The sequence below is a fragment of the Chiloscyllium punctatum genome, chromosome 23, assembly GCF_047496795.1.
Source record: "Chiloscyllium punctatum isolate Juve2018m chromosome 23, sChiPun1.3, whole genome shotgun sequence".
NCBI classification, from domain to species: Eukaryota; Metazoa; Chordata; class Chondrichthyes; order Orectolobiformes; family Hemiscylliidae; genus Chiloscyllium; species Chiloscyllium punctatum.
The window spans coordinates 7,500,398-7,572,486 of NC_092761.1; the positions used below are offsets into that span (position 1 = coordinate 7,500,398).

General features: G+C 43.9%; 1 long non-coding RNA gene and 1 pseudogene across 2 annotated transcripts; both read left to right on the forward strand.

Moving 5' to 3' along the window:
• Nucleotides 1-7,402: 7,402 nt before the first annotated feature.
• On the forward strand, nt 7,403-10,608 carry LOC140493935 (cyclic AMP-responsive element-binding protein 1 pseudogene; annotated as a pseudogene).
• Nucleotides 10,609-19,367: 8,759 nt separating this feature from the next.
• Nucleotides 19,368-53,153, forward strand: LOC140494024 (uncharacterized). 2 transcript variants are annotated; one of them, XR_011963837.1, is made up of 6 exons: nt 19,368-19,437; nt 20,071-20,177; nt 24,135-24,217; nt 25,975-26,074; nt 49,418-49,547; nt 50,082-53,153. It is a non-coding gene; the product is annotated as an uncharacterized lncRNA (long non-coding RNA). The 2 variants fall into 2 exon arrangements; XR_011963836.1 differs by lacking the exon at nt 20,071-20,177 and having other exon boundaries at nt 19,369-19,437; nt 50,082-53,152.
• Nucleotides 53,154-72,089: the final 18,936 nt, after the last annotated feature.

Below are 72,089 nucleotides of genomic sequence, written 5' to 3' on the forward strand. Positions count from 1 at the left end.
TGGAGGGTTTCAGCAGCTGATGGACTGACACTGAGGTGAACCATCGGAAACTGAGCAAGTGACCACCATCTAATAGGACAGAGAAACTGATCCATCAGCCTGAAACTGACTGACCACGTGGCTGTCAGTGACTCCAACACAAGTGAATGGAAACATTGCTCAGAGCCTGTTTCTGTAACATTCAACACAACCAGGAAATGGAAAGTGAATAATTAGCTGAAAACAAGGCCACTGCTCTGTTAGAGTCAAAATCATTCAATGTTCAGTCACTGAATATTCTAACCTGCAGAAAGGAATCTCCCAGAATCACAGCAGAAGGAGAAAACAAGCTTGGCAGAGACAGAATGAAGCCACCGCCTGCATCACAACAGCTCAGAATAAAGAGGCTGAATTCTCCACCAACTGACACGCAATACAGATACTGTCAGAGTTACAGATCGAGTTCAGAATTATTCTGGAAACAGACTTACCAGATACACTGGTCGGTGGGGTGTGCCAAAAATCCATGAAATAGCCTTGTGATGTGCCATTTTTTCATTGAGAAATGATTCTTTGTTTTCGCGAAGAAGAGTGGATGTGTAGTTCACTGATCACTAGATTTACAGACAAAGGAAACCTGATCAAGGATTCACAGGTCAATTACACTGTTAGTGACAGTCCATCGCACACAACAACAGCCTGTTACACAGAGAACAGAACAGATTCTAGTTTAACAGAGACACTCTCACAATGAACATCTGTTGCTTTAATAAAAATGTTACCTGTTTGAAGAAAAGGAACATATCACCAATACAGCGAGACTTTTAAATTGCCCAATGTAACTGCGGAGATTTTAACCAATTCAGTGATCACATTTTCTATGTACTTTGAAGCTATTTTGAGCAGTGTATGTATCGTGGGTCGGTGTGGACTTGCTGGACCAAGGGCCTGATTCCACACTGGAGGGATTCTATTCAATACAATTGTCAACCTGTCCCACAGCAGGATGGGTAAGGCCCGAGGGGACTCATTACCGGACAGGGGTTGTGTCCCTCAGCAGGATGGGTATGGTCCAAGGGGACTCTGTACCGGACAGGGGTTGTGTCCCTCAGCAGGATGGGTAAGGCCCAAGGGGACTCTGTACCGGACAGGGGTTGTGTCCCACAGCAGGATGGGTATGGTCCAAGGGACTCTGTACCGGACAGGGGTTGTGTCCCTCAGCAGGATGGGTAAGGCCCAAGGGGACTCTGTACCGGACAGGGGTTGTGTCCCACAGCAGGATGGGCAAGGCCCGAGCGGACTCTGTACCGGACAGGGGTTGTGTCCCACAGCAGGATGGGTAAGGCCCAAGGGGACTCTGTACCGGACAGGGGTTGTGTCCCACAGCAGGATGGGTAAGGCCCAAGCGGACTCTGTACCGGGAAATGGTCATGTCCCACAGCAGGATGGGTAAGGCCTTGGACAAGTCTGGAACCGGGATGGGTAATGTCCGAGGGAAATCTGTACCGGGGAGGCATTGTATCCCACGTTAGGGTGGGTGAGGCCGGACGGGAATCTGTACAGGGGAGCGTGTCCCCCACAGCAGGATGGGTAAGGCCCGAGGGGAGTCTGTACTGGGGACGGGTTGTGTTCCACAGCAGGATGGGTAAGGCCCCAGGGGAGATTGCAACAGGGAGGGGTTGTGTCCCACAGCAGAATGGGTAAGACCTGAGGGGAGTCCAACCCGTAGAGGGGTTGTGTCTCACAGCAGGGTGGGTAAGGCTTGAGGGGAGTCTGTACCGGGGAGCGGCTGTGTCCCGCAGCAGGATGGGTAAGACCCAAGGGAGGTCTGTACTGGGGAGGGGTTGTGTTCCATGGCAGGATGGGTAAGGCCCGAGGGGAGTCTGTACCGGGGAGGGGTTGTGTCCCTCAGCAGGATGGGTAAGACCCGAGGGGGGTCTGTACTGGGGAGGGGTTGTGTTCCATGGCAGGATGGGTAAGGCCCGAGGTGAATCTGTACCAGGGAGGGGTTGTGTCCCTCAGCAGGATGGGTAAGGCCCGAGGGAAGTCTGTATCGGGGAGGGGTTGTGTCCCACAGAAGGATGGGTAAGGGTCTGTGTCCCACAGCAGGATTGGTAAGGCCTGAGGTGAGTTGTACCGTGGAGGGGTTGTATCCCAAGCAGGATGGGTAAGGCCCGAGGGCAGATTGCACCAGGGAGGGGTTGTAACCCACAGCAGGATGGTTAAGGCCAGTCAAGAGACTGTACCGGGGAGGGGTTGTGCCTCACAGCAGGAAGGGTGAGGCCCGAGGGTACTCTGTACCAGGGACGGTATGCGACCCAAAGCAGGACAGGTAAGGCTCAAGGGTAGACTGTACCGGGGAGGGGTTGTATCCCCCAGCCAGACGGTTAAGGCCCGAGAGGAGTCTGGACCTCAGAGGGGATGTGTCCCACAGCAGGATGGGCAAGGCCCGAGGGGAGTCTGTGCCGGGGAGGGGTTCGGTCCCACAGCAGGATGGGTAAGGCTCGAGGGGAATCTGTACTGAGGAGGGGTTGTGTCCCACAGCAGGGTGGGTAATGTCCGAGGGGAGTCTATGTGGGGAGGGGTTGTGTCCCACAGCAGAATGGGTAAGGCCTGAGGAGTGACTGAGAGCAAAGATTTACTTAGAGAGCTGAGGGGCAACATTTTCCACAGAGGACGGTTCATATACGGAATGGACTGCCAGTGGCGCATGGGAGAAACAAGAACAATTACAACATGGAAAAGACATTTGGGCTGGAACATGGAGGGGAGAAGGTTTGAAGGGCCATGGGCCAAACGCAGGGAAATGCAACTCATTCAGTTCAGGAAACCTGGTCAGCATTGATGACTTCGGCCAGAGAGTCATGCAGCACAGAAACAGACCCTAAGTCTTGGGTTATTGGGGGAGTGGACTATCGTGACAAGGCATGTTGTCGAGCCTGAAGTAAGTTAGAGTGATATGTATGGTCGTCTGGACTGGAGCAGGTTTCAAATGTGTGAAGTGATTGCTAAGAGGGGAGGAAAGTACAGAGATAGGAACTGTTTTTGGCATTAGAATGATTGAAGACACTGATCCACAAGACAAGCGATAGATACAGTGTGGGAGAGGGAATACAGAATGGAACATTCCCAGAGAGCATTCCCACCCACTCGTGGAAGGTCTGCTTTCCCCTCTTTTGTACTGATGCTCACTAAGACAGCACAGGCTTGGATTGATAACTGTGACACTCCCGATGTTATCTTAGTACAAGAAAACTTGCAGTAAAGGCAGTGACTGAATCTGGGGTGTGTCTGTACTGTGCTCCCCCTCCAGCACTATAGCTATATCATGTCCTGTTAGCTGATGTTTGGAGCCCTCTCATTGCTCTCTGCTCTGTGCACTGTGAGTGATCTTACCTCACTGCAGGATTTATTGAAGGCTCCAGATCTCCCTGCCCTGTGTCTCTCTGGCTGACAAATCATCTTCAATGAGGGATGGATGAGACACCCAGCAGCTGGGAAGTCTATTAGTCAGGACCTTCCTGAGTACCTACAGACAGATTAGCAGAATGGGAAATTAGACTGTTGCAGTGAGGGCTACTCATGTCAAATGGCACTGAGTCCCACAGAAATCTGGAACATCCCAGTCTCCATCGTCTATCTGGAGTGGAGAATTCTGTTTGCTCAGGATCTGGAGGAGCTACAAGAGCGAGGGACATTGACAGAGGCAGCAATTAGACCCACACAGTGAGGGATACCACATGGAGAGATACTAAGTGATATCACCAGAGTGCAAGATCAAACAATTGTGCAGGAAGAAAGGGTTTTGATTCATGTTGCACTGGGATGGGCAACCTGTGAGCAGGCGAAGTGATGGTCGAGTGGCATTAAGTGAGACAATTTATCCAGAAACTCAGCAAATGTTCACTGGACACAGGTCCAAATCCCACCATTGCAAATGAGAAAATGAGAATTAAATGCTTCAAAAAAGATGTAATTAAAAACCTGTGCATATTAAACAATTGCTGATGTTAAGAAAAATCCACCGGGTACATTCATGTCTTTAGTGAAGTAATCTCAGGTGGGTCTTTCCTCCGATTGTCCTGGACCCCGATAGCCCCGCCCTCCTGCACATTGACCTTCTCAAGATGGCGGCTCTGAGGCCCGCGCTCCCTCTTCCCTCAAATAAATGGCGGCCGTGACCCTGGGCCGCTTTCCCGACAGAGACCATCATCTCCTTATCCGGGTCTGGAGGGTCTTTTTCGGATTTTTTTTCACCTATATCCGCGTCTTTTGTATTCTCTCCGCTCCTTTCTCCCAGCAAGTCTCCCACACACCGCTCTCTGAAGCCGATCGTAGCCACACCCGGAGAAAGCTGCTCCATGACTCGCCGTGTCTTGGTTAATGTGACACTGTGCATGCTCTTCATAGAAACCAAACTGCGCGTGCGTCGGAGGTTGTCAGTGAGTTTATAGAGAATATTCATATCTGCACAGAATCACGGGGGAAATATCCGACATTAACAAGTGCTCTGTCGAGTTACAGTCATTGAGATGGTTAATATGCAAATAGATTATTTGGTCCAATTTAACCAGACCAGCCAGGTATGTAAATTACCAATCGTTCTGGGAGTTTGAAAATAAGTTTGTTACTCAAGTTGTATAAGTCGATTGGAAATATGTTCATTGTCAGATTTACATCTGAACTATTTCTTTAAAATCTCACATTGGTTTATGAGAGGTGTTTAATGCTCCGCTATGCCGTGGCAATGATCAATCCTGCAAAGCAGTTTGCTTTCTGACCAATCCTGAAGCGTTCACTCCACAGAATGCATTGGCCCGCTCCTCCCTCACTCTGGTTGGAGGACCGGCCGCTGCTCGGTCCTTCAGTTCCGCCCCTTCCTTCCAAAAGCAGAGGTGATTCAGGTGCGACTCAGCAGTTAAGCAACAGAAACATTAAGGGACAAGGGAAGTTGGAGTCGATGCCTTGTGATGCAGGGAAAATATCCCGAATCTTGGACCGAGAGACCGGCGTTCAATTCACAGGTAGTGCAGGTGTGTGTAAAAACAACTTTGAACAGGTTCATGAGGGAAAATAAGGGAAGTCAGGAACCGAGTAAAAACAATAGAAAACCCATACAATGTGGTGGTGCTCTCAATAGTCAGATGATTTTAGTCTTTACCAAGTGTTTCAGGGTCCCAATACAGTCTGTTCCATTCCTCCTTGTGCACATATACCACGATTGTGGGGTAAAGTGTTGTGGTGGGATATAAAGGTGCTTTTCTAGAACTCACTCGGTTTTGGAGTTAAAAATGGGTGAGAAAGAGTAGGGTTTTGGATGGAGTTACCTGTTCCCCTCCGGCTGCAGCATCTCATTATTGTGCTGACTCTACCTCGTACATGTTTGGTAGAGAACACTGTCATTTCATCAGCCCACAATACAAGATCCGTCACTCTGTTTAAGACAGCAGAAATCTCTTTTAGCACTATAGTCATGACATGCATGAACCTGTTGCAGTGCTTCAAACTCCATGACAGGCTCGGTCTGGAACCTCCTCTATCCTTAAGACTTTATGCACTGCTTGCACTTTTCCATTTCCCCTTTGCATGTTCTCTTTCCAACCCACCCCACCTGTATCATTCCACAGCTGGAGCTGTCAAGGGCAGAAGTCTGCGGAATAGCCTCCCTAACCTTCTCTATCTTCCTTTTAAGATGTATCTTAAAATCATTCTCTTTAATCAATGTTTTGATCATCCATGAAGCACCTTGGGAGATTTGCCATTGTGAAAGTTCCATACAATGCAAGTAGTTGTTGTTATTGCCATACATTAGGTGAAACAGGAATGATGCAGTCAAAATTCTAACAAGAAAATCACTGATAGGCGCAATGTAAAGGCCACCAAATAACTACATCACATTGGCATGGGCAATAAACAAATAAATAACTAATGCCTGTACAAATGGTACAGCTATTATCGTCGATGATTTTAATCTATATGTAGATTGGTCAAACCAGCTCAGTCAAGGTAGCCTTGAGGAGTTCACTAAGTGTATTCATGATAGTTTTTTGAACAGTATGAAATGGAACTGACAAGGGAGCAAGCTATCCAAGATCTGGCCCTGTGCAATGAGGCAAGAATAATTAATGACTTCAGAGTTAGGGATCCCCTGGAAAGAAGCGATCACCGTATGGTTGAATTAGAGAGTGTGAAGATAAAATCTAATAACTGGGTCCTGTGCTTGAACACTGGGAACTACAATAGAATGAGAGAGAATCTGGATAACGTAGACTGTAAACAAAAATTTTATGGTGGGAAGATGATCAGCAGTGGAAGATTTTCAAAGACATTTTACAAAGTGCTCAGCAAAGATATATTCCAGTGAAAAGGAAGGACTGTCTGAAAAGGTATTCTCGGCAATGGGTATCTAAGGAAACTGATCAAATTAGACCCTAAGAACAAAAGACATAGGAGTGGAAGTAAGGCCATTTGGCCCATCGAGTCCACTCCGCTATTTAATCATGGCTGATGGGCATTTCAACTCCACTCACCCGCATTCTCCCCGTAGCCCTTAATTCCTTGTGACATCAAGAATATATCAATCTCTGCCTTGAAGACATTTAGCGTCCCAGCCTCCACTGCACTCCATGGCAATGAATTCCACAGGCCCACAACTCTCTGGCTGAAGAAATGTCTCCGCATTACTGTTCTGAATTTACTTCCTCTAATTCTAAGGCTGTGCCCACACGTCCTAATCTCCTCACCTAACGGAAACAATTTCCTAGCATCCACCCTTTCCAAAACATGTATTATCTTGTAAGTTTCTATTAGATCTCCCCTTAACCTTCTAAACTCCAATGAATACAATCCCAGGATCCTCAGCCTATCCTCGTATGTTAGACCTCCTATTCCAGGGATCATCCATGTGAATCTCCGCTGGACACGCTCCAGTGCCAGTATGTCCTTCCTGAGGTATGGGGACCAAAACTGGACACAGTACGCCAAATGGGGCCTAACCAGAGCTTTGTAAAATCTCAGTAGCGCATCGCTGCTTTTATATTCCAACCCTCTTGAGATAAATGACAACATTGCATTTGCTTTCTTAATCATGGACTCAACCTGCATGTTTACCTTTAGAGAATCCTCGACTAGCACTCCCAGATCCCTTTGTACTTTGGCTTTATGAATTTTCTCACCATTTACAAGGTAGTCCATGCTTGTATTCTTTTTTCCAAAGTGCAAGACCTCGCATTTGTTCACGTTGAATTTCATCAGCCATTTCCTGGACCACTCTCCCAAACTGTCTAGATCATTCTGCAGCCTCCCCACTTCCTCAGTACTACCTGCCTGTCCACCTAACTTCGTATCATTTTCAAACTTCGCTAGAATGCCCCCAGTCCCTTCATCTGGATAATTAATATATAACATGACCACGCAGGTAACCATGCCTGGGATCCAATCAACGACAAGTCCAGCAGTAACTTCAGTGCATTTGCCGAATGGGCAGACTCTTCAAGTGCAAGGAGTTATCCAAGCAGCTCAGTCCTCAGTCATACAGTCCCCTCCAGTTCAGACTGTCCAGATCTCTACTATATCTGAATGTGAGGACTCCAAGGAATCTGTGGATAGCATGACTGACTCTCAGAAATGTAGAGAAACCCTATCGAGATGGCCTTCATTCAGGAAAATCCTGAATGAACTTTCTTCTGATCCCCTGGTGTGCCAAGAAATTGATGAGGAAAAATCAGAAGAAGAGTCTGTCTCAACTGTTACTACAATGACGATGCAGACACCCATCTATCAGACTATCAGCAGACAATACATTGCTATCACACAGCGGGGGAGCAATTCAGCTGGCCAACAATGGTTCAGATGGAGTGCAAGTACTCCAGACACTAACAATGACCAACGCAGCTACAGCCAAGGTTTGAGCAGCCATTGTACAGTATGCACAGAGCCCTGATGGACAGCAAATCTTTGTTGAAAATGTGTTGCTGGAAAAGCGCAGCAGGTCAGTTAGCATCCAAGGAACAGGAGAATCGACGTTTCGGGCATAAGCCCTTCTTCAGGAATCAGGCAGCATCCAAGGAATAGGAGAATCGACGTTTCGGGCATAAGCCCTTCTGTGCCAGGCAGCCAAGTGCTTGTACGAGGTGCTGCTGAAGATGTCCAAACCTATAAGATCCGTACAACTCCTAACTCCACTGCTGGCCAGGGAATGGTTATGGCATCTTCACCAGTCCTGCAAAGCCAGTCCCAGAATGCTGAAGAAACCACTCATAAATGTGAAATCTGCCTCATGAAAAACAGGGAAGCAGCTCGAGAGTGCCGTCGCAAGAAGAAAGAGTGTGTGAGATGCTTGGAGAATTCAGTTGCTATTCTGGAAAATCAAATTGAAAGAGAAGGTGTACAAAGTGGTCAAAAACAGCGTGAAACTAGAACTGGGAAAACGTTAAAGGTCAACTGAAAGCCACAAAAGAGCTATAAAGAAAAGTAATATAGAATATGAGAAAAATAAACTCGCACAGACTATAAAGACAGAGAGCAAATGTTTATATAAATATATATAATGAGAAAAGAATGGCTAAAGTAAATGTTGGTCCTTTGGAAAATGAGAAGCATTTAGTTATGGGATATCACAGTGGAGGATACTAATATCTTTCCGGTAACTAGCAAAGAGACAAAGGTAGGTGAGGATTTGGAAACTATCATTATTACGGAACAGCTAGCTTTAGACTGTTTGGAGGTAATTGAGCTAATGATAGAAAAGTCTTCTGACCTTGATGGAATGCCTCCCAGGGTACGAAAAGAGATGCCAGGAAAAATAGCAAATGCACTGGCAGTAATTTTCTAAAATTCACTGGACTCTGTGGCAGTCCCAGCAGATTGGAAAACAGCAAAAGTGATACCACTGTTTTAAAAAGGAGGTGGACAAAAAGTGGGGAATTATATACCAGTTAGTTTATTCTCTGTAGTGGGAAAGATGCTTGGGTCTATTATCAAGGAAGAAATAACAGGGAATCTCGATAGAAATTGTCCATTGTACAGATGCAGTATGGGTTCATGAAGGGCAGGTCATGCTTGACCAATCTTTTGGAATTCTATGAAGACATTTCAAGCAAGGTGGACAACAGAGACCCAGTGGATGTAGTGTACCTGGATTTCCAAAAGACCATCAACAAGGTGCTGTGCAAGAGGCTGTTGCACAATATAAGGGTGCATGGCGTTAGCGGTAGAGTATTAGCATGGATAGAAGATTGGTAAACTAATAGGAAGCAAACTGTTGGGGACAAATGAGTATTATTCTTGCTGACAATCATTGACACGTCGTGTGCCTCAGGGATCAGTGTTGGGACTGCAATTATTTACAACTGATACAGATGATTTGGAGTTGGAACTACATGTAGGGTGTCAAAGTTTGCATGTGATACTAAGATGATTAGCAGGACAAAGTGAGCGGAGGACTGTGAAACTTTGCAGAGCAACATAGATACATTTGAGTGAGTGGGTAATGGTCTGTCAAATTAAATAGAATGTTTGTAAGTATAAAGTTTATACTCTTTGGTTGTAGTAACATTTAAAAATAAAATCACTTGAATGTTAAAAAGTTGCATCATTTGCTCTGCAGAGTGACCTGAGCATCCTTCTGCATGAAGGTTGGTCACCAGGTACAACAATCAGTTCAGAAAGCAAATGGAATTTTGTCCTTCGTTGCTGAAAGGAATGTGTTTAAAGGCAGAGGTTATGTTCCAGCTGTATTTGAGTGCTGGTGAGGCCACCCCTGGAGTACTGCATGTAGTTTTTGTCTTCTTACTTGAGAAAGGATGTACTGGCACGAGAGGGGGTGCAGAGGAGGTTAACGAGGTTGATCCCGGAGTTGAGGGGTTTGGCTTAAGAGAGACTGAGTAGATTGGGATTATATTGATTGGAATTCAGAAGAATGGAAAGATATAAAAGATATAAAATAATGAATGGAATGGATAAAATAGAAATAGAGAGATGTTTCCACTGGCAGGTGAAGCAAGGACAAGACAGCATCACCGCAAGATTAGAGGCAGCAAATTTAAGACTGAATTGAGCAGGAACTTCTTGACCTCGATGGAATTCATTGCCCAGGGAAGTAGTTGATGCTAGTTCAGTAAATGTTTTTAAAGCTAGGTTAGATTTATTGAAACTTAATTAATTAATGGACACGGTGAGAACGTGGGTAAATGGTTCTGTGTCCACGAAATGATCAGCCATGATCTTATTGAATGGCAGAGCAGGCTCGAAGAGCAGGCTCGAAGGGCAGGATGGCCTTCTACTGTTCCTAGTTCTTCTGTTATACATCCCTCCCTCATTCGTGACTTGGAGGTGTTGGTGTTGGATTGGGATGGACAAAAGTAAAATTCACAGAACACCAGATTATTGGTCAACACGGTTATTTGGAAGCACTAGCTTTTCTGCTTCTTCATCAGGTGGTTTTGAGATGCTGTTGTGTCATTTTTAACTCTTGTAACTCATGAACAGCAACAAAAGCCACGACGCAATCCGTGTGCTCCAGCCAACAATGGGTCCCGGGTGATTGATGTCAGAGGCGGACCAATGGAAAGGCAGGGACGGCGCTGGAGGACCTGGCGAGGCAGTTGGTCCTCCGATCAATCAGGATGAATGAGGGGCGGGAGTAGACTATACCACGTGATCACCCTCGCGGTCGGTTCGGAATGTGTGGAGGAGAGCTGTTGGTAAAGATAGAAATAAACAGCAGGAAGCGGGAGGGAAATGGTGTTGGCATGGGTTGAGAGGGTTCACAGACATTTGGTGCAACATCGGAAACTACAAATTTGAAACTTAGAGTCCCGTTTTTGTAGTACACGGGAAAATGCCTCATCTCGCGATTGACTCGAGTAAGCAACACCATCTTTATTCGGGGCAACAATTCACTGGGCACGTGCAGCCGCCAGCTTTGTAGGGGGCAAAGTTCTGCGGGACGCATGTGCAGCCTTCTCTGGTAGACAGTCATAGGGCAGGATTTACATAGAGCATATTCACACCCAGAGAAATGGATTTTTTTTTTCTTGATTTGTTTTGTCATTCATTTAAATGATTTGGATGTGAATAGAGGCGGTACAGTTAGTAAGTTTGCAGGTGAAACCAAAATTATTGGTATTGTGGACAGTGATAAAGGATGTCTCAGGGTACAATGGGATATTGATCGGATGGATCAATGGGCTGGGGAGTGGCAGATAGGGTTTAATTTAGATAAATGTGAGGTGCTGCATTTTAGAAAAGCAAATCAGAGCAGGACTCACACACTAAATTGTAAGATCTTGGAGAATCTTGCTGAACAAAGAGACCTTGGAATGCAGGTTCATAGTTCCTTGAAAGCGTCGCAGGTAGATAGGACAGTGAAGAAGGCATTTGGTATGTTTCCCTTTATTGGTCAGAGCATTGAGTAGAGGAGATGGACAGGACATTGGTTAGGTCACTTTAGGAATATTTTGTGCAGTTCTGGTCTCCCTCCTTTCAGAAGGAGGCACCGAAACTTGAAAGGTTTGAGAATTGATTTTCAAGGATGTTACCAGGGTTGGAGGATTTGAGCTGCAAGGAGAGGCATAATAGACTGGGGTTATTTTCCCTGGAGTGTCATAGGCTGAGGTGTGATGTTATAGAGGTTTATAAAGTCGTGAGGGACATGGATAGCATAAATAGACAAGGGTTGGTGGAGCCCAGAACTAGAGGATATAGGTTTAGGGTGAGGTGAGGGGGGAATTCAAAAGGAGCCTGAAGGACAACTAAAATTGTCACATTTCAAAGGCATTTGAATAGGAAGGTTTCACAGGGATGTTGGCCAAGTGCTGGCAAATGAGAATAGATTAGGTTAGAATATCTGGTTGGCATGGATAGGTTGGACCGAAGAGTCTGTTTCTGTGCTAGACACCTCTGACTGTGGGATCATAAAAGTGAACATTGCTCTGATTCATCTCTGGGCTCCTTGATGTCCATTTGTTTGTTATCTAGCTTCCTCAGTCTCTCGTGTGTATTTTTGCTCGGTGTAGTATTTTACTATTACGATCACAGACTCTTTGTAAATGAATTGTCCCCTGCTGCCTGGCTCCTGACCATATGCTCCATTATCAGGTTATTTTTTCCACAATATCTTTGACAGTCAAGAGTTCTTATTTCCAATAAATGAGTGGATTTTCCTTCCATTTCTGACAGTCAAATTCTGCACCATTTTCATTCCCTGTAAATCATATTGCACTCTCTGAAACATGATGTGTATTTCTCCTTCCACAGATACCAGTGATCAAGGCCAAAGCTCTGTTACCTGTTGAGAAGGTGATGTTTGACTTCCTTGTACTGCTGCAGTTGGTATGGTGAAGGTGCTCCCACAACGTGGTTGGGTAGGAGACATTACAGTTTAATCACTCAGAGATAGTGCAGAGTTAAAGATATCTGTACAAATCAACACGTTTTAATTTCACAAAAATATTGAATTTTTGACATAAGGCCACAGATGGAGAATATTATGTCCGGTGACCAAAACTTTTGCGAAATAAACATTTTTTCAGGAACGACTTAAAGGAAGAAAGCAGATCTTAGAGGGTTAGGGTGGGAATTCGAGACCATGTTGCCTTGGAATCTATAGAAACAGTCACACAGCTGAACTCAAAAATAAACACGTCATTGGGAGTCTGAACTAAAATGAGTTATTGAGATATGAAAGGGTGTGTGGTGCAGGAAGATAGGAATGATTACAGCCAGGAATTAAACCAAGGGTGTGAAAGTAGATTGTTGTTGCTTATAAATGGGAGCATTTTGATGGATCAGCAAGTTCTGGTACAAGTGAGCACTTGGGCGGTAGTGTTTTCAATATTCTGGAGATTATAGGGAGGGTGATTGTGGGATGCTGGCCAGGAGTGGGTTTAGGTAATGAAATCTAGAGTTAACAAAATGAATGAATCAGTGTTTCAGTAAATGAGCTGAGACTGTGGTGAGGTCAGGTGATATCACTGAAGTCGAAACAGTGGTCTTGGAGTGGGACTGGGTTATCACCCTCGCCTCACCTCTGGAATTCAGCTGTTTGTCAGTTTGTGAAACAAGTCTGTGACAAGACCAGGATCTGAGTGGCCCTGGCAGAACCCAAACTGGGTGTCACAGAAGGTTATTGCTGAGCAGCTGCGTGACAGCACTGTTGATGACACCTTCCATCACTTCACTGCTAAGCGAGTGTCGACTGATGGAGGGAAATTGGCTGGGTTGGCTCTGTCCTGCGTTTTTGTGTTGAACATCCCTGGGAAATGTTCCACAATGTCAGTAGGTGCCAGTGCTGGACTTGTCTTGGTGGGCAGCAATTTCTGGAGCACAGCCATCAGTATTATTGCCACAATGCTGGCAGGGCCTTTATACTGCTTCTCCATTTCTTGATCTGATTTGAAATAAGTTTTCAACCAAGTTGATTCACGTCTGTGATGTCAGCGACCAATGAAGGCTCATCCACTTGGCATTGCTGGCTGAAGATTGCTGCAAATGCAGTTGTCTTGTCTGTTGCATGGATGTGTGAGACTTCTCCATCAGTAAGGGTGGGGATATTTGTGATGCTTCCTGCAGGGAGTTGTTTAATTGTCCATCACCATTCCTGACTAGGTGTGGCAGAACTGCAGAGCTCAGATCTGAACAATTGGTTGTTGGATCACATAGTTCTATTTGGTATTGCTTGCACTGTTTGGCATGCAGGTTGGGTAGCTTCACCAGGTTTGCACCACATTTTTAGGTATGCCTGGTATTGCTCCTGGCATGCCCTGTGGAACTCTCCATTGAACTAGGGTTGATCCCCTGACTTCATGTTAATGGTTGAATGGGGATATACTAGGCCATGAGATTTCAGATTGGGCTGGAGTACAGTTCTGTTGCTGTTGTTGGCCCACAGTGAGGCCGAAGTTGCAGGGTTAAGAGGCTGATTGTGTTGTTGTATTTTCCAGTGCATTGGTAGATGTAATGTGGTCCATTCAGTTTCATTCCTTTGTTAGACTGTGCAGTGATTAATACAGTGAGTGGTTTGGTGGGCCACTGTCAGGAATGCAACTTTTAAAAAACGGTTTTGTGATTTACACATGAAAGAAGTGAAACGATCATGGTATTCGAACAGATGAAAGACTCAACAGACAATCAAGGTATTTTTCAATGGAGAATTTCAGTTACATCACACTATAAATTTTTGCTATAAATTCTGTGCCTTAGAATTGTGCTCTCCACAATCACCTGATGAAGGAGCGGTGCTCCGAAAGCTAGTGTGCTTCCAATTAAACCTGTTGGACTATAACCTGGTGTTGTGTGATTATTAACTGAGAATATGACAGTACTACTAACAGGACTGCATGTAAACAGGCTCAGTCCAGTTAATCAATACATTCAGAAGGATTTCCTCCAAGTTTGATGACGCAATATTAGTCAAAACCGTCAACTTCAACCTGCAATGATGCTCGTAATACAAACTTCAGGCTGACACAAAGCTCCACACCCCACTGCAATGTGGTAACTAGGCCCGGCGCAGGAACTGGAACTGTGACTCAAAACTGTGATCTCAAAGGAAGTGAGCAAACATAATTCTGACAGAGTAGCAAGTTTGAGACAAGGCAGGTGGTATGCCTTCTTGCATTTAGCTTAACTGCATTCCTTATTTACAGTCGTGTTTTGCAAAGTATAAAGAACTGTTTTTTTCCATAGTTGGGGAGTTTTATTCTCATTGATCACAATTGCTGCCTCCCACTCCCCAAGTCAAATCATAGGATCTATAACAAAACAATACACTGCAGATGCTGGAGATCTGAACCCCAGAAACCAAGTGCTGGAGAAACGCAGCAGTTCTGAGGGCATCGGTGAAGAGAAAAACATGTTACATTTCAAGTTCACTGACTCTTTGTCTGAACGGACAAAAGGTCATGAGACTTTGAACTTACAATGTTTTTTTTCCCCTCAGAGCTGCTGCTGGACCTGCAGTTCTCCAACATTGTGCTTTCTATAGTGAACTTTATTTACAAAACAGATCGGAAAATACTAATCTGCAAAAGTGAAAGGTTCATTGTAAACATGAGGGTAGTGTCCACACTTGCGTTACACAAGCACGCCTCAGTTTAAAAAACAAGATTTAACTCTGTGACATTCCACCTAAAAATTAGCCAAGTTACACCAGTAATAAAGCTCCTCCACCCAATGAGGCACTTCAGTACAACATCCTGCAGTATTGCACACAGCCACCTTTACCAAAGAATGATCACATGTCACAAAATTGAAGGCAGAGAACATGTCTCTTTAAAGGAGCTGAAGTCAAACTCTCAGTTTTTGGAAGACCTTTTATTAAAACTGAACATTTAAATCTCAGAGCATAATCTTTGCTTTTTAAAATAAAGTGTGTGGGAAACATCCCACATCTTGTTAAAGGTTCTGTTCAGTCTGATACATAGAGCCAAAGGTCAAGCAAACATCACACTTTCCATTCACTTCTACAAAGGGCTGACATCACATTTCTTCAGGATTTAAAGTATTTTGTAAATTGTTTGTAAAATCATTTGTCACGTTAAAGAACTGGACAATAAATGTCATTGTATACAATAAGAGTGAAGCCTGTGACAGCATATTTAGCTTTGGAGGGCAGTGTATGTGCTTTCTAAATTCTGGGAGCACTTTGGGAGACTGCTCCCAGATGGTGATAGTGAGCATATCTCGAATGCACTGTTTAGATTTGGGAATCCATGGGAATCAATCTGTGGTTTCACTAATACTTGGCTTGCGTTGTTGGCGTACAGTAAGCAATCCATAAAGTTACTTATGTATTGTTGTTGACTACCTGAATGGTATTCAAATCTGCCAGGTTGCCTTCAACAGTGTGAATGCATCTATTGTAAATATTTGGAATATTCCAGAACTGCTCAGTGCTTGGCAAATTCAGGAGGGACAAAAAATAACATTTGAGTAATTTGAAATTAAGAATCTAAGAGGATGTAACCACTGAAGTATTCAATTCAAATAGTTAAATGGAGTGCTCACATTTAAAATACCTCTTCTCCATAGGAATGGATGGACTGACAGAATTGGGACCAAATTCCTAGCTGGGACGTGTGAAATGTGTTTTGATAAAGTCACCTGCATTTACCAACAATAAATTGGAAAGCTCGGAAATTTAAAAAAAACTATACGAGCTTCATTGTTGTTTCAGTCTGGTCCCAAGCTCTGTGAAAAAATAACAATGTTCAGGTTTATTGCTCACACTCTGAAACACATGTTTCTTCTACAGATCCTGCAAGTTTCCCCAATGAGCACAGTCCATCCAAATGATGTTGCTAACTTTGGCCAACTCGTTTCTTTCCTAGCCTCTATAGCCTGAAGAGCGACCAGAAGCAATTACTCCACATATGTGAGAACAGTACCAACGAGGATTCTTTCCTTCAGAATTGACTTCCATATATTCAGTGCCCAGAACAGATAAAAAGCTTGTTACCTTTTATAGAGCAATGATTCAGTGGGAGTAAAACCTGTTCTTGCTTAACAATCATGCTGTCTAAATTTTAAACATGAACACTTCTTAATAGTTCACTAGATCCTAATGAAATATTTGGTGCGAAACAAATCACATGATACATAGTTATTCAGATAACAAAACAAGTTTGTTCATTGAAGAACCCAGAGGAAAAGGTCATGAAACAATGTGATATACCTCAATCATCATTTCAAGTGCATTCTCTGCATAAATTCTCCTTTTCTTCCTCGAAGTATTCAACTTCTTGAATAATTGAGAGAATGAAGTCGCAGTTGTACAACACGAAATCAAACCCTTCAGTCCAACCTGCCCATGCTGACCAGATATCCAAAATTAATCTAGTCCCATTTGCCAGCATTTGTTCCATATCCATCTTAAACCCTTTCTATTGATTATCAGTTTGTTTTACTTTATCAGCACTTGAAATACTGACATTTTCTTTTCTCCCAACATTGGTTAAAGAAATTATAAGTTCGTTCATCCAAGTTAATTTTGTAATCTTTCACAAAGAAACAAGTGAGGACAACATACAGCTGAGTGCAAAACAAAATACTGCAGCTGCGCGATATCTGGGAACACTCTAAAGGTGAGGCACTGATACTGCACAAGTTTGTCAGCATGGTTTCAATTACTGACAATTTTTAGTAATGTCTTAGCCTTCACAGAGTTAAGGTAAATGTGAGATATCTGAATTTCATGAATTCGTTCCTATCGCACTTTGATCAACAAAAATTATTCTTGGTTTAATCTACTCAAAGGAGAAAGTGACGAACAAAGAAGCTGGACATCAGAGTCAAAAAGTGTCATGCTAGAAAAGCACAGCAAGTCAAGCAGCATCCGAGAAGCAGGAGCATAAGCCCTTCATCAGGCATCACAGGCTTCAGAAAAATAACTGGCATAGACTTATGCCAATACATATGTAGACGGGTCAGACCATGTTCCTATCAGATTAGAGACTAATTTCAGATTTGGTACCATTCAGTGCAACATTTCAACATGATATTTACATATGTACCTAAAAGAGAAGTTGTCGAAAATTACAAGCTCTAGAATGATTTTACGATTAAACTTGGAAATAAAGCTGGTGAACAAGAATGGCAAAGTGAAGTCCCATCAGTATCGCCTTGGGCAGTGTCAAGTAAGAATTTGACAACAGAGTTGCCACTTTAGTGTAACCTGCAGTCTGGCCAAATTGCAGCAAAAATGTGTTCAATTTTATCTGCAAACTATTGAATGCAAAATCCTCCTTGTACAGTAATGAGGCAGAATTTTGGGATGTCATTTTTAAAATATATTATTTTCAAAGTTACTCACAATTAAGAGTGATCATTTGGTGCTGTCTGCATAACACAATATGAAGAGGAATTAACAAAAAAAAACATTATAACCCAAATTCAGAGTCACTAATTCATTGATATTGCATGGGTCCAGCATTTATAAGTAATCAATTTTTAAAAATAAATACAGATACATTTACTAACTATATTGGAGTACAGTCAAGTTTCTTACTGAACTGTGACAGGATTGGACAGAGTCCACATGGATTTAAGAGAGGGGAATCATGCTTAGCAAATCTACTGAAAGAATCTACAGAGTTGAATATTAAATTAAGAAATTGCAGGACAATTAGAAAAGCTTATCAATAAACATGGTAGACTGGGTTTTGTGAAAGAGAAACTATATTTGACAAACTTATGACAATTCATTGAGGAGATAACAAGCAGGGCTGATAAAGGGCAATCCAATGATGTTCTGTATTTGGATTTTTAAAATGCAAATGATAAGGTGTTACATAAAAGTTAATTGCACAATTTCGCAGCTCATGGTATCAGGGTAATGTATTAGAATGGAATGAGGATTGGTTAACCACACTGGTTGTTGCTGAGTCCTCACTTGCAGTGCTGTATACAATGTTAGCTCCCATATTTAATAAAGGATAAACCAACATCGGAGACTATTCAAAAAAGATTCACTTAGCTACTTCGACGACGAAAGGGTTGACCTGCCAAGAATAAATAAGCAGGTGTGATCTTATGGAAACAAGATTCTGAAGCGTTTGACAGGGTGGATGTTGACTAGATCTTCTAGCACCAGTAAAGTCTCAAACCAGGGGACTTTACAGAAGGGATCATTGATTTTAGAAAAAGTAAGTGTTTTTTTCTCTCATTGAATGGCTAGAATTTTCTCGCCCGAACTTTTGTGAAAGGTAAATGCGGGAGGGGAATGGTTGGCTTACTCTTCGGAGGGTTGTTCTGGCTTGTTGAGCTGAAGGGCCTGTTTCCACACAGTAGGGAATCTATGATTCTATCTCAAATTATTTTAAAAGAGGGCAGATAGATTTTTGAAATATTGAGAAGTTGAGGGCTATGCGGATCAAGCATAAAAGAGGTGTTGATGCCTGGGTTGGCCTAGCCATGATCTGATAGAATGGGGCAACAAGCTGAAAGAGGTAAATTGCCTACGCCTGCTCCGATTCCTTGAGGCTCCGTTTCATGTTTTTCTTGTCTCCACAGAAGTGTGCGATACAATGTGCTAAAGATCTCAGATGTTGTGAAAATGGGGTGTTTATGTACTGATTCAGATGGTATTGACTCATCAATCACAGCTATACAGTCATGAGTAGGAAGGCAATTCCCTCCATGAATAAAGGAAATCTACTGCAGCGCTCACACAAAGGGAATTCTTACCCTCAGTAAACCCCCCTATCACTTTACCCAACACATCAGCAAAAGTAGGACACACTGCGCATGCTCTATCCAACAAAGGGCCCTCGGGGATTGATATCTACACTGGACCAATGAAAGGACGGCGGGCGGGACTGGAGGACCAAGGGGCGGTTGGTCCTCCAACCAATCAAAGGGAATGAAGGGCGGAGCTAAACTAAACCATGTGATCACCCTCGCGCGCGGAGCAGATTCGCCATAATGAATGCTCGGGAAGTTATGGAGAGAAAGGTTACGGTAAGGAAAGAAATAAACAGGGAAACGGGAGAAAAACTGTGTTGCTAATAGCGGAGACGTTATGCAAATTGTGCACGTCGGAAAACACAAACTTGAACGCCCCAGTACCGTGTTTGCAGTAAATAGAGAGTTGCCTCAGCGGCTGCAGGCCTGAGTGTGCGCCGCCATCTTTATTCGGGACAAAGATTCACTGGACACGTGCGGAGCCGCCATCTTTGTAGGGGGCAAGGTGCAGTCAGGCGCATGTGCAGCCTTTCTCGAGTATAGCGTCATTGGGATCATAGCAGCCAATACTGCTCTGATTCACCTCTGGCCTCCCTCATGACCACTTTGTCAATATATAGCTTCCTCAGTCTCGAACCGTAGGTGTATTTTCGGTCTGTTTACTACTGTATTATTACTTTTACAGACCCTTTGTTAATGAGTTTTTCACTGCGGCACAGCCCCTGACCATGTACTGCTCTATTATCAGATTACTTTTTTCTTGAATATTTTTGACAGTCAAGAATTCTTTTTTTCCAATAAGCAAGTGTATTTTCTTTCCATTTCTGACGATCAAATTCTGCACCATTTTCATTCCCTGTATTCTATTTTGTACTCCCTGAAACATCAACTGTGTTTCTCCTTCCACAGAAACCAGTGATTAATGCTAAAGCCCTGTTGTCTGTGGAGAGGGTGATGTTTGACTTTCTTGTACAGCTGCAGTTTGTGTGGTGAAGGTGCTCCCACAATGTGGTTGGGTAAGAGACATTACAGAGTGTTCATTACAGCAACATTGATTATTTGAAGATAATGTCCAAATCAAGAACGGTTTGTAGTTTTATTATCATGCTTATAAATTCACAAAAATACTATTGAGAGTTTTAGATATAAGTCCAGAGATGGAGATATTAGGTCAGGTGATCAAAAGCATTGCCAAAAAGCAGGTTTTGTGGGATGTCTTCAAGGTGGAAAGCAGACCTGTGAGGTTTTGTCTGCAAATTCCAGACCATGTTGCTTTAGCAACTGTAGAATCAGCCACACAGTTGAAGTAATGAATTAACAAATCGTTGGGAGTCTCAAAGAAAATGGGTTGTTGAGGTCTCAAACGATGTGTGGTGCAGGGAGCTAGGGATGATCACAGCCAGGAATCAAATCAAGAATGAGAATTTTAAATTGTTGTCGCTTATGAATATGAGCCTTTTGATGGATGAACATGTTTGGGGAGAAGTGAGCACGTGGGCGATAGAGCTTTTATTTTTTTCTTGAGATGACAGGGAGGTTGAATTTGGGAGGCTGGCTCGGAGTATGTTTGGATAATTAAGTCTGGAGATAACACACGATGTATGAGAGTTTCAGTATATGAGCTGAGATGAGGGTAGAATCAGCTAGAATTAGTGATCTTGGAGTGGGACTGGGCTGTCACCCTCACTTCACCCCTGGGATTCAGCTGGTTGTCAGGTTGTGAATCAGGGCGGTAACACAATCAGGAGCTGAGTGGCCCTGGTGGAGCCTAAAATGAGTGTCGCTCAGCTGCCTGTTGCTGAGCAGCTGCTGCTTGATAGCCCTGTTGATGACATCTTCCATCACGTTACTGCTGATCGAGTGTGGACTGACAGAGGGAAATTTCCTGGGTTGGATTGCTCTGTGTTTTTGTGTTGAAGATCCCTGGGCAATGTTCCACATTGTCGGTCGATGCCAGTGCTAGAGCGGTACGTGGCTTGGTGGGTGGTTAGTTCTGGAGCACAAGCTATCAGTATTATTGCCAGAATGTTAGCAGGGCCCATAGCCTTTACACTACTTAACCATTTCTGGGTATTATTCGAACTAAATTGAACTGGCTTAAAGTTCACACCTGTGACGTTAGGAACCACTGGAGAAGGCTGAAATGGATCATCTCACTTTGCATCTGGCTGAAAATTTCTGCAAATGCTGTCATCTTATCTTTTGCATGGATGTGTGAGACCCCTCCATTAGTAAGGATGGGGATATCTGTAGTGCTTCCTGCAACGAGTTGTTTAATTGTCCATGACCATTCACAACTGGATGTGGCAGAACTGCAGAGCTCTGATCTGATCCATTGATTGTTGGGATTACTTAGCTCTGTTGCTTGCTGCTGATGCTGTTTGATATGCATTTACTAAGGGGAGGTCATGCCTGACAAACCTGTTGGTATTCTTTGAAGAGGTGACAAGCAGGTTAGACCAGGGAAACCCAGTCGATGTGATGTATCTAGACTTCCAAATGGCCTTTGATAAGGTGCCACATGGGAGGCTGCTGAGCAAGGTGAGGGCCCATGGTGTTCGAGGTGGGCTACTGGGATGGATTGAGGATTGGCTGTCTGACAGAAGGCAGAGAGTTGGGATAAAAGGTTCTTTTTCAGAATGGCAGCTGGTGACAAGCGGTGTCCCGCAGGGTTCAGTGTTGGGGCCACAGCTGTTCACATTATATATTAATAATCTGGATGAAGGGACTGGGGGCATTCTAGCGCAGTTTGCCGATGATACGAAGATAGGTGGACAGGCAGGTAGTACTGAGGAAGTGGGGAGGCTGCAGAAGGATCTAGACAGTTTGGGAGAGTGGTCCAGGAAATGGCTGATGGAATTCAACGTGAACAAATGCGAGGTCTTGCACTTTGGCAAAAAGAATAAAAGCACAGACTACTTTCTAAACGGTGAGAAAATCAGAAAGCCAAAGTGCAAAGGGATCTGGGAGTGCTAGTTGAGGATTCTCTAAAGGTCAACATGCAAGTTGAGTCTGTGATTAAGAAAGCGAATGCGATGTTGTCACTTATCTCAAGAGGGTTGGAATATAAAAACACCATTGTGCTACTGAGACTTTATAAAGCTCTGGTTAGGCCCCATTTGGAGTACTGTGTCCAGTTTTGGTCCCCACACCTCAGGAAGGACATACTGGCACTGGAACGTGTCCAGCGGAGATTCACAAGGATGAACCCTGGAATGGTAGGTCTAACATATGAGGAATGGCTGAGGATCTTGGGATTGTATTCATTGGAGTTTAGAAGATTAAGGGGAGACTTAATAGAGACGTACAAGATAATACATGGCTTGAAAAGGGTGGATGCTAGGAAATTGTTTCCGTTAGGTGAGGAGACTAGGACCCGTGGACACAGCCTTAGAATTAGAGGGGGTAAATTCAGAACAGAAATGCGGAGACATTTCTTCAGCCAGAGAGTGGTGGGCCTGTAGAATTCATTGCCACGGAGTGCAGTGGAGGCCAGGACGCTAAATGTCTTCAAGGCAGAGATTGATAGATTCTTGTTGTCTCGGGGAATTAAGGGCTACGGGGAGAATGCAGGTTAGTGGAGTTGAAGTGCCCAGCAGCCATGAATGAATGGCGGAGTGGACTCGATGGGCCGAATGGCCTTACTTCCACTCCTATGTCTATTGGTTTTATGATATGCAGGTAGTCCTGCTTGGTAGCTTCACCAGTTTGGCACTTCATTTTTAGGTATGCCTGGTGCTGCTCATGGCATGCCGTCCTTTCCTGTCCATTGTGATGGGTGAGTGCGGGATGTACAAACCCATGAGATTACAGATTGTGCTGGAGTACAGTTCTGCTGCTGTAATGTTATCCCACAGTACCTCAGAGAGATCCAGTTTGAGTTCCTACATCTGTCCCATTTAGCACAGTGATAGTACCACTCAGCACAATGGAGGTTTTTCTCAACTTTCAGGTGAGGCTTTGTCTCCAACAAGACTGTGGGATGGTCGTTCTTACCGATACTGTCATGGACAGATGCATTTGCAGCTGGCAGATTCTTAATGATAAGATCTAGTATGTTTTTCCCTCTTGCTGGTTCCGTTACCACCTGCTGCAAATCCAGTTGAGCAGCTATGTCCTTGAGGACCCGACCAGCTCAGTCAGTCATCCTGCTGCTGAGCTACTCTTGGTAGAAGACATTGAAATCCTGTACTCAGAGTAGGCTTGTCACCATTTTATTGCCTCAGTGCTTCCTCCAAGTGTTGTTCAACATGGCGGAGCACTGATTCATCAGCCGTGGGAGCACGGTACGTGGTACTCAGCAGGAGCCATGAGACTTCCTGGTGTCCAAAGTCAATGCTGAGTACTCCCAAGGCAAATGGTTCCTGTGTGTACACCACTGTGCCATCACCTCTGCCTGGTCTGTCCTGTTGGTGGGACAGGACATATCCAGAGATTTCAGGAGAAAGTGAAGACTGCAGATGCTGGAGATCAGAGTCAAGAGTGTGGTGCTGGAAAAGCACAGCAGGTCAGGCTGATGAAGGGCTTAGGCTCGAAACGTCGATTTTCCTTCTCCTCAGATGCTGCCTGACTTGTTGTGCTTTTCCATCATCACACTCTTGATATCTAAGGATGGTTATTGTGGTGTCTGGCCATTATCTGTAAGGGGTTACTCTGTGAGTATGACTATGCCAGGCTGTTCCTTGACTAGTCTGTGAGACAACTTGCCAAGTTTTGGCACAAAAAAAAACAGATGTTAGTGAGCAGGATGTTGCAGAGTCGAGAGGGCTGATTCTGTGGTTGTATTTCCTAATGCCTTGTTAAATGCCAAGTGGTCCATCCAGTTTCATTCCTTTGTTGAGACTTTGCAGTGATTAATACAGTGAGTAGCTTGTTGGGCGACTGTCAGGTTGGCAGGAATTTTTTCGCCATTGACAATAGTTCCATGGAGATCAGGAGATTCCTAATTCCAGTTATTTTTTTCTTGAATTCAGATTCCACCATCTGCCGAGCTGGGATTCGAACAAGGACTTCATTTGTACATTTTAATATTCTGGATAAAAGTTAAATACATTAGGTTTGTTCACTCATTTTAAATATCACTAACCCTGGTTTTGTTTCTTTGTAAAACTGTCCATCATCCTGTGTCCATCACCCTGTCTCCTTCATCCTTCCGTCCAACAAGAAGAGCAAGGAGCACATTGAGTTTCTCTGTCACTAAGACTGAGACAATCCGATAGTTACTTCTGCTGCTTCCCTCCCTCCCACTAGCCCACCGAGACAAACTGCCTCACGTGGTGTTCCTGATTTTTGTCCCAAACTTACATCTTTCTCCAGTCTCTTCTCAAGCCTTATCAGAGCTCATCTTGATCTTTTACTCGTCTCGCTAAATGACAGACATTCCAACTCTGTTTCCTCCTCATCACTCCCCCTCCCCAATTCACAGGTATTGTTCCTTGTTATGTCTGTCTGTCTTTTCTGGTTATGTCCTTCTCATCCATTCTGCAAAAAAACTAACATTTGATCTCGCCGTCGTTTGTAAATCCTGCTCCATCTCCTCTCTCCCTTTCCCTTCTGAATTCCTTGTATTTGGTGTCCCTCAAGGATCTATCCTTGATCCCTCCTGTTTATCACCTACGCACTACCAGGAGGTGACATCGTCCAAAAGCACAGTGTGAGATTTCACATGTACACTGACGATGTCCTGTTCTCCCTCCCCACCATCCCTCTCCTTTGCTCCACTGTTACTCAGTTACCAAACTGCTTATCACATTCTCACTACTCGATTAGCTGCAATTTCCTCCAATGAAACAATGTTATGTTAAACCCATTATTTTCAGTTGCTATTACAAATTCCTTTCCCTTACTGCTCAGCCACTCCCTCTCACTGGGTGCAGTCTGAGGCAGAACTGCACTCTTCACAACATTGCTGTCATATCTGTCACCCCAAGGTGACCTTCTGATCAGACATCTACGCAATCACAAACACCAAGAATTCCAATCTCTAAAATATTGGTTGTCTCCACCTCACCCCACCTCCATTGCGACTGAAACCCCATACCCGTGTCAGTGTTACCTTAAACTTGATGAATCTGAAATGAACCCTTGATTTCATGACTGACACAGAATCTGCTAGCTTTCAATGTTTTCTGCACAATTACCCCCCCCCCCCCCGATCCCTTGTGGTGCAGTTTTCTACAGTTTTCACCATGTAAATAGCACTCTGTTCTCCTATTCTCCCCTCCAAAATGACCGAAATCACTTTTTCCCAAATTATACTTCATCTGACAACTTGTTGCCCCCTTCTCCTGTGCATCTCTCCCTCTTCACAATCCTCTTAGAACTTTACAGTTATGCCGTTTCCAGGAGCCGCCCCCCCCCCCCTCCCCCATTCTTCTAAACATTTACTGGGAGCACTGGGCAGTGTGAAGCATGCAGAGTTGCTCTGTTCTTTGAGATACTCTATGGGAGGAGTTTGCTGCCCATTGGTCAGCATGGAGGCAACTTGCCCATCGAGCTGCATGAGACTTTCACCCCCCATGTCTTATTGATGAACCACAGCAGCAACACGGAAGGGTAAAAATGAAGCAAATCCTGCTCTACACATCTCACTGACTCTTGTAATATTCAGTCCCATGTGTCAAAGATCTGCCCTGTTCAATCACATGAAATTCCAAGGTGGAAACTCCTAGAAACCCACATAGATTTCCACCTGAACTGACTGCTGACCTCCACAAGGGGTAATGTGTCCAGTCATCCTGGGCCAGGAGGAAGGGATGGTGTGAGTTTCTAACCTGAACTGACAGTGATGGATTTTATAAACTTGTATTACAGGATACTACAGGTGGACATTCAGATGGTAATCTCAGTGATTGTAACACCTAACTCTGATTGAATTAGTCAATTCATCAGGACCTGGATATTTACATTGTGTGTGAGTATTGTATTCCATCTGAATCCCATTTGATGCATAAAAGTTCTCCTTTGAATCTTCCCAAACCTTTAATGTGTGTCCTGTAATCCTTGTATAATGAGCTGATGGGTATAAGGGTTATTATTACAACATGTAACTTTTCTAAACCACTCTTTCACAGCTCCTCTTAATTGCCTTTGCTACAAGGAGAACAATCTCAGTTTCCCCAAACCCCTGATTCCCCAATGTCTCTTTGTTGTCGAAAAGGCACACATCAGGATTGTGTTTGAACATTCTCCACTTGCCTGCATCAGTGCAGCATCCAACACTATTAACGAAAGTGAACATCCTCAAGGACAAAGCATTGTGCCTGAGTAGTGTCCCATCCACCACCTTCGGCATTCCCTCTTCCCATCCCAGAGACACAGTGGCATCACTGTGTAAAAGGTAAAGGCAGCATTGTCCTGCCAGACCATCGGGCTGCTCTCTCATTAGGGAGGAAACTGGAGGACCTGGAAGAAACCCATGCAGACACTGGGAGAATGTGCAAGGCCCACAGAGACAGTTGACCAAAGCTGGAATCGAACCTGGGGCCCTGGCAGCAGTGTTAATCACTGAGCCACTGTGTCACCCTAAAATTGTAATTTGATTCACAACTACCACTTCCTCTGATAGTTCATTCCTCACACAAACCATTATGTGAAGAAAAATTTAAAAAAAATTCCGAACGCCTTTTTAAAGCTGTTCTGCTGTCACCTTAAAATGTATGTACCCAGTCTTGAATCGTGTCCCTTCCTGGTAAGGACGCCTGTTCACATTACTGATACCAACCCTCCACGATTTGAGAAACGTCTAATAAGGTCACTGCTAAGCCTCCTGCGCGCCAGTGAAAGAAGTCGCAGCCACCCCGCCTCTGCTTATCATTCAAACTATCCATTCCCATCAACATCCTGGTAAATATCTTCTGAATCCGATTCAACTACGTAATGTCCTCCCGATATCAGCACGACCACAACTGGACACAGAATTCCAGAAAAGGCTTACCCAACATCCAAAATAACGTCCCAACTCTTGTACTTAAAGGTCTGAGCAATGAAGGCAAGTGTGCTAAGCACCTTCTTAACCACCCTGTCTGCATGTGACACAGACTTGAAAGACCCGAACCCCTCGGCCTCTTTGTTCCATATCACTACTCGAGGCCCTGTTTTTAATTAGTGTTTGTTTTATCAATATGTAATATTTTGCATTTATTTCAATCCAAAAATCCAAAAAAAAACCCTGAGCATTAAAGACAGTAGGAGTATACTTCAGAGGGAAATCAGGAGGACAAAAAGGGGACATGAGATAGCTTTGGCAAATAGGGTTATGAATAATCCCAAGGGTGTTTATAAATACATTAAGAACAAAAGGGTAACTCGAGAGAGAATAGGGCTCCTCAAAGATCAGTAAGGTAGCCTACGCATGGAGCCGCAGGAAATGGGAGCGATACTAACTGAATGTTTTGCATCAGTGTTTACTGTGGAGTAGGACATGGGCAATATAGAAAGTGGGGAAATAGATGTCGACATCTTACAGAGGAGGACGTGCTGGGTGTCTTGTAACCCATAAACTTGGTTAATCCCCAGCACCTGATCAGGTGATCCTGAGAACTCTGGGAAGCTGGAAATGTGATTGCTGGGCCTCTTGCTGAGAGATTTGTATCCTCGATTATCACAGGTGAGATGCTGAAAGACTAGAGGTTGGTTAACGTGGTGCCGCTATTTAAGAAAGGTGGTAAGGACAACCCAGGGGACGATCCACCGGTGAGCCTGACATTGATGCTGGGCAAGTTGTTGGAGGGAATCCTGAGGAACAAGATGCGCATGTATTCTGAAAAGCAAGGACTGATTAGTGATAGTCAGCATGACTGTGCGTGGGAATCATGTCTCTCAAAATTGATTGAGTTATTTGAAGATGTATCAAAGAGGATTGATGAGGGCAGAGAGGTGGACATGATCAATGCAATTCAGTAAGGCGCTCGACAAGGTTCCCCATGGAAGATTGGTTAGCAAGGTTAGATCTCATGGAATACAGGGAGAACTAGCCGTTTGGATACAGTATTGGCTCAAATGTAGAAGTCAGGGTGGTGGTAGAGGGATGTTTTTCAGATTGGAGGCATGTGACCAGTAGAGTGCCGCAAGGATCGGTTCTGGGTCCACTACTTTTCGTCGTTTACATATATATGATTTAGATATGAACATAGGAGGTATAGTTAGTAAGTTTGCAGATGATACCAAAATTGGAGGTATAGTTGACGGTGAAGAGGGTTACCTCAGATTACAACAGGATGTTGTTCAGATGGGTGAGAAGTGGCAGATGGAGTTTAATTCAGATAAATGTGACGTGCTGCATTTTGGAAAAACAAATCTTAACAGGACTGATACACTTCGTGGCAAATTCCTAGATAGTATTGATGAACAAAGATATCTTGCAGTGCAGGTTCATTTTTCATTGAAAGTAGAGTTGCAGGTCGATCGGATATTGAAGAAAGTGTTTGGAATACATTCGTTTATTGATCAGAGCATTGAGTACAGAAGTTGGAAGGTCATGTATAGCACATTGGTTAGGCCTCTTTTAGAGTATTGTGTGCAATTCTGTTCTCCGCCATTCGGAAGGATGTTGTGAAACTTGAAAGGGTTCAAAAAAGATTTAGAAGGATATTGCCAGGGTTGGAGGGCTTGAGCTGCAGGAAGAGAGCAAAAAGGCTGGGGCTTACTTTCCCTGGAGCATCAGAGACTGAGGGATGACCTCCATAGAGGTTTATAAAATCATTAGTAGCATGGATAGGGTAAACAGACAAGGTCTTTTCCCTGAGTAGGAGAGTCCAGAAATAGAGAGCATAGGTTGAGGGTGAGAGGGGAAAGATATAAAAGGGAACTAAGGAGCAACTTTTTCATGCAGAGAGTGGTGCGTGTATGGAATAAGTTGCCAGAAGAAGTGGTGGAGGCTGACAGTTATAGCATTTTAAAGGCATTTGGATACTTGACATGAATAGGAAAGATTTAGAGGCATATGGCCCAGGTGCTGGCAAGAGGGATAAGATTAGGTTCAGATATCTGGTCGGCATGGACAGATTTGACCAAAGGTTCTGTTTAGTGCTGTTCATCTGTGACTCACAGCTCGGTAGGTTTCAGTCTCTTCAAAGATAAATCTTCGTCTGTTTTATTTTAGTAGAGCTACAACATTCAGTAGGGCGACGGTTTATTTCTTTAAATACACATCTTATACTTTGATTAAGTTTTTAAATACAAAATATTGGTCCTAATTTATTCTCGAGTCGTGTGTTGTAAAGCTGTAAGACTGTGTGCCTTTTTCTGAGTCTGTGGACTGTTCAGGTGCGGAGATGGCCATTTGTACAGTGATGTGCTCTTCCAGTTGGACATAGGAGATTAAGGAAAGTTTCAATGATCCTGATTGTCTGCAGGAAGTGAGGATGCAAATCCTGTAGGATTTCATGGATCAGATGGAGCGATGGTTAAAGGTAATGAAGAATTTACAGGAGCCGGGGGGTGTGATAGGTGGCAGTATCAGAAAGGTAGGAAAACTGCCGATCCAGTCAGGTAGATGGGTTTCCTCTCGGAAAGGGAGGAGTTGAGGGCAAGTAGTGCAGGAGTGTCCTGTGGTTATTTCCATCTCAAACAAGTGTACTATTTTGGGAAGCGTCAGGGGTCACAGACTCTCAGGGGAATATCGCACTGACAGCCAAGTTACGAGTGTAATGTGAGGTATATCAGGTTCCACGCGATCGATGGTGATAGGGGGCTCTCTAGTCTACAGCACAGACTGCAGTTTCTGTAGCTAACAGTGAGACATCAGAATGGGGTGGTGCCTCCTTACTGTCTGAGTGAAGGATGGCTCCGAGGGTGCAGAATATTCTGAAAGGTGAGAATGATCAGTGGGAGGTCGCTGTACACTGGTACCAATGACATAAGTGGGAATAGCAGGGTAGAGCAGATGAATGCGTGGCCAAGGATCTGATACAGGGGAGAAGGATTCACGTTTTTGGATCATTGGAATCTCTGCTGGGGTAGAATTGACGTGCATAAAAAAGATGGATTAGACCTGAATTGGAAGGTGTCTAATATCCAAGCAGGGAGATTTGCTAGTGCTACTCGGGAGACATTAAACCAGTGAGGGCATGTGGGTAAGCCTAAAGAGATAGTGAGAAAGGAGGTAAGTCTGAGGCGGGTACAGTTGAGAAGTTAGACAGGCAAGGGCAAGGTACAGAATGAGGTAGGACTGACAAGGTACAATAGATAATAGGTGCAGGAATAGGCCATTCTGCCCTTTTGAGTCAGCACCACCATTCATTATGATCATGGCTGATTATCCACAATTAGTATCCTGTTCCTGTCTTATCTCCGTAACACTTGATTCCATTACCTTTTAACAGCTCTATCCATCTCTTTCTTGAAAGTATCCAGAGACTTGGCCTCCACTGCCTTCTGGGGCAGAGCATTCCATAAACCCACTACTCTCTGGGTGAAGACATTTCTCCTCAACTCTGTTCTAAATGGCCTCTCCCTTATTGTTAAAGTGTGTCCTCTGGTTCTGGACTCACCCATCCGTTGAAACATGCTTCCTGCCTCCAGAATGTCCAACCCTTTAATAATCTTGGGGGTCTCAATCAGATCCCCTCTCAGACTTCTAAACTCGAGTGTATACAAGCTCAGTCACTCCAATCTTTCAACGTATGATCATACCGCCATTCCGGGAATTGACCTTGTGACCCTACCCAACACTCCCTCAATAGCCACAATGCTCTTCCTCAAATGTGGAGACCAAAACTGTACGCAATACTCCAGGTGCGGTCTTAACAGGGCCCTGTACAGCTGCAGAAGTACCTCTTTGCTCCTATACTCAATTCCTCTTGATATGAGGGCCAGCATGCAGTGAGCTTTCTTCACTACCTGCTGTACCTACATGCTTGCTTTCATTGACTGATGTACAAGAATACATATATCTCGGTGTACTTCTTCTTTACCAAACATGACTCCTTTTAGATAGTAATCTGCCTTCCTGTTCTTGCTTCCAAAGTGGATAACCACACATTTATCCACATTAAACTGCATCTGCTATGCATCCGTCCACTCGCCTAGCCTGTCCAAGTTAACCTGTATTCTCATAACATCCTCCTCACACTTCACCCTGCCACCCAGCTTTGTGTCATCAGCAAATTTGCTAATATTACTTTTAATATGTTCATCTATATTATTAATGTATATTGTAAACAGCTGCGGTCCCAGCACCGAACCTTGTCATACCCCACTAGTCACTGCCTGCCATTCCAAAAGGAAACGTTTATCACTACTCTTTGCTTCCTGTCAGCCAGCCGATTTTCAATCACAGTCAATATATTCCCCTTTGTAAATCCATGCTGACTCTGACGAATCCTATTACTGCTATCCAAAGGAGCCATACTTTCATATCTTATAATTGACTCCAGCATCTTTCTCACCACTGACATCAAGCTAACCGGTCTATAATTCCTTGTTTTCTCTATCCCACCTTTCTTGAAAAGTGGGACAACATTAGCCACCCTGCAATCTGACTCTACGTCTCCTGATTCTGTGTCTCCCCCTTCGCAAGGGACTGAATGTCATCCCTCACCAACAGGGCCATTCCACACCCTCTGCCCATCAGTCTGTCCTTTTGATAGCACTGCACTGCAGTTATTTCAATGCAAGAGGTTTGACAGGGAAAGCAGATGAGCTTAAGATAAGGTTTTGAACAAGGGACTGGGATATAGTAGGTACTACAGAAACGTGGCTTAGTTTGGACAGGACAGGTAGCTTAATGTTCCAGGGAAGAGATGTAAGAGAGTAGTTGGATTGGTGTTTTTGATTAGGGATAACATTGTTGTGCTTATGGAAGATATTCATGGGAGTTCGCCCGTTGAAATTACTTGGGTGGAACTGGGAAATAAGGACAGGATGATCACCTTATTGAGGTTGTCTGTGTGGGTTTCACCCGGGTGCTCTGGTTTCCTCCCAAGGTTCAAAGATGTGCAGATTGGGTGGATAATCCAGGCTGAATTGCCGATATTGTTCAGGTATGTGCAGGTTGGGTGGATTGGCCATGTGAAATTGCCCATAGTTTTCAGGGATGTGCAGGCTAGGTGGATTGGCCATGAGAAATGCAGCGTTACAGGGGTAAGATAAAAGGCTCTGAGGGTCAGTGTGGATGTGATGGGCCGAATGCCCTGTTTCCACACTTGGGATTCTCTGACGATAATTCAACTAGTTTTAAAATAGTTGCAGAAAATAATAGACCAGATCTAAAAGTTGGTGTTCAAAATTGGACAATGATGAATTACGACGGTACAAGGCGAGAACTTTCAATTTTTTTTGCAACCCCCAGGTGAAGGGACGGCTGGAAAGTGGGAACATAAGAACAGAAGGAATAGGAGCAGGAGTAGGCCATCTGGCCCCTCGAGCCTGCACTACCATTCAATAAGATCAGGGCTGATCTTTTCATGGCCTCCGCTCCACATTCCTGCTCTCTCACCATAACCCTTAATTCCTTTGCTGTTTGCAAATCTACATTTTGCCTTAAAGACATTCAAGTTGATAATGTCAACTGCTACACTCAACAGGGAATTCCAAAGATTCATAACCCTTTCACTGAAGAGGTTCCTCCTCAACTCTGTCCTAAATGAGATAACCTCTTATTTTGACGTCATGCTGTCTAGGTTGACCCGCCCCCTAATGGAAATAACCTCCCTGCTTCTATCTTATCTATTCCCTTCTTCATTTTATTTTTTCCAATACAGCCTCCCATTCTTCTAAATTCCAACAAGTATAGTCCCAGTGTATTCAGTCTCTCCACATAGAACAACCCTCTCAACTCCCGACTCAAACTAGTGACCCTCCTCTGCACCCCTTTCAGTGTCAGTACATTATTGCTGAAGTAAGGAGACCAAACCTGTACACAGTACTCCAGGTGTGGCCTCACCAGCATCCTGTACAGCTGCAGCATAACCATCCCTCTAGCAAGGAAGGACAATAGACTCTTCACCATCTCTTTTAGTCCCCTGGGATGCATTCCATTACGACCAGGAGACCCATGTACCTTTGGGCTGTTATCTTTCCCAACACTACCTCTTTACTGAGAATGACAGTTTCCATGTCCTCATTTGCCATTGACTCCATAGGCCTGTGAAAATGAGACAACAAGAGTACATAGACAGTCTGTTCCTGTTACGGCCAAGTCTGGTAGATGTAGAGAATGCTGTGTGTCTAGAGAAATTGACGGTCTGGTCAAAAGGATGATGGAGGGAGATGGCACGGACAGACAGCTGAGTTTGAGTGAATCCCTCTGACTATAGGGGCAGTAGGAGTACACTTGAAAGAAAACGGGAGGGCAAAAAGGATACATGAGATAGCTTTGGGGGGAAAGAGGTTTAAGGACAATCCAAAGAGATTCTACAAAACACTTAAGGACGAAAGAGTAACCAGGCAGAGAGTACGGACCCTCAAAGATCAACAAGGCTGTCTCTGGAACCACAGAAGGTGAGAGAGCTACTATCTGAGGATTTCATGTCAGCTTTTACTGAAAGAGAATATGGAAGCTAGAGACTTTGGAGAAATAAATAGTAATAACTTGACAACTATCCATATTAGAGGAGGTTGTACTGGATGTCTTATACATAAAGCTGAGTAAATCTGTGGGAACTGATCAGGTGTATCCCAAATCTTTGTGGGAAGTTACGGAAGTGATTGCCGTGCCCCTCGCTTAGATATTTCTATCACCGACAGCCACAGGTGAGGTGCTGCAAGACAGGCGCCATTATTTGAGAAAGGTGATGAGGAAAGGCCAGGGAACAATACACTGGTGAGCCTAAAGTTAGTGGCAGACAAGGTGTTGGAAGGAATTCTGAAGGACAGGTTTATATGTAATTGGAAAGGCATGAAGTGATTAGGGATAGTCAGCATGGCTTTGTCCATAAATCACTAACTTGGACTTCAGAAAGACTTTCAAAAAGGTTCCACATAACAGCCTGGTTAGCAAGTTAGACACCATGGGATACAGAGAGAACCAGCTATTTGGATACAAATTGGCTGGAAGGTTGGAGACGGAGGATAGTGCTTTTCGGACTGGAGGCCTGTGATGAGCAATATGGTGTAAGGATCAGTGCTGGGTCCACTACTTTTCATCATTTATATCGATGATTTCTATGTCAATATATGAGGTATAGATCGTCGGTTTACAGTGGACTTCAAAATTGGAGGCGCACTGGACAGCGAAGGTGACCTCAGAGTACAATGGGAGTTCAATCAAATGGGCTGAGGTGTGTCAGATCGTTTTTATTTCAGATAAATGTGAGGTGCTCCATTTTGGAAAAGCAAATTAGGGCAGGAATTATATACTTAATGGGAAGCTCCTGGGGAGTGATGCTGAACAAAGAGACCTTGGAGTTCAGGTTCATAGTTCCTTGAAAGCGGAAGCATAGACAGGGTAGTGAAGGTGTTTGGTGTACTTGCCTTTACTGGTCAGAGCATTGAGTAGTGGAGTTGGGACGTCATTTTGCGGCTGCACAGCACATTGATTCAGCCACTTCTGGAATTCTGCTTTCAGTCCTGGTCTCTCTGCTATCAGAATGATATTGTGAAACATGAAAGGGCTCGGAAAAGATCCACAAAGATGTTGTCAGGGTTGAGGGTTTGAGCTATATAGGTAGAGGGTGAATAGGCTGGGGCTGTTTTCCCTGGAGCATCAGATACAATTGTGAGGGGCATGGATAGGGTGAAATCCCAGGGTCTTATTCCCAGGATATGTGAGTCCAATGCTTGGGGGCACAAGCTTCAGGTGTGAGGGAAAAGATTTAAAAGGGATCTAAGGGGCAATGTTTTCAGCTGAACATCGTATGTGTATGTAATGAGCTGCTAAAAGAAGTGTGGATGCTGGTACAATTACCAAATTATGCTTTTGAGATGTTGTACGTGATTAGCAAAGGTTTAGATGAATATAGGCCAAGAGCTGGCATATGGGATGAGATTAATTTAGGATATCTGGTTGGCATGGACAAGTTGGATCGAAGGTTCTGTTTCTCTGCTGTACATCTTTATGGCACTACTAAAATTAGGATGGGTATCTCTTTTATGGAGAGTTAGCAGAAGGTCAGATAATTCTCCTTGGAGTTGAGAAGGCTAGGCAGTGATTTTGACCAGGAGCAGACTTGAATCCAGTATATTTAATTTACAGAGAGACAGAGGGAGAAATTATTAACGTCACAATTTTTAGTAACTACCTTCAGGTAACTGGCAAATAATGCAGGTTAAAAATGCGAAGATTATTTTACTCACTACGTTCTGAGCATCTGGAACAGTTTGACCGACAGCTGGATGCAGATTCAGTAGTTATTGTCAAAATAAATTTGGGATTTAACTTTTTTAATGAAGGATTTGGAGGGCTACAGGCAAATGGGAGGTGAGATGGGATAGACTGGCACCATCTCCAGAGGGAGAGAGTACAGCCCCAATGGGCTGAATAGCCCCAAACCCCTGTGCTTTGTGTTACTGCACCATTCACTGTGAATGATGAAGCTCATCCCAGGGCAGAGTCATAGACACCTACAGCATGGAATTAGACTCTTTGGTCAAACTGGTCCATGCCGACCAGATATCCCAACCTAATCTAGTCCCATTTGCCAACACTTGGCACATATCCCTCTACAAACTTCCTATTCACATACCCATCCAGATGCCAAGTGGTGTAATTGTACCAGCCTCCACCACTTCCCTGAACGGAAGATTCCATACACGCACCAATCTCAGTGTGAAAAAAGTTGCATCTAGGGTCCCTTTTAAATCTTTCCCCTCTCACCTTAAATCTACACCTTCTCCTTCTAGACTTCCCCACCCCAGGGAAAAGTCCTTGTCTATTTTTCCCATCTATACTCCTCATGATTTTATAAAGCTCTCTCCCCTCAGCATCCGATGCTCTTGAGAGGAGCCTGTCACAATGGGTTTCGGGTGATTGACAGCAGCTTCAGACCAATAGGAGAATTGGCGTGATCCTCCAGCCAATGGGAGTGAATTGGGGTGTGTCCAGCAGGCCAACACGTGGCCATGATCTGTGCAGGCGCAGTGTCACGGTGAGGGGGACCTAGTGAGTGTGAAGGGAGTGGGAGAGTCTGCAAAGTCTGGGGAAGAAAAGGAGCGATTGTGGACTAGGAGGGTTTATAAATGCACGGTTTTAGGCTGCTAGACCTGAATTAGAAATTCCTGGTAAATTAGAACCAAAAGAACTGCGGATGCTGTCAATCTCACACAACAACCAAAAGGGACTGGTAAAGCTCAGCAGGTCTGGCAGCATCTGTGAAGAGAAATCAGAGTTAAAACTTTGGTCAGCTGACCCTTCCTCAGAACAGATGTTACTGAAAAGAAATGTCGGTTTATATGGAGAAGGTAGGGGTTAAGGAGTAAATGATAGGTGGTGATAGAGTCCAAAGAGATGGGAGCAATTGGACAAAGGAGTGGATAATGATCTGGCTGGGGGAGGGTGAATAGCTGTTTATGGGGACTGTTAGTGACTAACCATAGTTAATGTGTAATGGTAGGCTGTAATAACAAGGCCTGGCATGTGGGTTAAGAGGCTAGGGCACTAGGACATTGGAGAGTTCAGGACCTAAAATTATTGAATTTGATACTGGGGCTCGAGCGGTGCAGGGTCCCCAAGTAGAAGATGAGGTGTTGTCTTCCAGCTTGCGTTAACGTGTGGCGCTGGAAAAGCACAGCAGATCAGGCAGCATCTCAGGAGCAAGAGAATCAACGTTTTGGGCATATTCCTTTCATCAGGAATGCCGGGATTAGAGGGGGAGGGGGAGTAGTAAGAGGGCTGAGAGATAAATAAGAGAGATGTGTGGGGTTGGTGAGAAGGGAGCTAGGAGGGCAATAGGTAGATGTAGGTGGATGGTAATGGAGAGAGGGTGGAGTGGATAATTGGAAAGGAAGATATGGGACAGCTCAAGAGGGTGGTGTCGAGTTGGAGGGTTGGACCTGCGATAAGGCAGGGGAAGGGAGATGAGGAAACCTTGATTCTGTGGTTAAAAGGTCCCAATGTGGAAGATGAGGTTTTCTTCCTCCAGACGTCGGGTGGCTGGGATTTGGTGGTGGATGTGGCCCAGGACTTGCATGTCCTTGGCGGAGTGGGTGGGGAAGTTGAAGTGGTCGGCCACAGGATGGTGGGGTTGGTTGGTGCATGTGTCCCAGAAATGTTCCCTGAAACATTCCGCAAGTTGGTGTCCTGACTCCCCAGTGGACAAGAGGCCACATCGAAAGCAAAGGCCATAATAGGTGGGGTGTTTGGATGTGCAGGAAAATCTCTGCTGGATGTGGAAGGGTCCTTTGGAGGTGAGGGGGGAGGTGTGGGCACAGGTTTTACACTTCTTACATTGACAAATGAAGGTGCTGGGAGTGGAGGGTGGGTTAGTGGGGAGCATGGATCTGACTAGGAATTCACAGGGAATGGTCTCTGTGGAATGCTGAAACGAATGGAGAGGGAAATATATTTGGTGGGATCTGATTGTAGGTGGTGGAAATGGTGGAGGATGATGTGTTGTATCTGGGTGGAAGGTGAGGACTGGGAGGTCTATCCTTGTTGCAGTTGGAGAGGTGTGGTTCAATGGCAGAGGTGTGGGAAGTGGTGGAGATACACTGGAGAGTATTGTTGACCACATGGGAGGGGAAATTGCAGTCCTTGAAATATGGGGTGTTCTAGAGTGTTCTGCCAGCTTGCATCAAGCTTCACTGGAACACTGCAGTAAGTATGAAACAGAGATGTTGGACAGGGAACAGACTCGTGTGTTAAAGTGATAGGCAACTGGAAGTTCAGGGTCTGTTTTGCAGCAGAATGTAGATCATCAGCTGCCATTTCCAGCACCTCCACTGAGATGCCGCCAGACGCAGGTTCCTGTCCCCTCCATTAACAGCTATGCACCCTCCCAGCCAGATTGTTATCCACTCCTTTGTCTTTCCAAATGTTCCTGTCTCTCTTTGGGCTCTGTCCCCACCTATTATTTACTCTTTAATCCCTATCTCCTGCAGTCCAAAGATATGCAGGTTAGGTGAATTGGCCCAGCTAAATTTCTCGTAGTGTTCAGGGATGTATAGGTTAGGTGCATTAGTCAGGGGAAATGTCGAAGAATAGGGTCAGGGAATGGGTTTGGTTGAGAAACTCTTCAGAGAGTGGGTGTGGACTTGTTGGGCCAAAAGGTCTGTTACCACACATAGGGATTCTATTTTTCCCAACTTCCGTCGGTTCTGAGGGAGGGTCATTATACCTAGAATGAGCCTTGGTATGTGCAGGAGGAGGAAACGGGAAATGGGAGTTGGATCCAGTTTAGATTGGGAGGGTTTAATTTCACTCTGTACAGGTAGTTAGGCCTGAATTAGAAACTCTTGGTCCCATGTTTACAGCAAATGGGAAAACGGCTGTGGGCCTCAGTCAGTGATAGGCCCTGGGTTATGGTCGCCATCTTTACTTGGGGCAAGGTACAGCGAGGCACATGGACATGTCCTCTTCCTGGGTGGGGAAGGGGTGATTTGAAGAGGAACATTTACACATCAAACACATACCAAGAGAAGTGTTTGCTTTCACTATTCATCTTGCATTGACTGTGAGCTTTGTTTTCTGAATTCATTTTACAGGATATTAATTGAGAATAATTGAGACAGGGATCTCAAAAGCAATTTTCTATAATCAGCAGGGTCATCAGAATCTGAATACCATTGACATTTAACTGTGGAAAGGGGAAAGGTTTGTCTGTTCTGTCTGTGGGAAAGTATCTTTTATTTTCGAGCAAAAATCAGAAAGATATTCAAATTTGTGGTTGGATCACCCTTTGGGTTTGTGCTCTATTCTGGGCCCTGCAGCTGTGGAAGGTGATATTGCCCTGAGAGGGAGCACAGATTTATCCAAATTACACCTTGTCTCTTTTTCAGAGATGTCAGATTTTGTCCCAGTCACCCACTTCATGATGTTAGCCTGTAAACTCCTTATTTTCAATTCCCTGCAAACTTCTCATTAAAATTCCTTGTGGACTCAAATTCCAGCACCATTTCAGGTGAAATGTCCCAGGTTCTGACAACTGTCTGTTCATTCAGAAACTGCTGAAGTCCATGTTGACTCTGGGATTACAAAGGGCTGAATTGAAAGATGAGGTGCTGTCCCTGAGCTCCCATTGAGATACATTGGAACAGTACAGGAGGCTGAGGGCAGTGGAGGTGTGAGAAGACCATGAAAATGACAGGGCTGCACTGTGAGGGCTGCTTGGCTCAATGAGTGCGTTTTGGAGTTGGGTGTAAACAGAGGGAGGGGAGACAGGGAGAAGGTGAAGTTCAGCTTCAGTTTTAGTTCAGGCTGTTCAGAAATTCACATGTTCCCAATGGGAACTGCCAAGTTGTAAGTGATACCTGCTAAGTTTACTTTAAAATAGATTCTAAAAGTGTAAAATGTCAGCTTAAGTAAAGATCGGGGCTTTTGATTATAAAGGACATGTTTGAAGTGAAGGAAGGTTGCTAGATCATTTATATTCTCTTAATGGGAGTAACAAGCTGAAACTAGAGAGACGTTGTGACAGGATACCTCAGACCCGTGGTGTGCTCCTCTTGCACAATATGGGAAATAAGGGACGCTTCCAGTGTCTGTGACGGCTATATGTGCAGGAAGAGTGCCCATCTGCAATTACTGGGAAACTGTTTTTCAGACCTGGAGCTGTGAGTGGACTCACTGTTGAGAATCTGCGATACTGAGAATGTTATGGACAGCACGTTTAGTGAGTTAGTAACACTGCAGGTGAGGGTTACACAGGCAGATAGGGAATGAGTGATCATCAGATCAAGTAAAAGGCTCAGGAAGGAAGTGCAGGACAACCCAGTGATCATTCCCCTTCTCAAACAGATATTGTGCAGCGGTTGGGGTTCTATACGAGTGGGGTGGACTCTCTGGGGAAATCAGCAACAGCCAGGTTCATGACACCACAGATAGCTCCGCTGCACAGAACTGGAGGAAGGAGAATGGCAGACCCATAGTGACAGGCGATTCAGTAGTCAGGGCCAGAGACAGGCGCATCTGTGGCCACAGACATAAATCCACGACAGTGGAATTGAACCCAGGTCTATTTATTGATAAGTGCACAGACCAATAAAGGTCAGCGTCCCAAATGCAGCCTTCAGCACTTGGTCACCCTGAAACTCTACTTTCCAGGGTCTGTGCACTTGTTCTGAGCCCTTCAGAGGGATTGAAGGGGATAGGGAGAGAACAGGAACAGGGTTGTGTTGTAGATCTACAAAATAACGGTCACCCTCCGCTCTCGGTCTTCCCCCTCTATCTCCCACTTCCCATTGTGTCTCCTCCCAACCGCAGGGAAAAGACCTATCCATGCCCCTACTGATTTTATAAACCTCTTTTCAGTCACCCATCAGCCTCTGACGCTCCAGGGAAAACAGTGTATTCAGTGTCTACCTGTAGCTCAAATTCTCCAACCCTGGCAACATGCTTGTAATACTATTCTGGCCACTTTCAACTTTCACAATATTGTTTTGATAGGAAGAAGACCAGAATTGCACACAATATTCCAAGAGTGGCCTAACAAATGTCCTGTACAGCTGCAATATGTCCTCCCAACTCCTATACTCAGTACTCTGACCAATAAGTGAAAGCATACTAAACACCTTCTTCACTATCCTATCTATCTGCGATTCTGCTTTCAAGGAGCTATGAACCTGCACTCCAAGGTCTCTTTGTTCAGCAGCACTCCCGAGGACCTTACCATTAAGTGTATACATCCTGCTAATATTTGCTTTTCCAAAATGCAGCACCTCACATTTATCTAAATTAACCTCCACCTGCCAGTCCTCAGCACATTCAACCATCTGATCAAGATCCCGTTATACGCTGAGGTAATCCTCTTCACTGTCCACTACTCCTCCAATTTTGGTGTCATCTTACTAACATTACTTCCTATATTCACATCCAAATCATTGATATAAATTATGAAAATTAGTGGATCCAGCGCCGATCCTTTGTGACACCCCACTGGTCTCCAATCTGAAAAGCAACCTTCCACCACCACCCTCTATCTTCTACCTTTGAACAAGTTTGTATCCAAATGGCTAGTTCTCCCTGTATTCCATGAGATCAACCTTGCTAACCAGTCTCCCATGGAGAACCTTGTTGAACCCCTTATTGAAGTCCATGTAGATCATTTCCACTGCTTTGCCCTCATGAATCCTCTTTGTTACTTCAAAAAAAATGACTCAAGGACATGAGACGTGATTTCTCATACACAAAGCCATGATTAATATCCAGGACTTAACTTTGTACATTGGGATCTGTGTCGTTATGCGTGTTAATATTCTGGATAAAGTTCATGTACATCAGGTTTGTGTTAGTGACTGTGTGTTGAGTCTTGTTAATATCACCCACACAGGTAAGTTCCATTTGAAAGGCAGTCCCGATATCCCTAACCCCGCTCCCATCTGCTCTGTCTCCATCCCCACCATAGACAGTAAGTGGGAGGAGCTCATGGAGTTTCCATGTGAGAGAGATTGAGAAAATCTTCCCTTCTATCCACTAGCCCACCACGAAATTGTGTCCTTACCTCTGAACCAGGACAATCGACCTCAGAGTTGAGTAACAGCATCTTTGAAAAGGCTGATTGGAAAACGTGCCCAAGCCACCAGGCCATAATGTCTCCCAGCTGTCCCTGCCTGAGCCTCAACAGAACCTTCCTGTAGTTTCTCCCATTGCTCTCCTGTCAGACTCTCCCATTGCTCACTTTGTCCAGGATCCCCTCCTGCTGCTGCACTGCTCCTGTCCCTCACTGACCTGTCCATCCCCCAGTGTTCTCCACATTCATTCATTGTTTACAATATCCAGCCCTGCCCCCTCCACCCTATTGGACAGCTGCTGCTGTCAATCACCCAGCTTCGTGTGTGATCTGGAGCATGTGCGGCAGGAGGGGAGAACAGTGCACTGGCGCAGTGCTGGCCAATTGTTGGTGTATGTGCAGGGCGGGCCAGTGCCAGGAGGGAGGCTGTGCGTGTGTGGGATTAATCTGTCATTGGCAGTTTCCTCCCTCTGGGAACAGGACCCAGGGAAATGGCCCCTGCCCTGATATCTGACAAGTGGTCGGCTATCAGTGGGGGGAGCATTTTGCAGAAAGTTATCAGAACTCGGGTGAAGATTCAGGAATATTATGGAAAGGAACACAGAAGGGCCTGTAATTAAAGTTCTAATTTAGTTCATCTTAGTTCAATCAGATATGATTTGGCCAGTATGTACAGGATGGCTTTCATCAGAGGGTCTGTGTGGGGGAAATAAATAAAATGTTCCAGATTGGGGGAAAAAAAATCAGTTTGGTTCTGACCAGGAAGGAAACCTGGGAGGTGGGGATAGGATTCACCAACATCCAGGAGGCTCCGAGTCAGATTCATTGATTTGATTAGATTAGATTCCTACAGTGTGGAAACAGGCCCTTCGGCCCAACCAATCCACACCAACCCTCGGAAGAGTAACCCACCCAGACCCATTTCCCTCTGACTAATGCACAAAACACTATGGGCAATTTAGCATGGCTAATTCACCTGACCTACGCATCTTTGGACTTTGGGAGGAAACCTTTTTTTGGTTCTTAGTCTGCAGGCAGGAGCTAGGTAGCTGATTTCAAAGAGAAGAGAGAGTGTGTGAGAACTGGTTGTGGAGGAAAAAGGGTGAGGAGATTGGTTTGGATTTCAGTTCACAGAAGAGAGCAATTGTGAGACGGAGATTTAAAGCTTTGGGGGAACAAAGAAACTACAGTTTAATACTATATAATTGTCTTATGAATTTCCATCCTGTGTTAATGGCGGTGACTTGTTTTCTCTGTTGTGTGTACTGAAATGGCGGATTTGTGGATGAGAAATTCAAATTGAACTCCATGTTCAGTTTTGATAGTTACTTGATCCGTGCCGATCTGAATATCATTGGACTTTTCACGTGGAAGGAAAGGTGTGTATTCTGTCCGTGGGCGAATATTTCAAATGTCAGTGTGACTGGAAAAGTACTGAGACACAGCCAAGTCCATGTTAGAGTGGTGACTGTGGAGAGAGAGTTCATTTGTTGTTAAAAGTCTGAAAAAAAAATCATGGCATATTTCCCAGGAACAATTAAGCTGCAGATTTGTTTTGTATGAGGACAATTTTTTAATTAACCATACAACCAGACAGACACAAGGATGCCTGCACCATGGAAAAAATTATGAAAACGGGATTGTAGTAAAGGAATTAATTCTCGATCATGGTCTGTAATCCATTGACATTGTCACGTCGGTTCCAGTGCCATGGGGAGACACTGGAAACGTGATGAGTGCAGTGTAGGTTTCAGTTATTAAACTGGAAAAAGTGCAGAAGAAATTTACAAGAATTTTTGCCAGGGCTCGGGTCTGAGTTATAGGGAGAAGTTGGACACGCGAGGAATTTTTTTTGTTTAGAGCAGAGGAAACAGAGAGGGGAATCTTTTCTGGATGTGTATAAGAACATGAGATGCTGAGGTAAGGTGAATGCACTCAGTCTCTTTCCCAGGGAATCAAGGAGTGGAGGGCATCAGTTTAAGGTCAGAGGAGAAATTATGAAAGGGTACCTGAGGGACAACAGTTCTACACAGAGGGTGGTATGTATATTTGGAATGAGGTGCCAGTGGAAGTGGCTGAGGTGGGTGCATTAACAACATGTAAAAGACATTTGGACAAATACATGGATAGGAAAGGGTCAGAAGCAGACGGGCCAAGTGCAGGGAAATGGGGTTAGCATGGATGGACATTCTGGTTAGCATATGGGCCAGTTTGGGCCAAAGGGCCTGTCTCTGCTGTAGGATTCTGACTCCAAGTATATTTACTATTTCTCCCACTATCTCTGGTAGCACCCTGGGATGTATTCCATCAGGGCAAAGAGACTTGTCTACCTTGCGCTCCATTAGCTTGCCTAGCTTTAACACTTTCGTGATAATTATTGTTCCTTGCTCCTCACCTTCCTCAGTTTCCTTATCAATTACTGGCATGTTCTTCGTATCCTCCACTGTGAAGACTGACTGCTGTGTACTCATATTCCTGAACTCTGCTGGATAGGAATAACTGGGCACAGAACTCTGAGAGGTCTTCTTTGAGTCTTTATTGATGAGACATGGCAGTTACCTGGATAGTGTACATGCAAAACGCCTTCAGGCAGCATCAGGTAACTCCCTGCCTTTCCGATGTATGGCTCCCAAAATATACCTTTGTGGTTTGTGGTTTTCAATGGACGCTGTCTCTCAGTATTATTTCCATGGCAACGGCAGTTTAAAAAGTCGAGTTCAGCTCAACACTTTGTGGTTAAACCACATACCCCTCCCTCACGCCCCTGTGGCTCAGTCAGATATCTGACCGGCACTTCAGTTTCAGTGGGGCTGTCTGTCAGGATTCTGATGCTAGCACTCTTCGGGGGGGTTTAAACTAATTTGGCAGGGGGATGGGATCCGGACTTGTAGTCCAGCAAGTAAGCTAGCTGTGTGTCAGGATGTCCAAGACTGTAGGGAGGCTGTGGAGAAGGTAGCACTGACAGGGACTACTTACGGACACAGAGATGGGCTCAAGTGCGTGTACTTCAATGCAAGGAGTATCAGAAATAAGGTGGGTGAACTTAAGGCATGGATCGGTACCTGGGACTACGATGTTGTAGCCATCACGGAAACATGGATAGATGAGGGACAGGAATGGCTGTTGGAGGTTCCTGGTTACAGATGTTTCAGTAAGATTAGGGAGGGTGGTAAAAAAGGAGGGGGGGTGGCATTGCTAATTAGAAATGGTATAACGGCTGCAGAAAGGAAGTTTGAGGGAGATCTGCCTCTGGAGGTAGTATGGGCTGAAGTCAGAAATAGGAAAGGTGCAGTCACCTTGTTGGGTGTTTATTATAGGCCCCCCAATAGCAGCAAAGATGTGGAGAAACAGATTGGGAAACAGATTTTGGAAAGGTGCAGAAGCCACAGGGTCGTAGTCATGGGCGACTTCAACTTCCCAAATATTGATTGGAAGCTCTTTAGATCAAGTAGATTGGATGGGGCGGTGTTTGTGCAGTGTGTCCAGGAAGCTTTTCTAACGCAGTATGTAGATTGTCCAACCAGAGGGGAGGCCATATTGGATTTGGTACTCGGTAACGAACCGGGACAAGTGGTGGGCTTGTTAGTGGGTGAACATTTTGGTGATGGCGACCACAATTCTGTCACTTTCACCTTGGTTATGGAGAGGGATAGGTGCACACAACAAGGAAGTTTTTACAATTGGGGGAAGGGAAATTACGATGCTGTAAGACAGGATTTGAGGAGCATACGTTGGGAGCATAGGCTGTCAGGGAAGGATGTGGTGGAAATGTGGGACTTTTTCAAGGAGCAGATACGACGTGTCCTTGATATGTATGTACCGATCAGGCAGGAAAGAAATGGTCGTGTGAGGGAGCCTTGGTTGACGAGGGAGGTTGAATGTCTAGTAAAGAGGAAGAAGGAGGCTTACATAAGGTTGAGGAAACAAGGTTCAGACAGAGCAGTGGAGGGATACAGGATAGCCAGAAGGGACCTGAAGAAAGGGATTAGGAGAGCTAAGAGAGGGCATGAAAAATCCCTGGCGGATAGGATCAAGGATAACCCCAAGGCATTCTATGCGTATGTGAGAAACCTGAGAATGACGAGAACGAGGGTAGGTCCGATCAAGGACAGTGGTGGGAGACTGTGTATTGAGTCGGAAGAGATAGGAGAGGTCTTGAACAAGTACTTCTCTTCAGTATTTACGAACGAGAGGGACTGTATTGTTGAAGAGGAGAGTGTGAAACGGACTGATAAGCTAGAAGAGATATCTGTTAGGAAGGAAGATGTGTTGGACATTTTGAACAACTTGAGGATAGACAAGTCCCCCGGGCCTGACGGGATATATCCTAGGATTATGTGGGAAGCAAGAGAGGAAATTGCAGTACCGTTGGCAATGATCTTCTCGTCTTCACTGGCAACGGGGGTGGTACCAGGGGACTGGAGAGTAGCGAATGTTGTGCCCCTGTTCAAAAAAGGGAATAGGGATAACCCCGGGAATTACAGGCCAGTTAGTCTTACTTCTGTGGTAGGCAAAGTAATGGAAAGGGTACTGAGGGATAGGATTTACGAGTATCTGGAACGGCACTGCTTGATTAGGGACAGCCAGCACGGATTTGTGAAGGGTAGGTCTTGCCTTACAAGTCTTATTGAATTCTTCGAGGAGGTGACCAAGCATGTGGATGAGGGTAGAGCAGTGGATGTAGTGTACATGGATTTTAGTAAGGCATTTGATAAGGTTCCCCATGGTAGGCTTATGCGGAAAGTCAGGAGGCATGGGATAGAGGGAAATTTGGCCAATTGGATAGAAAACTGGCTAACCGGTCGAAGTCAGAGAGTGGTGGTAGATGGTAAATATTCAGCATGGAGTCCAGTTACAAGTGGAGTTCCGCAGGGATCAGTTCTGGGTCCTCTGCTGTTTGTAATTTTTATTAATGACTTAGATGAGGGAGTCGAAGGGTGGGTCAGTAAATTTGCAGATGATACAAAGATAGGTGGAGTTGTGGACAGTGAGGAGGGCTGTTGTCGGCTGCAGAGGGACTTAGATATGATGCAGAGCTGGGCTGAGGAGTGGCAGATGGAGTTCAACCCTGCCAAGTGTGAAGTTGTCCATTTTGGAAGAACAAATAAGAATGCGGAATACAGGGTTAATGGTAGGGTTCTTGGTCAGGTGGAGGAACAGAGGGATCTTGGGGTCTATGTACATAGATCTTTGAAGGTTGCCACTCAGGTGGATAGAGTTTGTAAGAAGGCCTATGGAGTATTATCGTTCATTAGCAGAGGGATTGAATTCAAGAGTCGTGAGGTGATGTTGCAGCTGTACAGGACTTTGGTTAGGCCACATTTGGAGTACTGTGTGCAGTTCTGGTCGCCTCACTTTAGGAAAGATGTGGAAGCTTTGGAGAGGGTGCAGAGAAGATTTACCAGGATGTTGCCTGGAATGGAGAGTAGGTCATACGAGGATAGGTTGAGAGTTCTCGGCCTTTTCTCGTTGGAACGGCGAAGGATGAGGGGTGACTTGATAGAGGTTTATAAGATGATCAGAGGAATAGATAGAGTAGACAGTCAGAAACTTTTTCCCCGGGTACAACAGAGTGTTACAAGGGGACATAAATTTAAGGTGAAGGGTGGAAGGTATAGGGGAGATGTCAGGGGTGGGTTCTTCACCCAGAGAGTGGTGGGGGCATGGAATGCGCTGCCCGTGGGAGTGGTAGAGTCAGATTCATTGGCGACCTTTAAGCGGCATTTGGATAGGTACATGGATGGGTGCTTAATCTAGGATAGAAGTTCGGCACAACATCGTGGGCCGAAGGGCCTGTTCTGTGCTGTATTGTTCTATGTTCTATGATGTGGAAGATCAGGTATTGGAGTGGGGTGGGCAAAGTTAAAAACCACACATCACCAGGTTATAGTCCAATAGGTTTATTTGGAAGTACAAGCTTTTGGGGTGTGCTATGATTTTGAACTTGATCAGGATTATCTCTATGGTAACAGTTAAGTGCTTCAACAATTACAGAGGCCATATGTTCCCTACACAATAGGTTCCCCTCTAGCAATATAAACAGCTATTCTGGCCCTGGGGATAGCTACTCATCACTTTTCTCCCCCAATCCCATCTAGCTTTCTGTTGATCTTTAAAGTTTTTCTCATCTCCTCGATTCTCCTTGGTCTTTGCCAATTTGAATGCTTTCTATTTCAGTTTGATAAACTCCCTTATTTCTTTAGTCACCTAGGGCAGATTACTCCTTTTCCTACAGTCCTTCCTTTTCACTGATATATACTTTTGCTGAGCAGTTTGAAAAATTCTTTGATATTCCTCCACTGTCTCTCAACTGTCCCACCCTAAAGTCTTTGCTTTCAGTCTACATTAGCCAACTCCTGCCTCATCCTATTGTTTTAGCACAGGAGCATGGGATTGGATTTAATCTTCCCGCTTTCCAACTGTATTCGAAATTCAACCAGACTTATCACAAGTCTTTTATCAGATTACGAGGTGAGATGATGTTTCCTGGGTGTTTTGGTTTTCATCGCCAGAGACCTTGGCTTTGTAATTAAGTACAGGATAGATATTCACAATAGAGTATTCTGGACGGTGTGAATGTACTACACAGTTTAAAACCATAAATTACCGTCTCCCCTCAGTTTTCATGATTTGGAGATGCCGGTGTTGAACTGGGGTGTACAAAGTTAAAAATCACACAACACCAGGTTATAGTCCTTCAGGTTTAATTGGAAGCACACTAGATTTCGGAGCATTGCTCCTTCATCATGATCAAATTAAACCTGTCGGACGATAACTTGTGTGATTATTTAACTCACCTTAGTTTAAAATTGCAAAATCATTATCTCCTACACGCTTCCTCACTATCTAAGTTTGGAACGCTAATCCACCTGACTATCCTGCTTTTTCCGAAAATCTCCTTTGGTGAAGGTGGTGAGTTTTGGATTCAACTTACCAGTTATTACTGTAAGAAGATAAGCCCTGGGCACAGGGGAGGCAACGCAGCCCTTCGAACCAGCTCCACCATTTAATACGGTGATGATTGAGCTCACCTCGGTCTCAGCTGGATTTTCCCACCTGCTCTCTCTCTCTCACCCTTCAACTCATTGCAAATTCAACATCTGTATCTCTTCAGTAAATTTGCTCATTGTCCTGGCATCCACTGCATTTTGAATAGGAAATTTCACAGATTCACAGCACATTGATATAGGTACATTCTTCTTCATGAGAATAGAATAGAAACAGGGTAATCGTCCATAGAGTCCACACCAACCCTATAATCCATCCCATTCAGTCTCACCCATTCCCTGTATTTCCCATAGTTAATGGCTTAACCTGCACAGGCATGGACACTGTGGGAATTTAGCATCGCCAACCTACTTAACCTGCACATCTTTGGACTGTGGGATGAAACTGCAGCACCCAGAGGAAACTTGCACAGACACAGGGAGAACGTGTAAACTCCACACAGTCACCTAAGGCTGGGATCAAATCCAGGTCCCTGACGATGTGAGTCAGCAATGCTAACCATTGAGCCACCTCTGCATAAAATCTGCTCCTCCTATTAACCACCCCACTCCACAGTTGGCTAAATCTATATTCCTTACATCAGAAATCAGGTTGTGGAAGCAGATGTCTCAGTAAAACCCAGTGGCGGTCCATATGTTCTGTGTGTCTGAATGTGGATCCGATACACAACACCCTCCAGTCCACACTTTTCATTCACTTTCCAGAGACGGGGCTCCAGTGGCTTCATGGGGACTACAACTTCCACAATCCCTGAAGCAGGGCCCACACGTGTGTGGGGAAACCTGGCACTGTACATGTACAGAAAGTGGGCCGATTTTGCAGCATGTGCTTTGGGTAAGTATACTTTGCAGAAAGTATTTCACACTGTGATTGGCTGGAGGAGGAATGCATCTGCTCATAGTATTGATCTGTTGAGGGGTCAGTGTCACCACATCCATATAGGACCATCCTCCATCCCCAACTCATTGCAATGATGGGAATCAACTAATGAGGAACGAAGAAGGATCTGACCCATTCTCCCAGCCTGAAGGTTCCTCTTCTGTCCAGGATCTGCCACCTCCCTTTCTGTTTCCGTCTGTTTCATTCTGCTGTTACATTATTGACTTGCAGCAACTGAAGGGAAAGGAAGTGAACCCAGAAAGGGTGCAGAGTCTAACCAGGACGGGAAGTGGTGGCATGGATCTGTTTATCAGTTACTCCATGAGAATGAGGAGGGTGTACATTAGGGGGTAGCAGAGTCAGAACGGTGGGAGAGAGTAAGTGGTCTGGAGGGTTACAGCTTCGGGGGAAGAAAGGGGAAAAAGATATTCCAGAGAAATTAGAATAGTCAGCTCTGAATTTCTAATCTGTACATATTCCTTTATTCAGGGTGCTAGATGGTGAAGATTTGCAGACTGAAATCTCAAAATCATGTGCAGATTGTGATTAGATTAAACAACATTTGAAGAACCAAAGATGGAGAATCACTCGGCCAAAATCCTGCAACACTCTCTCTCCCAGCGTTGTCGGTCTCTCTGTGCCAAATGGACTGTGAATGGTACAAGACAGCAGTTCACTACCATCTTCTCAATGGTAACGAGAGATGGGGAATAAATGCTGGCTGAGCCAGTGATGCCCATATCCTGGAAACGGTTTCTATCTCTAGTTGCTGAAACCCATTGATGTTCCTGCAGGATGAAGAGGGACGCTGAGTGTATCGTCCAGGAGGCAGCACCATCACATTACCACTTCCTACACCCACACAGTAACACCGCAACATCACTGGAACAAAAGACAGTGAAACCAAAGGAGGACTTAGATATAGTCTTTGAGATAACGTCATGAAAGGGGATTGGAACAGAGCAGGAACAGGAGACTGAGCTGGATGGTCAGCTGTTTCCCATTGAATGGTGGAGCAGGATTGAAAGGCTGAATGGTCTCCTCCTGCTGCTATCTCCCAGGTATGTATATAGCCATGGAGCCCGGGTAGGAAGAAGTGGGCAGGGAATCTCCAGAAGATTGCACTTCCACAACAGTTTTCAGTGATGGATGGTTTGATGGATTTTATTTAACATTTATCTTTAAAACAAGGTTTGTAAATTTTGGTTTTAAAATGTCGTAAAAGCTTTTTGCACAGCAAATAAAATTAAAGAAAATAAATTAAACTGTCTGAATATAACAGTTTTAAAGTTTTCAACCTTTGTAAAACAAAATCCTGTCTGTTCCCAGACACCATCACTTTCCAGTTCCTCAAACTCCAGGGAAATATTCCCTCCTTATCTGAACCTTTGGTTTGATTTAACTGCTTTTCAGTTCTCGTTCTGTGAGCTGTGAAGCGTTCTTTTTCCCTATTTCTCCGACCCAGAAATGTGATCACAGCGACCTTCCCACCATCAAAATCATCATTATGCCATTTTGCTTTTGGTTAACATATAATCACCAGCAGTGCAAAAGTGAGGACTGCAGATGCTGGAAACCAGAGCCTAGATTAGGGTTGTGCTGGAAAAGGCCTCTCGCCAAAACGTTGATTTTCCAGCTCCTTGGATCCTGCCTGATCTGCTGTGCTTTTCCAGCACCACTCTAATCTAGACATATAATTAACAGCAGTAAACCATTGGTGTAACCAAATAAATATTTCCAAACAAAGCCCATTACAGGCCAAGCAAACCATTACAAGTGACAGAGTGAGAAGGGATTAAATCAGAGTTGTGAGGAGGGGGCAGTGGTGGAGATAAAGCACTGTATCCCCTGCGGTGCCCACCTCCATCTAAAGGCATCCAGAGCACTGATGCACACCACATGCTTCTTCTCCAAGGACACCCTGCTGTGTAGCCTTTATCCTCAATCATAGAATAAAATCCCTACAGTGTGGAAGGAGAGCATTGGCCCATCAAACCCCACCGACCATCCGAAGAACATCATGCCCAGAGCACTGTAACACTGCAGTTCCCATGGCTGATCCACCTAGACTGCACAATCCTGGATCCTGTGGTCATTTTAGCACAACTGATCCACCTGACCTGCACATCTTTGGACTGTGGGAAGAAACCAGAGCACCTGGAGGGGACCCACACTATCATGGGGAGAATGTGGGAACTCCACACAGGCCGTTGACCAAGGCTGGACTCCAACCTTGTACCTGATGCTGTGAAGCAGCCGTGCTACAGTCACAATTTAAATCAAAGCAGATGATACCTGTTTATTGTCACATTGCTGTTTGTGGAGACTTACTGCCTAGAGAGACATCCTGAGGTTCAGAAAGTGGCAATGTAAGTTCAGTCACCTCCAGCCCAGTAAATGTGGTTATCAACAACATCAATACTCCAGCAGTGTCATCATGTACAAGGTCCACTCCTGACTCTGATGGACAGTAACATCAGAATCAGAGTCCTGCAGTCCACATGGAGCAGGGGGATGACCACTTCCCTGTGAGCACTCACTGGGCTCTCAGTCGGGTTGAAGACGCAGCAAATCCCTTGTAACACATAGGGGTGAACAGCTCCTACCCAGTGTGAACACGCTGGGGTCTCAGGGGGTGGGATGAATCACTGAATCCCTTCTCCCACACTGACCATCTGAATGTCCTCTCCCCTGTATGGCCTCACTGGGGTCTCAGTGGGGCAGGATGAATCACTGAATCCTCTCTCACACACTGACCATCTGAATGGCCTCTCCCCCTGTGTGGGCTCACTGGGGACTCCGCAGGTCCTGTATTTGAGTGAATCTCCCCCCACACTGGGAACAAGTGAATGATCTTTCCCAAGAGTGAGCTCGCTGGTGTTTAAGCAGGTCAGAGGACTGATGAATGCTTTCCCACACACTGAGCAGGTGAATGGCCTCTCCACGGTGGGAATGCAGCAATGTCTCCGCAGGTGAGAGATTTGAATGAATCCTTTCTCACAGATGGAGCAGGTGAAGGGTCTGAACCAACTGTGCCATCTCTGGTGCCTCAGCAGGTTGTAAGATCGAGTAAATCCCTTCCCATACGTCGGGCAGGTGAATGGCCTCTCCGCAGTGTGACTGTGTCAGTGAGTGTCCCACTGGGAGGGTTAAGTGAATTCCTTATTCTGATTGAGCCCGTACTCCTGTTTCTCTCAGTTATTATTGACAATCTCACACCAGAACCTGTTCCAGAGTGTGTTCCAGAAGATGCAGAATGGTCAGCTGCAGCTGGTCACCTGACCGGTCACTGGTCCTGAAAGGTTCACTCTCCACAGATGCTGCCAGATCTGCTGAATTTTTCCAGCGATTTGTGGGTTTTTTTCTGATTTCCCAGCATTTGCAGATGTTTAGTTTTCCAATACTCCTCTTGTCTGTTGCAGAGGAGTTTATTGATGAAATTAGAGGGTTTTGAAAATTGTACGTTAGGTCACACATCAGCTATGATCATCATGAATGGCAGAGCAGAGTTGAGGGGCTGAATGGCCTCCTCCTGTTCCAATGAAAGTTAACCATTGTCAGCTTGTGGCAACATTTCCCCTCACTGCTCACTTCACCTCCATGTCGAACACACTGTTACTGACTGAACAAACCTCCTGTGTTTGAAATTAACCTGCTCATGTTCAGTGGCTCCCTCTCCTGCCACCCGGGTTTAACTCTCATCATGGAATGCTGTCTTGTATTACTGCAGGAATGCTTACAAGGACTAATCCTGGAGTCTGGATCCCCTGGGATCCACAAACCCCGTTTATTTCCTTCTTCCTATTTCATTCGGGCTATTGAACTCTCGGTTTCAATCCAATCTCCTGTCATGCTCTTCAACATGTCCATGTGGGTGGACTAGAGGCAGCTGGGATTTAATGAAGGGAAGTGGGGATGAGGCGGAAGCATGAAGAAAGGTGACAGCAAATAAAGCTCTCATTGTAACCGCAGAGTTTCTCCATGACCCAGTGAGTGGTGAGGCACCTGAGTTTGTGGGCGGAGACAGTTTCAATCAGCGATTTGGTAAGACACTCAGACATTGACCTGTCCATCTGATTGTTAACTCAGACAGATAGAAAGAAAGATGCACATTTAGACAGCACCTTTGATGATCTGGGGCAATGAAACATGCTTCCAACCCAATAATTTCAACCTCAAATCTCTGAAAACACAGACACAAAGCTTTCTACTTGTAACAGGTTGTCTCTCAGTGTCCTCTTTTCTTGTGAAAAGCGTTTTGAGCTGTTCAGCCATTCCTGGTGATTATAACCGTTAATGTTCCTGTAAGATTTGTGACTGAACCTTTATTTTCCGCTTCCTTGTGAGTGATGAAAGTAGCAGAAACAGTTCCCGACCTGTGAGGGGTTTCGTTTGGAGTATTTATATTTACAAATCCATTCCCACCCTCACATACAGTGTGAAATTGATGTAAAACTGAAGGAAATGAGTGAGTGAGCACCCACAGAATCATAAAGGAAGCATATGTATCTGAGTTGAATGAACCTGGCATGAGGAAAACATGACAACAATCACAATTAGTTAGAATCACAGAATCCCGTGGGTGCAGAAAGACTCTATTCGGCCCATCGAGTCTGCAATGACCTGCTCACCCACGCTACCGCAATAACCACACATTAACCATGGCTAGCCCAACCCACCTAAATTGCACACTGCAACCATGTTAGCATGTCCAATCCAGTAACGTTACACATCTGTGGGAGGGTCACAAATTACATCCAAATGCTAGGAATTGTGGATGAAGGCTCACAAATACTTGACTCTGACAGAAATGCTCTGCTTTTCAAAATAAAATCTGGGGGACACCGCAACCGGAAAAAAATCTGATTATCTCAGGAGGAAGAGAATTCAAAACTCGCGCCATTCACCCAGGGGATGCAGTGAAAGTTACAGAGGTCTGGGAACCATCAGAAATGTAACAGGTTGTGAGCAAGGTGGGGGTGAGACAAGGATATAAAGACAGTCTGTCACATGGGGGAAGGCAGGAGAGATTAAATAGCAGAAATGGTCGTCCCTCAAGGCCACGGGGAATGGAGTTAGACCTGGGAAAGAAACAAGGAAACAAGGTGTCCAGCTGCCAAAGTAAAATGTTAAAAACAGATTATAAAAGCATAGAGGGCAGAGTTCAGTCTGAAATCGTTGCTCTCAATGGTGAGTACAAAAATCTGTAAAGCCTGGGGAGTTCTATTACAGCCAACACATACCCAGGATTGGCCAAGTGTGCTGTAAATATCTGATATTTCTTTTTCTGACATTTGTAGTTCAAGTCTGATGGCGCTAGTAACTTTTCAATTTGTACTGGAGTTTAATATTCTGGAGAAATGTCAAATAAATCACACTGATCATATTCTGCAGATCTTAGTCCATTACCCTGCATGTTCCTGCATTTCAGTTACATCCATGTCCTGCCGGTGGGACAGGACAGACAGGGATGGTGACGATAGTGTCTAGGGCATTGTAAGCTATGATTCTGTGCGTATGACTGTGTCAGCTTGTTGCTTGACTAGACTGCGTTCCAAATCACCCAATAAGATGTTAGCAGGGTGAGACACTACAGTTGGAGCTCCTCTGCTCGCCAGTTCCTTTCCTTTCTGCTTTTTCAGAATTTCTTACTCTCTCAATCTCCCCTCTGCAGACTCTGACACAAGTGTCTCAACCTTGAATCATGACAATTTAAAAACAAATGTATCTACAAGAAAACCAATGGAGGAAAATATACTATTCTTGCATCAACTGCATTTTTAAACAAAAACAATCCTGCTCAATAGACACTGTCTCATTTTTTCCTTCAATTCAATCAATCAATATTTTGTCCCTCAGTTTACCGATCTTCATAAATATCCAATCAATTTCAGAGGAACGTGCTGATAAAGTATTGAACCAATTTATCTGTTTAGGTTTTAGCATTAGTTATCAAGTCATTACCATTACAATAATTGCATAATAATTGGCCTGGGTAACAAGTGTACGGAGGTTCACAATTTAATTTATTGACTTTTTGAAAAATGGTGCAATATATCCTTTTTTCAGGATTCTAACAGTAACTGTTAATGCATTTGCATGACAATAATTATAGTATGCTTTAGTTTAGTCTTGCTAACAACTACAGTGAAGTTTATATTTGAATTTAATCCAATCTTCCCTAGTACCTGTACAGTAATATAAAAATCCACTTTATTTCCAATCATCACACCTACAAAAGAATCCATTATTTCTGATGCAATGCGCACAGTCAAAAATATGACTTTTGCTCATTTGAATGATCTGTGTAATTCCAGCTTTATAAATTTAGAAAATCCTAATTACTTTTCCCTGCAATAATTCCGTTCATTTCTGCAGATAGCACAGTCAAATAACAAGATGAAATTTATCATTATTCTTAAGTATGCTAATAGAGTTTTGAAAATCTATATGTTGTTAATATAAAATAATTGTTAATTTCAATCCATAGAATATAGAACAGTACAGCACAGTACAGGCCCTTTGGCCACGATGTTGTTCCGACATTTTATCCAACTCTAAGATCAAACTAACCAACATGCCCTTCATTTGCTATCATCCATGTGCCTATCCAAGAGTCGTTTAGATGTCCCTGATGGATCTGAATCTACTACCACCACTGGCAGTGCATTCCACACACTCACCACTATCTATAAAGAAAATATCTCTGACATCTCCGTACAACTTCTCCCATTCATCTTAAAATTACGCCACTTTGTAGGGAAAAGTCTTTCATTATCCACTCTATCTATGTCTCTCATCAACTTACCCAAAGCTATCAAGTAAACTATTATCCTCTTTCATTGCAATGACCAAAGCCCCAGCTCTGTCAACCTTTAGTCATAAGACATGCCTTCCAGTCCAGACAACATTTTGATAAATCTCATCTGCACTTTTTCTAAAGCTTCCACATCCTATGTCTTATGAGGTGATCAGAACAGAACACAATATTCCAAGTGTAGTCTCATCAGGGATCCATAGAGCTGCAGCATAACCTCGTGGCTCTTAAACTCAACCTCCCCATTCATGAAAGCCAACACGCTATGCACTGTCTTAATAGCCCTATCACCTTAGATGTCAGCTATGAGGGATGTATGGACATGCACCCCACGATCCCTCTGTTCCTTCTCATTGTCAAGAATCCTGTATTTAATCTGAAAAATATGAATTCAAATTTGAAATTCCAAAATGAATAATTTCACATTTTCCGAGGTTGAACTCCACCTGCCACTTCTCAGCCCAGCTCTGCATCCTGTCAATGTCCTCTTGCAACCTACAAAAGCCCTCCACACTATCCACAACTCCACCAACCCTCGTGTCATTGGCAAACTTCCTAATCCACCCTTCCACTTCCTCATCCAAGTCATTTGTAAAAATCACAAAGAGCAGAGGTCCCACAACTGATCCCTTCAGAACACCATTGGTCACCGTGCTCCAAGCTGAAAACTATCCATTTAATCTCACCCTGTCCTCTATGGGTCAACCAATTTATTATCTAACCAGGCAGGTTTCCCTATATCCCATGTCTCATTACTTTCTGAATGAGCCTACCATGGAGAACCTTATCAAACACCTTGCTAAAATCCTTATACACCACACCCACTATTCTGTCCCCACCAATGTGTTTGCCACAACCTCAAATAATTCGATAAGGTTTGTGAGGCATAACCTGCCGCTCACAAAGCCATGCTGACCATCTCTAATCAATCTATACTTTTCCAAATAATCATAAATCCTGTCTCTCAGAATTCTCTCCAAGAATTTGCCCACAACTGATGTAAGACTGACTCATCGATGATTCCCAGGATCATCTCAATTGCCTTTCTTCAATAAGGGAATAACGTTTGCCACCCTCCAATCATCTGGTATGACTCCAGTGGACAGTGAGGATGCAAAGATCATTGCCAAAACACAGTAATCACTTGCCTCCCTTCCCATAACAACCTAGGTTATATCCTTTCTGGCCCAGGGCACTTATCTATCCCCATGATTTTTACATATTTTCAGCACATTCTCTGTCTTAACATCGACCTGTTCGACCATATCAGCCTGTTTCACGTTGTCCTCACAAGGAACAAGGTCCCACTCACTTGTGAATACTGAAGCAAAGTACTCAGTAAAGACCTCCCCTACCTGCTCAGACTCCTGGCACAACTTTGCTTCACTATAAGGGGTATAAATGTGGAATTATGTCTCAGCACTGAATTAATGTAAAGATATTGCAGTGTACAATCACTCGACTACTTTGAATATTGAATGGTATTTTAACTGAGAAAACACAGTTAAATTGATTTGCTTATGTTTCACTTCATGCTAACACTTATTGTATTTAGAACCACAATAAAAGTTTCCTTTTTACATATATGAAACTTACTTAAAATTCATCGCACGTTTATGTGAAGAAAATAGAATTAGCATCTGTTTGTTCCTTCCTTTATCAATGACTGTTCATTTTGAAATTGTGGAAGTTGTACGTTGTTGACAGGAAGGGAACTTGTCTTCGGCTGAATGTTCATATTGAATGACTGATGCATTTTTAAAATTAAAGTACAATGATCACGCAGTTTTGTCAATTTGTCTTTCAAAGAATTGTCATGAGATTCTCTTTTTTAAGACTATCATTCATGTATTCTATTGTTAGTGTAAAATATTGTTTAATTTCCAGTCCATTACACACAGAAACTACCTAATTAATTCCCATTCAAATTACTACAATAAACAGCTGATTAGTTTTCATTTGAGTAACCATATTAAACATAATATTGTAGTCCTGCCGGCCTGAGTGGGAACATTATGAAAGGAGCCTGTGGAGCTGTGGCAGTGTCTCTATTACTAAACACGAGGGAAGGTTTCAAATCACACCTTCACCACAAATATATCAAGAGCTATCTGAATGGAGATTAGAGAGTACCTAAGCACAGATTGAACTGCTTTTCAATCCAACATTAGATCTGTTTTTATCTATTATATCAATAATCACAAAATCTGATGCTTATTTGTGTCAGGTTACCAAGAAATATGTGTTGGAAAATTCGCTTTAGCCACTTTGCTTTTACAAAAGACTTACATCTGTCCCTGTTTTCTCTGACTGGAAGAAATCTGAAGAGGATTTTCACTTTTACAAAGAAAAGGGAAGGTGTTTCCCATATAAATTAATGCTTCTTTGACGAACGCCTTTTCAGTTTATGTAAGGTTTCATAATAACGCTTTACTTTCGGATAGTGGGGAGACCTGTATCTAATTCTGTCGCTTATAAATTCCTGGAGAATATGTGAAAATGTTGCAGAATTAAAGATTACGATGTCTAAGTAATGAGATTGATCCTTTATTGCTGCAAAGGGGCAAGTCCAAAAAATTGAAACACATTAAACATTATTCTGTCGTTGTATAAATTGAAAATAAAGTTGATATCTTCTTCAGTAAACTAACAAATGCTACCACGTATTACTTGTCAGTCAGCTGATTACCTACTTTGTTCCTAAATGTTGTGATTCATCTATATATTACTCTGTCCTTTGATCAAAGTGAATTTGTAATTGTTGTTCAGTTTATGAATTGTCAGAAATTTGTTTTTATTTTTCCATTCACCTGTTCATTTTGACCGTAAGATTGAAATGCTTTGGAAATATTGGAGATTGTTCATTTAAAAATAAGGTTTGCAGATCTGACTTCTTGTATTATGATTCAAGTATGTTTTCTGGAGGAATTCTCGGAAATATCAAACATTTGTTGGCTTCAAATAAGGTCTTTAACACCCAGTTACCAATCTGTTGTTAATGTTTCAGCTGTTACATTGACATTGATTAGGTACTCATTCAGAGAGATCAACTGACAATTATAAAGTTGCAGGATTATTGAATTGAGAAAAAGATACAGACGTGGAAACATTTTTTAGAAGGAATTGCTTTTTCATTCAAATGTGTAGGCTTTTCAAGAATTCTATATCGCCTTCCATTGGTTTTCTTGTCGAGAACGTACATTTATAATTCATGTGAATTTTAATGTGTTCTGTATTTTGAAATTTGTATCAGATTTAAGAAGAAAAAGAGGAGCAATTAACATCAAACGTTCAGTGAATAGAAAGCACAGTAAATTAAATTGATAGAGGTAACTTTTAGTATTGTCTCTGAATATTTAGTCAAATATTTCTAATGGCAAGAGCATTGTGCCGGTAAAGCACAGCAGGTCAGGCAGCATTCAAAGAGAAGCAGAATCGACGTTTTGGGCATAAGCCCTTCATCAGGAATCTTTTCGATACTCCTGCTCTTTGAATGTGCCTGCACTTTTGCAACACCACAGCTTTCCTCACTTTCTCCAAATATGCTTAATAAACATGAACTGAAAATGTTAGCATCAGCAGCTGAACAATACCAAATAAACACATTTTTTGCAATATTTATAGTGAAAACTTGTTTGAGAACATGCATCAAATCAGATCGAACAACATCTCTTGCCGTTACAACACTTGGCCCTTCATAATAAAGAATAACCATGCTTTGAACAACCAGTACGGTGTATAACGACTGAACTGAAATACCAGAGGACAACGATTGCATTTATTGAAGGGAATGATAACCAGATACTTACTGTGATAGTGCGATTGATCTCAGAAACAATAAAATTTTACTGTGATTATTCTCTGAACAGTAATTAAATGGTCATGAGGATCTTTGTGCGACTTTATGTGCAGTGTTTTGTTTGAACATTGATTTCAGTAACATAGAGATATTTTACATATTGACAATTGACAGTTAAAGGTAAGTTTTAAATGCAACAGTTTAAAAAAATTGTCAGTTTTGTTTAGCGAAACACAATTCTAAGTTTATACAATCCCTACTGTGTGGAAACAGGCCATTTGGCCCAACAAGTCGACACTGACATTCCAAAGAATAATCCACTCAGCACCATTCTGCTCTCAGATAACTGGACAATTACCCCTCACTAATGCATATAACCTACACATATCCTGAACAGAACGTACAGCTTAGCATGGTCAATTTACCTAACCTGCATATCTTTGGATTGTGGGAGAAAACCAGAGGTGGCCCTGTGTATTGTTACAAGACCATTATACCAAGTACCATCCCCAAAGGACTTAAGATGTATCTCTGAGCTGCGGTACTGTCTCTGATTATCTACATCCCACAATTTACTAAACTGCATGCATCAGCGTCTATTTCTTGCGGATTATCAGATGCAGGGACAATTAATAATACATATGAAATTATATTTGACAAAATCCCAATACGAAGAGAGCTAGCATCATAACTCTAAGATCCCCAGCATTCTAAAAATTCTGCTGAAGTACAATAAAACTTAATACACATTCCTACAGAAATAATCCTGCGCTCGCGTCGCCACTGTATAATCAGTTACTCTAAGTCTCTTCAGCCTGAATTTCAGGGGGTCTTCCATTGATTCGGCTGTCCAGACTTCTTCATCAACTGGAGATTTCACTGGCCCTTTGATCCGAGTGTAGTGAGTCCAGCCTTTCTCCGCTGTCCTTATTGTCGTTTCGGTAATCAAAGGATCCTGATATGGCCCTTCCCAGTCCGGCTGCAATTTAGTCTCTGTCCATGATTTTACTAAGACCCAATCTCCCGGCCGGATGGGATGAACGGTGAATTCAAGGGGTGGAGTCTGTGCTAATAAACTCTGTTTCCTGAGGAAATTCCCAACCCTTTCCTTATCTCCTGTAACACTTTAGAGGTAAAATGAGTTCCTTGGTCGAAATCTATATGGTTCACTAGCCCATATCGGGGAATTATGTGCTCCAATATTGTTTTGCACACCACACTCGCAGTGGCAGTAGCTTGGGGGTATGCCTCAACCCAACCAGATAGATGATCTACTATGACCAGTATATATTTTAGTCTTCCTACTCTGGGTAGTTCAGTATAATCTTCTTGTATACTCTGGAAGAGTCTCAATCCCGGGTCTCTTCCTCTTGGGGTCTGTTTTCTCAAGACTTTCTTGTTTACCTTTCTGCATATGATACATCCCCCACATATGTGTTTAGCAATTGTATATATTCCTTTACATCCATATTCCCTAAGAACTAAAAGATACGTTGCTTGTACGGCCCAATGGCTGATTTGATGTAGGACAGCCATAATTTCTCGCATCATCACTTTGTTGAACATTTCCCTTCCATCAGGTAACATCCAATGCCCATCTGCTGTTTTTCTTCAGCCCCAAAATCTGTCAATTCTTTTTTCAATTCTTTCAGTAAATATAAGAGCTTCCGGGGATCAGGAACAGGAGATATTAGGGAGTGAATTAGCACTCCTTGTGTGTCCAGGCCTGCTTCCTTAGCCACTTTATCGGCTAATCTATTCCCCCTAACTTCTGGTCCATTTCCTTTCTGATGACCATTTACATGCACTACCGCTATTTCTCGGGGGAGTAATAGGGATTCCAAGACCCGTTTAATCAACTCCTCGTGTGCAAATTCCTTCCCCCGGCTATTGATCAGTCCTCTTTCCTGCCATATCTTTCAGAAAGTGCCAACACCAAATACATATTTAGAGTCACTGTATGCTGCTCCCTCTTTATTTTCTAACGCCCTAAGGACACTTTCCAATGCATAGAGTTCACAGGTCTGAGCTGACCACCCATTTGGCAACCTTCCTGCCTCTACCACACCACCTTCCATCCCGTCTACAACTGCATACCCATTATGTCTTTTCCCTTCAGTCACCCGGGATGATCCGTCTATAAAATGTCTGGCTCCTGCATGAAGCGGAACATCTCTCAGGTCCATGCAGACCTTAATTTGGTATTCTATAATGTCAAGGCAGTCGTGCCCTGGATTCTGAGGAGATTCTCCTTCCTCTTTCCAAAGAAAGGCAGCTGGATTTAAAGAATTATGCGTGACCAACACTAGATCATCCTTTTCTACTAATATTGCCTCATATTTCAAAATCCGCGAGTCTGTCAACCATCACCCAGCTTTTTGGTTTAGGATCGTTCTCACTTGGTGTGGGGTGCTTACTATTAGGGCTCCCCCAAATGTAAGCTTCCTGTTTTCCCCCACCAACAGTGCAGTGGCAGCCACGGCCTGCACACACTCAGGCCACCCCCGGGATACTGGATCCAATAGCTTTGAAAGATATGCTACTGGCTAATTCATTCCTCCCCACCTCTGGGTTAATACTCCCAAAGCCGTGCTCTTAATATATGGTAGCAAAGAGATGGAAAGGTTTATCTAGAGAAGGTAAGGCTGACCCGGGGGCATGGATCAGATCTCTTTTGAATTCTTAAATAGTTCTTTTTCCTCTTCTTCCCAACTCAGACACATTGGTTCCTCCTCTAATAGTTTGAGATATAATTTATTCGTCTTTTGAGCATAAGAATCAATCCACAATCTGCAATATCCCGTTAAACCCCCAAAATTATGATATTCCCGTTTATTCCTGGCAGCACATTCCCCACTATTCCCTTTAACCCTTCCAGGCTTCCCTTTCACTTCCCTCACGAACAAAATGTCACAAGTATTTCAATTCTCGGTCCACATATTATAATTTGTTTTTAGAATCCCATGGTCCCTGCTGACACAGGAAATTCAATTTTTTTTCGTGGCTTCTACTACTCTTTCTCTTCTCTTTCCTGTTACTAAGAGGTCGTCTACATACTGCAACAGGGTAGTTCCCTTGGGGCTGCTAAATTTCTCCAATATTTGTTCTAACATCTGTCCAAATAAATTTGGGGATTGCATAAACCCCTGGGGGAGCACGGTCCACTGGTATTGGTGTTTCTGTCCTTTTTTGGGGATCTTTCCATTCAAAGGCAAAAACTTCCTACTTTCCTACCAAAAGGCATCCTTTAAATCTATCACACTAAACCATTTGTGGTCATGAGGGATCGTACTTAATAACCTACAATTCAATATTCTCAACTCCTGCACCAATCGATAACTTCGATCGGACTTACGCACTGGTAGAATTAGGATATTATAAGGAGACATACTTAGCTCCAACAGTCCATCTCTAGCCCCTCAATTACTGGCTGCAGTCCTCGTTTACCTTGTTTGGAAATGGGACATTGTCGCTCATAAACAACATCCCCTTTCCTTTTTAAACTTATTTCTGAGGGACGGATCTGTATTTTTCCACGATTGCCTTCTCTAGCCCATATAATAGGGTCTACCTCTCTCTCCACATCTTCTGTCAACATTGCCATTTGTACACTAATTCAAATCTCCAGTCCTAAGAAGGTAATTAAATCTCTCCCTACTAAGTTACTTCCTACATCAGGGATATACAACTGTTCCCCTTTAACTGTATCCTTCGGACCTTCTATCATCATAGGTTCAAATATTGGAACAGTAAATTCTTCCCCTTGAACCCCGGAAACAGTAATTGACCGTGTTGACATCGTACTTTCTTTGGTTTAAAATTCAGCGACGACCATGCTGCCCCCGTATCTACTAGGAAGACTGCCTCTTCCCCACAGGGTCCCACCTTCAAGTTTATCAAGAGTTCCTGGTGGCTCCCCGGGGCAGAAAACCCTGATACCGTGATTGTGTACACCGGCAATAGAGGCATTTGCTTTCGGCCCATGGCGTGCATTGGTCGGTTAGCTCAGCTAGTTAGAGCGTGGTGCGAATCACACCAAAAATGTCGGTTCAATCCCCACACTGACCATGTGTGGCGTTTGTGCGCTGGTTAGAGCTGAGCAAAATGACGAGCGCAGCTGGTGTGATGAAAGCAAATTTCTTGATTTTCTCTCGCTCCCCACTCTCTCAATAGCTTTTTCCTCTCCTCTTCCCGCTTTGCTACACTTCTCCCCTGTTTTCCATTTTGTCTCTGCTTCACCCATCCCTCACATATTTTGTCAAATAGCGCTGGCTTCAGCCTGGGTCATTCACGTCTCTTAATCTCCCTTTAATCTCTCCATGCACTGTCCTTATCACCTTTGCATCTGGAGCCTTGACTCACCTTCTCTCAGTGTGGTATAAATAGCTCCATAACACTCCTTCTTTGTTTTTATCTTTATCTTTAATCAGTTAGACTCAAAACGTCAGCTCTTTTCTCTCCTTGCAGATGGTGCCAGACCTGCTGAGATTTTCCAGCATTTTCTCGTTTGGTTTCAGATTCCAGCATGCGCAGTAAGTTGCTTTTATTAATGGCTCTATGATATTGCTGGTGATATGATAACTCCAGTGTCGATGCATGAGAGGTGAGCAAGCGAACGAATTCCCTCTGGAAGTCGTGTGACAAGTATTAACAGAGATCCAGGAATATAACACGAACGAATCTTTGATTTGAAGAGAAGGCTGAACTCTGGTTCTCCTCCGAGACTGTGCCAGGTCTGCCAAATACTGCACATATTTCATGTATTGCATTTGTTGGTGAAAACAATTGAGACCGGTTGTGTTGCTGCAGACAACACAGGTAGAGCGATCAAGTCGTGCTTCTAACCCTGTCAAATGTTTTATTGAATAGATGGCGCTTCCGGCTTCGTGGAGCACGTTGTTTGGAAACACAACAACCACACAAGCGCTGCACGTGGTCAGTGTGGGGATCGAACCCACGACCTTGGCGTTATTAGCACCACGCTCTAACCAGCTGAGTGAACCGACCAACGCATGGGGCGCAGCGAAAGCAAATGCCTATATTGCCGGTGTTCACAACCGAGGCTGCTGTGCATTTTCTGCTTCTAATCGATCGCACGATAGTCTGAAGTATTTCCTTTCGTTGCAAAGCTTTTCAACAAAAAAAGCATTTACTTTTCCGAACGCGCATACTCGAGTGTAACCATTTGCTCTGATATCTAAAATTAAGCGCAATGTCCGGACGCATGTAATTTCAATCGCAACGCCACCAGCTCAGCTGCAGCTTGTCACGTTGACAAATTTCGTCTGGAGAAACGTACCTTCAACGATCGCTCACTGTTCTTCTGGATACTCACAGACCTTTGGAGTCAGGGTTATGTGCTGCTGATTAACTGCAACGAACCTTATGCCAAATGCATTTGAATTGTAATCTATCAGTGGGGTTCTTTCTGCTCCCGAACGACGCAGTTGCTTTGGTGTCAGCAACAGCTCAGAAGTCAATTGCACGTTTTGCTCAGTGACTCATGTTGCTTATGCAACCTTCGTTTGACAGCATATTTAGCAAGTTATCAGACCTTCCTGCAGCGTTCGTCAGCGACAGGTCAGCTGCTAAAATGATTGATTCAGACAGCATGCTACATCCTACATTTGAAAATCGAAAAGGTGCAAACGTTTACAGGCTGAACACTCACTCACTATTTCACCTGGCGTGTCAGAGGCCGGGAGATGATCTTACGGAGGTTTTTCAATCATGAGGGGAATGAATCGGGTAAATAGACAAGTTCCTTTCGCTCAGGTGGGGCAGTTCAGAACTAGAGGGTATAAATCTGGTGTGGGAGGGTGAGAATTCGAAAGGCAGTGAGGGGCAACGGCTGCATGCAGAGGGTGGTGCGTTTCTGGAGTAAGTTACCAGACGAGCTGGTGATGGATGGAATAATTCCAATACTGTTAAGGAATCTGGACGTGTACTTGAATAGGAAGGGTTTAGAGAGAAATGGGTCATTTGCATGCAATCGCGGCTGGATCAGTTGAGGATATCTGTTCGGAATGGGCGAGTGCGACCGAAGAGTGTGTTTTCAGTGCTGTCCATATCTAATGGCTCTATGATAGTGCAGGTGAAATGATAAAAAAGATAAATTAAAAAAAGAAGTAAAATTGTCTGAAGTTGTTGAAGTGAAACAACTTAAGGTAATTTTATTTCAATTATTTTATTTATCTTTTTTATTTGTGTTTTTTTTTCACTGTTCTGTTAAGGGCGGCACGCTGGCACAGTGGTTAGCACTGCTGCCTCACTGCGCCAGAGACCTGGGTTAAATTCCCGCCTCAGGTGACTGACTGTGTGGAGTTTGCACATTCTCCCGTGTCTTCGTGGGTTTCCTCCGGGTGCTCCGGTTTCCTCCCACAGTCCAAAGATGTGCAAGTTAGGTGAATTTGCTATGCTAAATTGCCCGTAGTGATAGGTAAGGATGTACGGGTATGGGTGGGTTGTGCTTCGGCGGGGCGGTGTGGACTTGTTGGGCCGAAGGGCCTGTTTCCACACTGTAAGTAATCTAATCACTCACTGTTCATAATATTCGAGGTGTGGTCTGATTTGTACCTTGCACAGTTTTAGCTAGACCTCCATGTTTTTAGACTCCATTCCCTGTATAATAAATATCAGCATTTGATTTGCCTTCTCTATTACCTGCTGACCCTGTAATCTACCTTTTTCAGATTGATAAACAAGAACTCCTTCATCCCTTTCTGCTGTCAGTCTGAAACCAAATATTGTTAGCCTGACAGTAAATCAGAAGTATACTGAAATTGTTAGAAATGATATGTCAACATACAATAACTGGGCAGATGGAAATACATTTTATACAAGAGAATTTGTTTTTGAGCCTATTGGATTTAATTTGTTGGTGTGAACATAAATGGCAGAATTGTAAGGGGGCAGGAGGGGTGTCGTGGTAGGGGGGATATGGTGTATTTGAATTATCAGAAGCCTATTATGCAAGTTTCAATAAGCTAACCAGTATCTTTGTAGAGAACAGGGCCTCTTAAATATTAATAAGTTCGCCTATGTGTGGAACCAGAGGAGATGGGTGACGTATTGGACAAAATAAACTTGTCAGAATTTACTGTGGCGAAAGACATGGAAGCTCGGGAACTTGGGAAAATAAATAGTGAAGTCTTGGAAAGAATCCTCTACAAAGTAAAGAAAGTGCTGGAATCTTAAAACAAATGAAGGTAGATCACTCCTCAGTAGCTCATTAGGTCAATCCTAGAATATTGTGGAAAGCTAGGGAAGAGATTGCAGTGGCCCTTCCAGAGATATTTATATTATCAACAGACTCAGTGAGGTGTTGGAAGACTGGAGGGCGGATAATGCTGTTCAATCACTTAAGGGCTGCAGCGAAAAGCCAGGAAATGACAGCCCCGTGAGCCCAGTGATGGAGAAGTTGTTGGAGGAGATTCTGAAAGAAAGGAGCTCCTTATATTTACAAAGGTAAGGGCTGATTAGAGATAATCAGCATGGCTTTGTGAGTGGGAAACCATGTTTCACAAACTGGATTGACTCTTCGACAAGGTGGCCAAGAGATAGATGAAGGCAGAGCAGTGAACATTGTCCACGTGGACTTTAGCGAAGCATTTAACAAGGTTCAAAGGGATGTAGTACACCTAACCAGGAGGAAGAACGATGCTTACTTAAGGTTGAGGACACAAGAATCAGACAGGTTTCCACAGGGTAACATGGAACAGAACGATGGCTCAGTGGTTAGCATTGCGACCTCATAGCACCACGGACTCCATTTCGATTCCAACCTCACGCGACCGTCTGTGTGCAGTTTGCACATTCTCCCTGTGTCTCTGTGGGTTTCCTCCACGTGCTCTATTTTCCCCCCACAGCCCAAGGATGTACATGTTAGGATGTAATGTAGCCATGCTCCATTACCCATAGAGTTCACGGATGTGTAGGTTTGGGGCATTAGTCAGGCCAAATGGAGAGAATTAGGTTGGTGGGATGATTCTGGGTGCTACACTGTTTGGAGGGTTGATATGGAGGTGTTCGGCCAAATGGCTTGTTTCCACACTGTAGCGAATCCCTGGAGATACCAGAAAGGAACTGAGGAATGGACTTAGGACAACTAGAAGGGGGCATGAAAAAGCTTTGTTGGGAAGGTTTAAGAAAAACCGTAAGGCATTCTCGAATTATGGGAGGAAGATGAGGATGGCAAGAGTGAGGGTAGGGATAGTGGAGGGAACCTGTGCCTGGAGTCACAGGAGGTAGGGGACGTCCTTAATGAATACTATGCCTCAGTATTCACTGCTGAGAGGGACCTTGTTATTTGTGAGGACAGCGTGAAACAGGCTGATATATGTTAACAGGTGGATGTTAAGAAGGAGGATGTGCTGAGAATTTTGTAAAAGACAAGGATAGATAAGTCGCTGAACCAGAATGGATGAACCCAACGTTACTAGAGGAAGCGAGGGAAGAGATTGCTGCACACTTAGCGATGACCTTTGCATCTTCACTGTCTACTGGAGTCGTATCAGATGATTCGAGGTTGGCAAATGTTATTCCCTTGCTCAGGAAAGGGAATAGGGATAATCCTGGGAATTACAGACCTGTCAGTCTTCTGTCTGTGGTGTGCAGATTATTGGAGAGGACTCTGAGAGAGTGGATTTATGATTCCATAGAAAACCATAGTTTGATTAGAGATAGTATGGTTTTGTAAGGGGCAGGTCATGCCTTACAAATCTTATTGAATCTATTGAGAATTTGACAAACACTTTTATGGCTCATTCAGAAAGTACGGAGGCATGGGATACAGGGGAACCTGTCTGTCTGGATACGGAATTACTGGCTCACAGAAGACAGACGGTGATGATAGACGGAAAGCATTCATCCTGGAGCTCAGTGACTAGTGGTTTTCTGCAGGGAGAGGTTACAAGACCTCATCGCTTTGTGAGTTTAGGAATTACTTGAATGTGTGAGTAGAAGAGGGGTTAGTAAGTTTGCCAATCAAACGAGGGTTGGTGGAGTGGTTGATTCTGTGGAGGGCTGTTGTAAGTTGCAATGGGGCATTGACAGGATGTAGAGCCGGGCTGAGAAGTGGCAGATGGAGTTCACTCTGGAAAAGTGTTAAGTCCTTCATTTTGGAAGGTTGAATTTGAATGCAGAATGCAGGGTTAAAAGCAGAATCCTTGGCAGTGTGGAGGAACAGAGGGATCTTGGGTTCCAAGTCCCTAGATCCCTTAAAGTTGCCACCCAAGCTGAGAGCCTTGTTAAGAAGGAATATATTGTGTGTGATTTCATTAGTTTGGGGATTGAGTTTTAAAGCTGTGAGGTTATGCTGCAGCTCTGGTCAGGCCACTCTTTGAATATTGTATTCAGTTCAGGTCCCCTCATTACAGGAAGGATGTGGAAGCTTTAGAGAGGGTAAAGAGGAGATTTACCAGGTTGCTGCCTGTACTGGAGAGCATGTCCTATGAAGAAAGGTTGAGGGAGCTAAGGCTTTTCTTATTGGAGTGAAGAAGGGTGAGGGATGACTTGGTAGAGGTGAACAAGGTGATGAGAGGCACAGAGAGAGTGAATATTGAGAGACATTTTTCACCTTGACATAACTAGCTATTACAAGAGAGTCTATTGTTAAGGTGATTAGCCAGTGGTTAAGGAGAGATTTCCGAGGTAGGTTCTTTACATACAGCGTGGTGGGTGAGTGGAATGCACTGCCAGCAGTGGCAGTAAAATTAGATGCATTTGGAACATTTAATATACTTCTGGATAGGCACATGAATGGCAGTAAAATGAAGAATATGTTGGTTAGTTTGATCTTACAGTCGGATAAAAGATTGACGTGGCATCGTGGCCGAAGGGTCTTGTGCTGTCCTGTTCTGTGTTCTACTTTCCATGTGGTAAACTGGGTAATAAGCTCAGATCAATGTAAAAGGTTATGACATTCAGGAGGAGTTAGGAAACTGGATACAAAATTGGGCTTGATGGTAGGAGACAGAGGGTGATGGGAGACATGTTGTTTTTCTGACTGGAGGCATGTGACCAGCGGTGAAGTGGGTCCACTGTTTGTCATTTGGATTAATGGTTTTGATGGGAGTATTTGTTTCCAGGTAAGTAAGCTTTTTTTGGGTGACACTGACATTGGTGGGAAAGTAGACAGTGAAGAAGGTTATCCATGAAACAACAGGATGGACAGTCCTGCTGGGATAGTGGGCTGAAGAATAGCAGATGGAGTTTAATTAGATAAAGTTGAAGTGTTCTATTTTATTGAAACAAACCAGGGTGGGACTTGTACAGTTAATGCTCGGACCCTGGTAGTGTTGTCAGTCAGAGACCCAGGGATGCTGGTACACAGTTCTTTGAAAGTGGTGTCACAGGTAGACAGGCTGGTGAAGCAGACATTTGGGATGGTTACCTTCATTGGGGAGAGCATTGAGAGTGGGAGTTGGGGTGTTATGTTGTGGCTGTACAAGACATTGGTGCAGCCACCATAAAAACATTGTTGATCAGTAGGAAGTACTCATCTGGTTCACTTACCTCCTTTAGGGAAGGACATCTTTCATTCCAACCTGGTCTGGCTAACATGTGACTCCAGACCCACAGCAATATGTCTGACTCTGAGCTACCCTCTGGATAATTACCAGTGGGGCAATGTATGCTGGTCCAGGCAGTGACACCCACATTGCATGAATGAATAAATAAAATGATTATGTCCATCCCTACCTCTGCAAACCCCTCCAGCTGCAGCGATCCGTACTGGCTGTGTTCAAGCCCTGACCACTCTCTGTAACATCCTCACCACCTACAGCATCTTCACCTCTCCCTGTTCCTATTGTGCCAATAAACTGTGACAATTATTCTCCTTGCCACTGCCCTCCTCCTGCTAGCAGACCCTTTGCAATCCCTTTAATACTTACTCCTAAAACACTCTGTCAGTTCACGATTTTAAGTATTTTTGGTGACATTGTCAGCCTCATAATCTAATATGTTCCACTTTGTCCTAAGTGAGGGGCCATTGGGGATTTCTTGCTGAGGTTTTGTCTGTTTCAATGGAATGTCCTTTTGTTGAGTGTTTTACACTATTCCTTCAAATGTTTTCCATTATTCATTTACAGACACATATTTCGGTCTATTTAGCCTGTTTACCTTGGTCAGTTATCCTCTCAAACTCATGTAATTGGTTGTTTTTGTTTTCAGATACAGCTTGTCCTTTCTGTGATTTACTTTAAGATGTTATATTCCTTAAAACTGCACTTTATCACAATTTGCTGGAGGAGCTCTCCAGGTGAAATTAAGCATTCACTAAGTTTCATCGCGCAACGGTGGGTCTGAGATAGTTACATCCCGACCCGGTTGTACAATGTTTTATTCAAAGAAATACTGAAAAAAATTCTCTGAACTCCTCTTCCAATGTCACTCTTGTCAGGGTGATTGTCCCAGATTACATGAATTTTGAAGTTTCACTGAATTATTATTATGCCTTTATCAAAAATTCCAATGAGCTCCTGTGTAATGCAGTGATGAAAAATGGAATGCTGTTCGGTGGCTAAAACTGTTCTGCTGCTTGAGTCCTTGGCAAGTAGTAGCCAGAATTGCATTCAGACTGACTCTACTTCATGATCTGAGGTCAAATGCTTTCTCTGTAATGCCTTTGTTACCCATTATTGTTAGCATTGCCCATTTTGCCTGAGTTTGCACAAGGTTGTGAACCATTGAATACTTTTGTTCGCCCTGGAAGCATGTCTCTCTGGTGTCTAAATCTCTTTTATCTCTGAGTCTTAAATCCATCTACCTTATTACAGCGACATTATCCATTAAAAAAATAACATAACCTACTCTTTCCCACAATTTTCTGTCACAAATCTAATCACTGATATACAGTTTTAGTTAAACTTTGTCCTAT